We start from the raw sequence: 72,089 nt of genomic DNA, 5'->3' as shown, positions 1-72,089 counted from the left end.
ACTGCTTTGCAAGCGGGGAACCCCTGAGAACTGTCTGTCCGGGGTGGGGGTCGGGTCCCTTTAAGCACAGCCCTCGGCTAGCCTGAGACAGCATCTCCACGCTCTAAGTCCTAACCTGATGCCCTGCCGGCACTGCTTCCGGCCATCCTTAACCTCAGTTCAGGGTCCACTCAGTGTGCACATGCTAGTTCGAATTAGGAAAATGCTAATTCGAACTAGTTTTTAAGTCTAGATGTGCTAATTCGAATTAGCTTAGTTCGAATTAACTAATTCGAACTAAGTTAGTTCAAATTATGGCTGTAGTGTAGACATACCCAAGGTGCTGGAAGGTGCAGGAGTATTTCCAAGCTGTCTCCCCTCACCAACCTTTTCCCCATGGAAGGGAAATGATCTAGCAGTGGGGTGCTACCAGAGCCTTTCCCTCTTCCTTGAATTGTCCCCTGCTGTGAGGAAGGGCTTCAGCAGCAGGGAATCTGTCCAAGCATTTCTTTTGCTGCCTCTTCCCTTTCAGTCTTTCCCCACTCGGGTAATTGTTTCCTGTGCTGAGGAAAGACTCCATGTTCTGGGGGGATAGTGAATATAAAATAGCAATGTAGGCTGGGAGGCATGGCCTCGGTGATTAGAGAGTCTCTATTGTACGTACTCACGTGTATATTCATACCATTCTGGCGTGTCTTCACTCACCGAAGCCATGCCTCTCCAGCTGCACTGCTATTTATACCCATGCTAGGAGAGCTACGTGGGTATGTCTGAGCAAACCTCTGAGCAAAGCTCTTGGCCATGTCCTACGGGTCCTGCTCTCCTAGGCAGATACTATTTGCCTCAGAGTCTCACTGTGACCCTCCCCACAGCCTCTTGCTCTTTACTAGAGGCAAGGGTCACAGCTTTCTGAGCCACCCTCATCATAGGTGACTCCAGGGATTGGGCTGAAGCCCCTCCATAGTCCTGGGGTCATTCTCTCTGAAGCAAACTCTAAGAGTGGAACCTAGGCCCACACTCTACTCTGGGTTCCAGCTCAAGGACCCTAAGGAAGCAACAACTGGCAGCATTTCCTTCAATCCCAAGCTTCCAGCCTTCCCTGGTCCACTTCCCCAAACGCTCCCCCGAGTACCTGAAAATCTGTATGGGTCCATTAACTTCAATACAGCCACACTGATTTACATCAGCTGTGGATATGAACTACATGGTCCAATTCTATTGGGATTATATAGGTGTAAGTGAGAACAGAATTTTGCTTATTGTTTACAAAACGTGCAGTCACTGCTATTGATGAAAAGTCAAAACACAAGTTTAAAATAAGTTGGATAAGAAACCAGGACATCACCTATGATTATTATAAATTCTTAACCTAGGCCCTGATTCAACAAGTCATCTGAGTAATCACATGCTTAAAATTAAGCACACGCTTAAGTGAATTGTGAATCAGGGCACCAGTCCTAAGTACAAACACAAACCTTTGCCAAAAGTTCCTATTAAAATTTCTGGTAGTGTAGACATGCAAATAAGAATATAAGCATACATTTAACAGAATCTGAGCCCCTTTCTAGTTTTCTACACTGTACAGATTATTTTAAATTGACAAATAGAAGATGTCTTTTCTAGTCACATTTGTTCATTTAACTATTTTTCCTGTGAAGAGAACACAATAAATAATACACTGAAGGCCACAGCAGACTGCAGTTCACCTCATCAGATTGTACCAGTCCTCTTCCTTTTAGCAATCACAGCACCCAGATGCCAAGCTGTTGAAAATAGTTTTCTAGTTAGAGCATCTGGCTCCAGCCTGATCAGGCAGTTGTGTCTGAGTCAGTTAGGTGGTTAAATGGATAATGGACTGTTTTGTGCTGTCTGGCCTCCCTGAATGCCAATTTCCTTTGACTTGCATTTTACAGTAATTTATGCATCTTTACCCATTGTTGAGGGCCGTTTCGACACAGTCCCATCTTACTTCATCTCAGCCTGTTTGTGGCAATAAATAGGAGCTTCAAAACCATCCTGCATGTGAATGGAAAGTACGTACACCTCCATAGGTTTTTACAGTAACAGTAAAAATACACTAGTTTTTTACAGTATTTTCTTTGTAAATGGCAATAGTGCCAATTCTGTGCTCCACAGTCTTAACAATTCTCCTCTAATAATTATGACCGTAAGACGTTTGTTCACGATTTCAGCCCTCAGCCATTTAGTAACCTTTCTAATATGGAGATTTCAACCTTTGCAGTTCTGAGTAAAACACAGCATTGGAATCATTTCAAAAACACCAAATTGTATTCTATGTTGTTAGCAATAAAAAAATGGATTAAATATTAGATACCGAAATCTTAGATTAATACTTTCTGCCACCAGCATTGGTGAAAAATAAATATTACAACGAATTCTTGTGTGGGAGGTAATATAGTTCTGTTATTATCCCCCTCTGCATGAAACCAATCTTCTCAGAAAGACCATTTGAATTGACAAAATAGAGGACAAATGTAAATATGAATTGAGGTTAAAACTCCCGCTATAGGTATGAAGTCATAAATTAAATGACCGAAAAATTCATTATGCTCTTTGTGTTGCCAATTTGCTGAGCTGATGCACCAAAAATTCTAAAAGAGAAATGGGAACAAAATAAGAAATAATGGAAAATTGAGGAAAGTAAAGTTTATGAGAGCCAGATTTAAAAAGCTGTGTGATGATTCTGTCGTGAATTTACTCTCCATTGGCTTTTTATACAGCCTTATGGTTAACATAACATTTCTTAGATTAAAGAAAGATACAGAGATAGTGCATCATGGCTTCTGCTTCTGTGAAATGTAGAAATTTACACAAGGTCAAGGAGCACATTGGTTTAATAGCAACAAAGCTTTAGGGGCTCGTAAAATGCACATTCTTTTTATAAAGAGGTTAAACATTTTTTTTCTATTAAGCAGCAAGTCATGTTTAATGCACTGTAATAAGTGCATTATGTTTATACATTTTCTCTGCTTTTATTTTTATGATTTTAATTATTTTCTTATTAACCCTTTATGCATCCACAGCTTGAGCATAAAGCATTGCATGTTTCAGTCTGAATTAGTTATATTGATATATTTTTTTTTAATTTTGCATTGAGCCAGTAGTGCATTTGTTCCTCAGTACAGAGCAAGAACAAGTAGTACTCTTAACTGGAGACAGAAACACAATTACACTGATCTTAAAATCTCAGTTCTATACTGTGGTTGAGAACACTTTCAAAGTATATCAAGAGGCATACATGCACAAAATTGCTTTTGCAAAATAAAAAAAAAATGATAGAAAACTCATATGTATTGCCATTGAACCAGGATCTGTCTCTAAAGCTCAGATGACCCTGGGGTATGTCTGAGGTAGAAAAAAGAATGATTAATGTGGAGCATTTCCGACATCTCATGCAACTGAAGGATCAAGTAAAAGTAGAGAGATAAGGATATGTAAATCCAGAGGGAGATAAAGGTGTGAGGAGAGTGATAGGAGAAAAAAAGAGTTGGGAATAAAGTTCCAAGAAAATTGGTGAATTTTCTTTGAAACGTCTGGGTTGAACTGAGACAGTGAGAAGAGGGATAAGATGGTTTATTAAAACCCTAATCCTATAAACAATTATATGCTAGCTTTATATATGTGAGTTGTCCCATTGACTTAAACAGTGCTACACATGTGCATAAAGTTAAGCATGTCCGATTGTTTGCAGAGTAACTGAAAGCGCTCAGAGGATAGTGAATCTTTTGTAGCATGAGCACAGTTATTAGCATGTATGTTTTATACTGCAGCAATACTTACAGTCTCAATCCTCTTCTGTCCCCCTCAGTATCCTACTAAGTCCTTTCAACTTACAGAATCTTGCCTCTTATCGCATAGCTGTCTCCCTTCCATTCCACCAACAAAGACTCTTGACTGTGTTGTTCACCTTGCACAGAACTGTCTTCACTCTACCCATTATATTGACCCAGCCATGCAGGGTGCCCTTCCCCACGTCCTTCAAATTCCACCTCAAGACCTGCTTCTACTGTGATGTTAGCCAATTAATAATAGATAGATAAGCTTTTTTATCCAGGATCTTATCTGATCCAGGAAATTACTCAAGCGAGTGCCTAACTTAAAGCAAGTAAGTAGTTCCATCAAAGTAATTGGACTCTTCATATGCTTAAAATTAATCTTATGCTTTGCTGGGGTTGGGAGGGCTATCTCTCCCCTTTGCCTTCATGTGTTTCTTCTGGGAGTGGTAGCAATGCACCTTCCAATATGGGTAGCAGCACCTAACACATTATATGCCATGGTCATACAAATAATATGTAATAATAATTGTAATAGATATAATAATGATTGACATAGCTCCTTTTCCACCCTCATCAAATTTTGTATCCAGAGCTTTTCATTTTATTCTTGTTTACAATCTCACCAACATTTAATAAACCCTCTAAATAAATCCTTGAGAACTGAGAATAAAGCAGTCCTTAAACCAGCAAATTATACATGACTCAAATCGAGTGATAACGACTGTCATTGCATTTTAAGTGAATCCCATATCAATTCTCAAAGCCTAACACTTATTGTTAATGCCATCGATGTTTTGATAAAGCCTTGTATTGAACCTCTCTAATTATTCCATAGTTAAATTACAATTAATATGTAAATAGAGACATAAGACCAAGTTTATCACATGTTGCTATCTGTACTCACAATCAGGCTTTATAAATCCATCCCTTTTCAACATCCCTTGAGCTCCTCGCCTCACATTTTATTTTCCCTTTGACTTTAGCTACACAAACTGCCAGGAAAATTCCAGGCATGTCACTGTGACCTGTTTATGAATTCACACACGTTTTAAAGCTGATGAATCATGGTTCACTTGGCTAATCTAAAAACTGGCAAAAGAAAACACTGTTAGTTTACTTGTATTAATAGCACCAAATAACTTTCCCTTCCCCAATATAATGTAGTCAGATAGAGAGAGATTTGTTGTTGTTATCACTGTATGCAGAGATGAGCAAATAATTGATTTTTTTTTTTTAGTCTGGGGGCTGTGATGTACCCAAGGTACAATCCAGACTAATGAATAGCTGTGTCCCCCTGCCCTCTAACCTGGGTGCCCTTTACACTGCTTTATTGTGATAGCTTCAGTCCCGGACTGCTCACAGACCGCCTCCAGAATGTGAGTTACTCCTAGCTATGTCTGTGTGCGTGCTGCAGCCAGCTGCACTTTGCTACATGCACTCCTAGTCACAGAGTTTACCCCAAATATATATGTCCTTCCTTTCCTAGCCCACTCCTGGACAATATACATGTATAGAGGTCTGTTATTCCATCAGTGGAAATAATATGCAGAGATTTTGCTACCTCAAATGGTGTTTCCCCAAACACTTGAATTTAAACACCAGGGATCAGATAAAACAATAGAAAACAAGTTTATTAATTATAAAGAAATTGATATTAGGTAAGTACAAATAATAAGGCATAAAAATCAGAAATGGTTACAAGAAAAATAAAGATAAACCACAACTAATGCCTAAATTAACAAATTATATTACATTCAAAGTAGAATTTTTGTCACTGCATGCTCTCAATCTTATTGGCTGAACTCGTTTGACCATCAGTTTGTTGCACTAGTAGGAACAAAGGAAGCAGCCATTCCTGGTCTGAGAGAGAGTTAGGCGAAGTTCTTTTGTGTGTTTCTTACTCAGTGTCAGAAAACATTTCCAGCTAAGATTCAAGAGACAAAAGTTTACCTGGATGGTTATTTCCTGCTAGTTTTCCCACCTTTTGGAACTCATTTTATTTTTGGTAACTCTACTGCTTAAATTCAAATTAAGAAGAACACACATTGTTTTGTCTGAAAAACCTGTGTGCTAACTTGTGTTGGAGCAGGTGATTTGGAACCTGTGTTAATAACACCATACAGTGGAATCTTACAATTTTTGCCTATTATGTGACCATACATATTGTATCAATCCAATACTGATGAACAAATTATGAGCTTTCAAATTATGCCTCAAATGCACATTTGTACAAAAAGAATTACAGGATTGTGCAAGGTTGAGTAAGGGGTATAGCATATCATGGGGAATGAACTGAACAAATTTGTTCAATTTGAACTGAAATTGGGTTTTTTCCCCAAAATTTTAATTAAATAAAAAATAAAAGTATTTTAGATCAATACTATTATTAATTATTATTATTAGTTTTTTATTTTATTTCAGTTTCCTCATTTTGGGGTGTTTTCCACCATTTGTGATTTTTAAATGACAAAATTTCAAAACCAACTGCTGTTTCAAACAAAAGTCAAAATGAAATATTCTGAAATTTTCTAAATGAAATGTTTCAAACTGAAACACTTTGGCATTTTTTTCATGCATTCATTTTTTTAGCCAAAAATGTTTGCCAAATTTGACCAGAATTTGCACATAGTTTAGGTAAAAATAACATTAATCTTTTTTTCACTCATATATGTCAAATTGATTGTCACATCAAGCACTGGAAATATGAAATCCTAACTGAGGAAAACTTCCTCACTTAGCAAAATAAAATAACCCTATCAAAACAATGGTAGCATGCTATAGATATCATCCCGTACCCTGTATCTTTATCATGTTATCAGACAATGCTTGGGGCTGTTGTATTTTTTATGAAGGTTTCGTTTTAAATGTTATAAAAAAGTGGTAGGGTGACAGTAATGGCGAATGATGGCATGTCTACACAGAAAAGAAAAAACTCATAGCTGGCCCATGCCAGCATACTTAGATTCCCAGGGATTAGGCTTTGGGGCTATTTCACAGCTATGCAGACCTCTTGGCTTGGACTAGAGCCTCACCTCTGCAACCTTCTTGTCCCACAAGACCTAAAGCCAAAGACTTCCCCCATGACCACTTAAGGCAGCCTACACCTCTAGCCAAAGTGATCACCAGTGTATAACCTGCTGAGTGTACACTCAATGCATCAGATGGTCTCAGTCCTGCTGCCTTTGGATAAGTTTCTACATATAGCAAAAACCCAATAACAGCAATGATGTTGCCTTTGTTGGCAGCATAGACTGAATAGAGATGGAAATCTACTTACCCACTCACTCACTAAGGCTGTGTCCAGACTCAAGGGTTTTTTTGAAAAAAGTAGCCTTTTTTCAAAAAAACTTCTCCTGCGTCTAGACTACAGCCGCGTTCTTTCGAAATTAAATTGAAAAAACGCAGCTTTTTTTTCAACGGCAGAAAACCTCATTTCATGAGGAAGAACACCTTTTTTCGAAAGTGATCTTTCAAAAAAAGACGTTCTTGAATGCAAACATGGCTTTTTCGAAAGGGAGCATCCAGACTGCCTGGGTGCTTTCTTTGGAAAAAGCGGCTTGCTTTTTCGAAAGAACTGCTTGCAGTCTAGATGCTTTTTTTCAAAAGAGGCTTTTTCAAAAGTATCTTTCGAAAAAGCCTCTTTTGAAAGAGGCTTGCAGTCTAGACGTAGCCTAATGGTGCTCCTTCCAGAACAGGAGGTAATATGGAAGCCTCTGCTGAGGTATATTGTATCTCTTTATTGAAAAAAAAATGAAGTCCTTACATCCTGCTAATTGCAGGTGATGCTTCTCTACACCACTTAGGGGGTATGTCTACACTACCACCCTAGTTCGAACTAGGGTGGTAATGTAGGCAACCGGAGTTGCTAATGAAGCCCGGGAAATTCAAATCCTGGGCTTCATTTGCAACTCCGGTTGCCTACATTACCACCCTAGTTCGAACTAGGGTGGTAGTATAGACATACCCATGCACACTTTATACTAAGACCTTCTTTAATATCCCATATGCTTCCAGAGAGTTGTAATCAAGAATCAGGCCCTTTAGGGAGTGTCTACCCAGCAAAAAGCAAAACAAAGCATGGCTGACCCATGCCAACCAATGGGATCAAAAGCAGAGCTGTTTCATTGCTGTAGGGACTTCCATTCCTGGGCTGGAGCCTGGCGTTAGGACCTGTGGGACAAAAGGTCACAGAGGTGAGGCTCCAGCCTCATTAAAGAATCTGGAAAAAAATCTGAATAGAAAAGGGATAAACGCATTATTTGAGTTCTTAACAGTTTTTACACTATGCTACTCAAACATTATATTTCATTTTAAAGTCTAGTCCTTTCAGACAAATTTGTCATTTCATTCATGAATATGTCCTACTGATAAAGTATATTTTCTGTATGCACTAAGAAGGAAAAAACTCAAAACAATATCTCATGAACAATCGTATGACATTGTTGAGGTAATTCCTGTAGTATGTACTGGCAGTTCAATTTGCTAATACAACCAAGAGCAGCTAGTCAAAAGAGCTCTGGCTCGCATTTGAAAAATTTAGCATTCACATTTCAAAACTAATCAGATCCCAATCTTAAATCCTCAACAATCAAAACTGGGACCCAGATTCTCAAGAGCTCTATTCTTCATTGGGATAAAAGAAGAATCTTCCTTTTGAACTTGAATGGAAATTATGCTTCTCAGTCATTTGGTCTCTTCAGATAATCCTACTCCTAAATAAGAGTCAGACTTTTACTAGTGTTCAGTACTTGATATATAGAATAGAACCATCTTGAAATTTTTCCTTTAGAAAAAAAGATTTGCTACATAGAAAATATATTTTGGCAACATATTTTTTCACCAGAAAAGGGTTCTTCTTAAAAATGAATAACCTGGTAACTGATTTTTTTTTAATTTCCTGCTATTGAATTTTGTTTTTTAAAAGCAGTTATTAATAAAAAAGTTGGTTTTCGATTAATATTTTAAAGGATAAAAATGCAAAAAAAAATCCTTTTGTTCAAGAAATATTAGGGCAAAAGAAAACATTTCTTGGTCAGTTAGAATACTGTCTCCTTCTACATTTCTGGCCACTTACTTAGGTTCGTAAATGGGATCCAAGGGGAATCTGACCTACTCATGCATGCTGAACCCTTCCCATTGTTCCACTCATAGTACAAACTCTTCTCAGTATTACAAGTGTTAACAAAATAAAGCCACGTGTGTATTGAGCTAGTAGCTAGCTTTCCCTGAGAAAGGAGGAAAGAAGACAGATAAAGACATTTCTGTGGTCGTGTAGGATATACCCAGAATGCGGGTGTGTCCACATCTTTATCTCAAAGATAGGGTAGGACAGTAATTTTCAATGTCTTTTTCATTGGTGGACCCCCTAAACATTTTCAAATGGACTCTTTTGGCAATTTTAAATGCAGACTTTGGCTGCACTCCCAAATGAAAAACAAAACCTCCTTCCCTCACAAAAGACAAAACTTTTGCCACAGCTAGTGGCAGTATAAACAGCTTTTTCATGATATAAGCACTCTCCTGTCAACAGTGCAAACCACACTCCTACGAGGTGGAAGTATTCTTTCAGAAAAAGTGTTGACAAACAGCATTTATGCTGCCCAGCTTTTAGTGATGCAGCCTTGTTGACACAGCCATATGGCTAAAAGTTGTGCAGTAAAAACAGCAAACCAGGAGTCTGTAGACCACAGGATGAAAAGCACTGTGATCAGGGATAGCATGGTTAAGGCAGTCCATATTCTCAAAGATGTGTTGCTTGTCACAGGGAAAGAATGGTGAGAAGCTGACGGCCAGCACAGGAGGGGGAGGGGCGGAGAAGAGAACAGCACTGTCTATACACTTAATTAATATTTTTAGTAGCTGTCACTGCTGACACCCACAATTAGAATGCCTCCTGCAACTGCAGTGCATATATATCCCCGGCTGTGTGAGGCATTGCTGGCTCTTAGAGCTGCACAGGTCACTTTATCTTTTCTTTTTCTGAAGAATGCAATGAAGGTGGCATTAATTCAATGAAAAGCAGGAACGGAGGCGAGCATTAAAATATATCTATAAAAAACCCTCCTTGCCTCAAGAACTGAAAAAGGACTTCACAGAAAGAATTTTGAGGACAGCTAGATTGTGCTGTGGTTTTACACTCTCATTCCTTGCCTCCAAAAGGGATAGGGTCAAATGGGTTCAGAGGACTCTGTTTTGAGCTAGAACAAATGCTGAATCTGTTGTTGTCCAATTGTTAGTCCCTGCTCAGGGACAGCTTGGAAGTAGTAAGGATTTTGCAGCTCACAGAGGAAAGGTGTATTGGCAGAGCTATGTCTGGACTTATAGGTATGAATCTATATAACATTTAGCAATAATGTGCTAAATGTTATACCAATGCTTATTACCAATCACCTTTAAGAGTTGTGAAATGTCATTGGTTAGAAGGAAAATGTATTATTCTAGAAAAAAAATGACTCATTGCCATTCAGTTGGTTGTTTTTATTACGCCTCAAATAAAATATCAAAGCAACTAAATCCTCATTTCAAAGCTTCTGTACCCAAATTCTAAGATTTCCACTTTTGGGTGCCACTAAACATGCAGATTTTACTTGCTTTAAAATGTTTGGGTTACTCAGATACCATGACAGTGTCATTTTGATCATCAGTTGGTTTCATTCCTGATTTTATAGCTATAAGCAATGAAGGATGAAGTAAAGTATCAAAATTCATTGGATAAGCCACATCATCACAGGGACTGATCCCACACTTCCAATACAATGCCCCTATAAAAAAAATCCAAATAACCAGCAGACTGCACAATCTCATTTCCCTCTTAGGCATGATATTTCATCGTTATAGAGAGGGAACACTATAGAAAGGTATCTGCTGTGGTATGGCAAATGCAGACCATTTTTTGGAACTGTGATTCCTGTAAAATGGAAGCGCCTACAATGGGAGTTGAAAAAATATTCGATGTGCTTTAGTAAGCCCCAGCTAATTTCCCTCTTTGGTACTTGCAAACAGATGGCAGTAAAAGAGCTTCGTTGCCAGGGAGAGATGTTCACTTCATAGCAAGAGGTAGCAACCATAGGCCTTAAAGGTGACAAGAACATAAAAATCCTGCAAACCTTAATTCTATTGGTCGGGGGCCACCAGAATTGCCACACAAATTGGGGGCAGTGGATTTGTGTTCCTGGAAGAGATGGGGCCTCAGGTGGAACGAGTGAGGTGGAGGGGCTGGCCTCTCCCCCACCAGCCTTTCAGTGTCTCCTGGAACACACTGCCCAGGGCTCTGGCAGTAATTTAATGGGTCCAGGGTGCTGGCTGCCACTGCAGCTACAGTAATGGTGGTGGCTGAGAGTCCCAGGCTCCGGGGCAACTTCCCGCTTTGTTTCTCCTGTCGGCAGGCCTGCTATTGTTCCAAAACCCAGGAATTTGGTAGGGACCAAGCATGAAGAATAATCTCTCCCTCAGGGTACGTCTAGACTATGCGCCTTTTTTGATAGAGGCTTTTTCGAAAGTATTTTTCGAAAAAGCCTCTGTCGAGAAAGAGCATATAGATTGCATGACACAGATCGAAAAATCAATCTACATTTTTGAAGAAAAAAAAGGTACCCAGAAGTGCTTCTGGCAGGGCATGGGGGTAGCTTTTATTTCCAGGTGCTGTTGCCTGCCCTTTGCAGAGATACGTGCTTAAAGGGATCCCCCTGGACAGCTGTTGCTCTGCTCCTGCTTCTGGTTTGCCTACCTCCTGGAGGGAAAGCAAAGCTGCTACAGTGCTTGCTCTGGTTGCCCTGTTCCCTCAGACACCACAGCAGTTTACTTTCAGGATTTTATTCTGCTTTTCACTGTATTTTCATGGAGCCTGAGCTGCCCCTGGGAAGGTGATGGCCCCACGCTCTGATGCTGGAAGTTCTGCTGCATCTTCATGAGGCCATCATGATGTTTGTTGCAGAGCTGGGTTCAGAGCCCAGCTTTGAGCCCCTCACTCGGGCTGCAGCCCCACTGCCCTTGTCACCGAACTTTTTCCTGCAGAGGCGAGTTTGGAGGCTGGACACCAGTTCAGGCTGGTGGGACCGGCTTGTTATGGAACAGTGGGACAACGAGGCTTGGTTCCGAAACGTCTGTATGCAGAAGTCCACCTTCCAGGAGCTGTGTGCCTGGCTTGCCCCTGCCCTACAACTCCAGGACACCCACTTGTGGCCCGCCATCCTTCTGGAGAAGTGGGTTACTATTGACCTCTGGAAGCTGGCCACCCCCAACAGCTACCGCTCCGTGGGAAACCGTGGCATGGGGAGGTCTACTGTTGGGGCTGTCTTGATGGAGGTAAGTCACTTTCTAGGGACAGTCCATGGAGGTGGGGAGACAGATAAGGGGGGCAGTCAGGCGCGGGCAGAGGGGATGGGGGTGGCAGTGGTAGAAGTCCTCCTGGCCTCACCCTGCCATGGTGCGGGGAGGATGGGGGGGTTGCCTGAGGGAGGGGCTCTTGAGGTCTGAGAAGGGAGGGGTGGGGAAGCACATCTCATCAGCTCACGCAACTCCTCTAATGTCCTGTTATGTGTGTTTGTATTTGTCCTTTTCTGCAGGTGGTGACAGCTATCAATTCAGAGCTGCTTCACAGGACTGTCCACCTCGGAGACCTGGATACCATCACAGTTGGAGTTGCAAGGCTAGGATTTCCGAACTGTGGTGGAGCATTTGACAGGACTCACATCCTGATCCACGCACCACCCCATTGAGCAGCCCAGTATATTAACAGAAAGGGCTACTTTTCTATGATTCTGCAGGCTGTGGTCGACCACCGAGAACAATTCACAGACATTTGTGTCAGATAGTGGCCGGGCAGAGGATGCGTACATCTTCCGGAACTCATACCTGTACCGCAGGCTGCAGGCTGAGACATTCTTTCTGGAGCAAAACTATGCAGTCGGGGATGTGCAGATGTCTACATACATCGTGGCCGACTTGGCATACCCCCTTATGCCCTGGCTCATGAAGCCTTTCACTGGACACCTGGATGCGAGCAGGGAACTCTTTAACTCCCACCTGAATCGGGCTTGCTTGCAGGGAGAATGTGCTTTTGGCCATCTGAAGGGCAGGATTAGATGCCTGCTCACTCGGCTGGACATGGGGGAAAACAACATACTTGATGTGGATTATGCATGCTGAGTGCTGCACAACCTAGTGGAGAAGAAAGGGGAGGCCTTACTCCCAGTGTGGGGAACATGACTGCTATGGAGGAGACACATTTTGAGCAGCCCTGGACAGCTGCCATCCAGCAAGACCACCAGCCCTGAGGGAAAGATTCTCCCAAGGAGCCCAATGAGTTTCCCCCAGGCCTTCCAAATGTGGGATTGCCCCATGTCCCCAGTGTCTTCCCCCACCCCACCAAAGTCCTTCCCAGCCCCACATGCAAATTGTCAACATGTTTTCAACAATACTTGTCTCTGTTCTCAGTGTGAATGTGTACAGTTTGTTTCAAAAACTATAAACTCTGTTAACAATAAACAGTGAAATAATTTTTTTTTCTTCAGAAAAAAGTAGTTTAAGTGCTTCCCTTACTGACAAGTGGGATGTCAACCTGGAAGTGGGAGAGGAAGGCTCAGGGCTGAGTGTGCCACCTGGTTGATGAGTCCCTGCCACCTTGGTTGCGGAGGCCTGCTTGGAGACGGCTGCGCATGCAGGCTGGGACAGTAGGGGGCTGGGCAGGAGGTGGGGCTGTACCTGGGTCTGGGATGGCAGGAGGTGAAGGGGAGGACAGGGGGTGAAGGGAGCCGGGGGGCAGGGAGTGAAGGGGTTCAGGCTGAACAGAAGGAGCAGGAACAGGCACAGGACCAGGGAAGGCCATGGCCTCCTGGATAGCAGTGCAAATAGCAGTGCGCTGCTGGACAAACTCGTCCAGCAAGTGGCTGCGCCACTGTGCCTCTGCCTTCATCCTCTGGTTAAATGTCTCCTGCATCCCTTACAAGACTGAGATGTGTTGGCGCACCAGGTCCAAATATGTGCACCAGTGCTGACGGATTCCCTGCAGCCGTCTGGGTGGTGGGACAGGTGTGGCGCTCCCCCCCTGAACAGCTGGTCCGGCTCTGGAGGACAAGAGGAAAAAGTCATCAGTCAAGCGTGCTCACACTTTCCCTGCTAGGGCATGCCCTCCTTCTCAGCAGTCAGTGCCTGTCCTCTATGGTCAGGGGATGCTCATGTGGTCTCAGCAAGGCGTGGTGTGACCTGGCCAGCAGCCACGGCCTCCCTGCAGCCCAGATGGTGTACAGGCCCCATCCCGCCCCCCCCCCCCCATATCCCATGGCCAAGCAGCACAGACAAGTGTCAGGCCACAGTTGGGGTTCCCACAGATTGCTGAGAGGCCTGAAGCTGTGTGGCAATCCCAGGGTCCCCAACCCATGCCTGTACCTGGCATCAGTGCCTCGCAGCCATGAGGGTGCAGGGATAGGACGGCCCTCTCTGAGGTGGGCCATGTGTGTGCCCCCCTCAGGCTGTGATCAGCATGACATGTCACAGCACTGCACCATACACTTTGCTCCTGCTTCCCCTGCCCTGTGTGTGTTGGGCCCTCACAGAACTCACCTGAAGTTCCCAATCTCAGTGTCTGAAGTTGTTTGAGAGGCCTCCTGCGTCTAGGTGTCTGGCTCCAGGGTCAGGGTCACTGTGCTCCTGCTGGTGTCCTCCTCCTCCTTCTCCTCCTCTTGGAGCTGCTGGTCCTCTGGGGTCTCACCCTGGAGCTGCGGCCACTGCTGCGCAGACGTCTCCACCCCAGACTCCACAACTCTCTCGGGAGGCAGGGGCTCCCCTGCCCCCAGGATCTGGTCCAGGTCCTCATAATAGGCACAATACTGTGGTGCTTCCCCAGATCAGGAGCTGCACTCATGGGTTCTAACATGCCCCTGCCGCAGCTCCTTGACCTTTGCCCTGACCTGCTCCAGTGTGCAAGGGTAGTGACGTTTTTTGGCAAGGCCATCAGTCATTCTGGCATAAATGTCCACATTCCTCCTCTTGTACTGCAGTGCCTGAAGAAACTCCTCCTCAGACCAGAGCTCCAAGAGGGCTTTGATCTCAGGCGCAGACCAGGAGGGTGCCCAGCATTTGGTGCCCATGGTTTCTTGTGAAGATGTGTCTCTAAAGGGATCGGAGGATTCTCGGGGGGCTTGTCCCTGGGACATGGCTCTGAGTGGCCCTAGCAGGAAGAGTTCAGCGGTCAGGGTCCTGTTTGGAGCTGGCTTGCTGCCACAATGTTACTCCTGGGTGCCTGTGGCTTTAAAAGATGGCTACAAGCAGGAACAATAGAAATGAAAGGTCTGGCAGGAGTGTCCACCAGGGCTTCTTCCTGGAGGCCTTTATTTTCAACAAAAAATCTTCCCAACGTCCACACTTTCCTTTTTTTGACACATCTCTGTTGAAAATAGCATTATTCCTCGTAAAACGAGGTTTACCTCTGTTGGCAAAACCACCTCATTCTGTCGATTGACTGTCGACAGAATACAGTGGCAGTCTAGACGCAGGTAAAGATTTTTTAAAAAAGGCTACTTTTTTCGAAAAATCCCTGTAGTCTAGGCACACCCTCAGTCTGTATTATCTAAGTAGAATGGCTGCTCATCCCCCTCCAATTGGTTATAGGAGAATCCCACATGCCATATACTCACTTCATGCATTGGGTCAAATCAACAGCATCGGAGGGGTCTTCAGTGTGGTTTTCCCAGCTATGATTTTGCTCACAGTGAAAGGGAAATTCGGAAGGGGTCTTAGGTCCACTGGTAAAACACCAGAGTAGCTGTAGATCAATGTGGAGATGTTGGAAAATCAGCTGAGGCACAGAGTGTCCTAAGAGAGCACAACCAGGCATGCTGTACAGCCTCCCCCATTCTTTCCAGATTGATTAGCAGAATCAAACCAGTTCCACTGGGCTTAGTGCTTTCCATGGCTCAGTGCATTTGTGACAAAGGGGTATGATTCACCCTACTGATGTCAGGGGAATTTTTGCTGGAGTGATTATTTGAACTCTGAGAATTATTTTAATAATGATTAAACTAATTGCACTTGTTATATTACTGGGTTATTATGCTATAAGCCTCCTTCCACTCTTTAGCGCACACATTCAGAATATTTCAGCCTTTCTGATCCTGTGAACAGCCTATCAGCAATATTAAAATGTTATATCTGGAAGGAATCTATTAGCAATATGATAAAACATAATCCTTGCCAATGCTCCTTTGCATGTGTTCCAGACTCCCTCCATAACACTTGAAAGACTGATCCCTTTTGTAACAGAATGAAAAGCTAAACTGACTGTATAGGTGTCTTCAGTCGTGAGAGTGCAATAAATATTTTAAATCTAGCACAGACTGAATAGTCCAAAAATATCCAGTTTCACAGATAATTATGCATAGAAATTACATGCAAAGGCATCTATTCCTTTTCGGAGGATACATATAGATGTGGCGATCTCATTAGGGATAATCAAGCTTACACATTTGCATTAAGGAGAGGCGAGGAAAACAAACTCAAAACAAACGGACAAATCCTTTTGTAGATCCAGCTGTTAAAATATGAATGTTCCTTTTCTGAAATCATAATGCTTTCTATAACATATGCGAGCATGCAGAAAGCAGTTTGGAGGGAGATGGAAACCTAGAGGGGCTGGAAGAGAGCCCAAAATGATAAAGAACAATGAGTAGGCTTGCTGGTCTGTTGCTCTTGGATGCTCCCCAAGTACCAGATTTCCTATGAGCTGTTATAAGACAAGGACAAGAGAAAGAGAGCAAGTCAGGGCAGTAATCTGAACAGGAGGATAACTAGAAATATAGAAAAGGAGCAAGGTGTTTACTAGAGCAGGAGATCAGTGTTCAGCTTTGCAAATCCGAAGCAGGCATGGCACTTCTCACTGAGCAAATTGTACAATTTCAGAATTCAGTGTACTGGGTGATCTCATTTGCAATGTAAACGGTGCCCAGTGTAGGGCTCCCCATGCTTATAATAGAAGTAATATAAAGTACTCCATTTTTTCAATGCAGAACAGGGCTTCTTTATCTTTTGGGAACTAACAAGATGATATGTGAAGTACAGACTTAAGCCTGTCTCAGAGGACTCTTTGTTCCAAAACTAATCTGTGCCTGAATTACAGATTTAAAGATTTAGGTTTGGGTTTACCAAGGGTTTGTGAAGAACAAGTCATGCCAAACTAATCTGATAGCTTTCTTTGCTAGGATAACGAGCCTTGTGGATAAGGGAGAAGCGGTGGATGTCATATACCTAGACTTTAGTAAGGCATTTGATACGGTCTCACATGATATTCTTATTGATAAACTAGGCAAATATAACTTAGATAGGTCCACGATAAGGTGGGTGCATAATTGGCTGGATAACCGTAATCAGAGAGTTAATGTTAACGGCGCTAAATCCTGCTGGAAAGGGATAACAATTGGAGTTCTGCAAGGGTCTGTTTTGGGACCCATACTGTTCAATATCTTCATCAATGATGTAGATATTGGGATAGAGAGTACGCTTATTAAGTTTGCAGATGATACCACATTGGGAGGGTTGCAACTTTTTTGGAGGATAGGGACATAATTCAAAATGACCTTAGCATGTTGGAGAAATGGTCAGAGGTAAACAGGATGAAGTTTGATAAAGAGAAATGCAAAGTGCTTCACTTAGGAAGGAACAATCAGTTCCATACGTACAAGATGGGAAGCGACTGTCTAGGAAGGAGCATGGCGGAAAGGGATCTATGGGTCATAGTGGACCACAAGTTGAATATGAGTCAACAGTGTGATGCTGTTGCAAAAAAAGCAAATATGATTCTAGGTTGTATCAACAGGTGTGTTGTAAGCAAAACTCGTGAAGTCATTCTGACGCTCTACTCTGCACTAGTTAGGCCTCAGCTGGAGTACTGTGTCCAGTTCTGGGCGCCACATTTCAAGAAAGATGTGGAGAAATTGGAAAGGGTACAGAGAAGAGCGACAAGAATGATTAAAGGTCTAGAGAACATGACCTATGAAGCCAGGCTTCATGAATTGGGCTTGTTTAGTTTGGAAAAAAGAAGATTAAGGGGGGACATGATAGCGCTTTTCAAATATCTAAAAGGGTGTCATAAGGAGGAAGGAGAAAATTTGTTCCTCTTGGTTTCTGAGGACAGGACAAGGAGTAATGGGCTTAAAGTGCAGCAAGGGAGGTTTAGAGTGGACATTAGGAAAAAATTCCTAACTGTCAGGGTGGTCAAATATTGGAATAAATTGCCAAGGGAGGTGGTGGAATCTCCCTCTCTGGAGATATTTAAGAACAGGTTAGATAGACATCTGTCAGGAATGGTGTAGACGGAGCTTGGTCCTGCCTTGAGGGTGGGGGGCTGGACTCGATGACCTCTCAAGGTCCCTTCTAGTCCTATGATTCTATGATTTCTATGATTTCTATGAAGGGTCGGATTTTGCTCTCAGATGTATATGCGGGGCTCTCACTAAAACCAATGGCAGCCACATGTGTGTATTTCAGGACAGCAGATGACCCCCATTTATTTCATTTTGAAACAGGGGAGTTCCTTTTGATGCACAGGGCATGCCAATGTGGTCTTGTAGACAGAGGCCTTGTCTACAAATAGCATAGCTGAAGTTGACATACCATGGCTTTCTGTGTGTGGTAAGGCCAACAGCGGCTTCTCTCCCATTGATGCTGGTCACTCTTTTCATCTTGGTGGAGAACTGGCATCAACAGGAGTGTGCTCAGGGATCACTTTATCACCTCTAAGCAGATGCAATAAACAAATGGCTGGTGGATCGATTGCTACATCATCAATCCATGATATAGTGCAGACAAGGCCTGAGCATGAGTCAAGAAACCAGGGACACTGGAATGCTACTCCTGCTGATCACATCAACTCCCTTTATGGCCTTGAACTAGTTACATCACTTCTCCCTATAAGTTTCCCTGCTTATCAAATAGGGGAAATAATCTAGCTAATGTATTTATTTGTCTAGAGATTTCTATTGAATTATATTACATGCCTCATTATACTGTTAGTGTCTATATTAGGCTTAGATTAGGTAATGCAATATTTAGCAAATTACATTTTCAGACATTACATGCTAAAATATTGTCTAACAATTATTCTTATGTGTTATTAACATAAGGTCACTGGCATTTTGCAGGCATGAAAACACAAGACCCTTAAATGAAATAGTTTTCGCAGTCTCGTTGCTTTCTCTCTTGTTTGTTGAAGAGACAAAATACACATGCAATTTCACTCTGATTTGTCATGTTTTTTTCTATGCATCTTGTGTAAGGGATGTACTTTATTGGAACTTTATTGTTTTCATCGGTGCTTTTTTTGTGACATTACTGCCTGGTACATAGTACCGGCACCACCAGTCAGAGCTCAACAACTATTCCCCCAGAGTACTGTCACTTTTTTTTTTTTTTTACGAAAAAAGCACTTGTTTTCATCCTTCTTGTTCCATATACAGAACAATATGGAAGCAAGAATAATAGAATCATAGAAATACTAAAACTGGAATAGATTGCAAGAGGTCATCAAGTCCAGTCCCCCACACTCCCAGCAGGACCAAGAACTATCTAGATAATTCCTGACAGATGTTTATCTAACCTGCTCTTAAATAGCTCTAATGATGGACATTTCAGAACATCCCTAGGCAACTTATTCCAGTACTTAACCACCCTGACAGTTAGGTCAGATGTTGAGAAACACTTCCTAAGCCCTGCTACAATTTAAGCCCATTGCTTCTTGTTTTATCATTAGAGGTCAAGAAAACACAATTCTCCCTCCTCCTTGTGAAGTACTGAATTAGGCCCTTTTCGATACTGAAAGCAGTTATCATGTCCCCGCTCAGTCTTTTCCAAACTAAATACACATAGTTCTTCTAGTCTTCCCATGTAGACCATGTTTTCTAGACCTTTAATTGTTTTTGTTGTTCCTCTCTGGACTTTCTCCAGGTACTCCCCATCTTTCTTGAATTGTAGTGTCTATGATTGATTAGGCCTCAGCTGGAACATTGTGTCCAATCAGCACAGCATAAGGTGTCTCTTACCCATGTCTGTTAACAAAAATGTCTGGGGACAATTTCTGCCTTATATTTAAAATTGAATGAAACAGATGTAACAGAGAATATTATGCATGTATTTATTCTGTTCAGCACCTATTTAATGTTCATGTTGTGTAAAACCACCCACCTTTTCTGTGAGAAACAAAAAAGCAGTGAAAATGAAGACAGAGAACTTAGCAACTTCGAATGCCTACGTTAGCCTCCCTAGTTCGAACTAGGGGGCTAGTGTAAACATACCCAAGAAGATTAGAGTGATGAATCAGAGGTTTTTATAGGAATATTCTTCACTGTGAAAGGGGCCTCCTGCATAACTAAGATATTCATAGTATTCCCATTACAATCGTAACTGAGCAGTTCACAAATACGGCTAATTGCTTCCCTGTGAGATAGTGAAATACTCATGTCCCAATTTTACAGAACAGTACTGAAGCTCCTGGAGTACGTTACATGCCCACGCTCACTCAGGAAGTCTGTGGCACCAGAGGCACTCAAACACAGACCTAGTTGTAGGCCTCGTCCTAACCCCTGAGCCATCCTTACTCTTTGGTGACAGAGGCAGATTATTAGCCAAGGTTGACCACTGGTGTGATCCAGTTGGTCAGCTCTATCTTCCACGTGCATGAAAAAAATCAGGACTTCTTCAATACAATATTTTCTAAAAGCACTAGTATGAATGTATCCTTAAACTTATTTTTTATTTCAGTAAAATATGTTTTCTTAATACATCCCTTAAAACACACTTCAGAGTCTCCTGTCATAGAGGCTTAACTTTGCGGTAGGATTCCAACAAAACAATTAGCTTCTAATTAATTAATGGAAACATATCAATGGCCTGTGAGAATTATAACCCAATTTACTGATCTGCAGCAAGCATAATACATTTGTAACTTTCAGCCAGCTCAACTGCAGGTACTTCATCATGGAAAATGGCAGAAGTATCTTCCACTTCATGACTGCACTCAGAAGTGTATATTAATATAACATCACTAGGTTTTACAATGCAAATTTGTGTCAGCTCCACATAGTGTGTTCAGTGTAAATATCCTGAACTGCATAATGAAGCACGCTTAACAAAAAATATGCACAATTTGTTACACAGAGCATAGAAGAAGTGTTTGCTCAGACAGATTCTGAGCACCATCTGGGAGACAAGTGTTTAGTTTTGCAACAGATTGCATAATTTTCATGTAGAATCTGGAGAAAAGCTCTAAATGCTTTAATAGATAGTTGATTTAGCATGCTTTTAATCTTTGTTTTGTGTTGTCTTAAAGGCTATGCATATGTTTTGAATGACAGAAGTAGTCATTAACTTATTACAGTGCTCATTCCTTTGCACAATTTGCTTTTTCTTTTCTTCTCTCTGTGCGTGTCTGAATGCATGCAATATTTCACTGTATAGAGTTAGTTTTCACTGCACATGATAATTAATCTCAGTGAAAGCCAAGCATCTCCTGCATATGTATGCTATTTGATTGATTAGATTAGAAATTTAATGTTACACTTCATACATTAGCAATATTTCAATGTAATATGTGCCAAGGACTCTGCTATCAGTAATAAGAATGCTTCAAGAACAACACAAACGATCACCTGAAGCATAAAGAACGACCTTGGTAGAAATGAAATGCTTTATGTATAAAACACTGCTTATTAACATATTTAATTTGAGCTACTAGGTTAATGTTCTAAAAAAGCTGTAGAAAACAGTAGATTTGAGTATTTCAGAACAGAATATTTCTCACTCACAAAGTTATGGAAGCAGCACGCTTCACAAACTCAAAACGCTGTTCATGCTTTTAATGGCATGCAACAGAACATTTCTGAATCCTTCTTCTTAGCAACAAAATATTAGAACTCTTCCAGTATGCTCCGTATAGCAGTTAACAAATGTACTGCAGACTTACACTGTTAGGACCTTTAGAACAGACAAAAACATATAATCAAAATGTGACTTTTCATGTTACCAAAAAAAAAAAATCTACTCTGTATTAAGTGACATTTTCATGAGAAACCAAGTGATGCTACACCATCCTTCAAATTTAGAGATCTTGTAAATATCCTGGTAGTTTATTCACATATTTCCCAGAATATTCATACATTGTTTTTCTCATATTTATCCAAGAGCAAAGTGACATCAAAATACTCCCGCACTGATTGACTTATAATGTGGTATACTGCAGCATCCCTGAAACTTAAATAACGATAATGTTTTCAAACCTGCTGTAAACTGGGTCAGCCACACAAAGAAATTGTAAAAAATGATGCAGTAATTCAATTTAGCACTGTGTGAAAACGGCACAATAGTGGATTAAAGGGACTGAAAATGAAGACAAGTGGTTCATTATTAACCCCTCAAGTCTTTTGCCTTCCGCAGTTTCTGGGACCATGCCATTTATTTCTACCACAGCATCATCATTTCCAGCAACATGACTACAGTGAATAAAATCTATACACGCTAATAGTATTGTCTTCCTATGCATATGCAGTGAGGATTCCACAAAGGATTAATGATGTGTATGGGATAAACTAGGGTTCATTATTAATACACAAAATATTTAATTTATGGTGCTTCACATGTAATAAAAAACAAGTTAAGAAAAGCATAATACAGCCATATATATAAAAGGTGTGATGCAAGAAAAAAATAGCCATGTTAGATAAGAATGACAGAAGCTCTTTAAAGAGTCAACTAAAATAAGACATAATTGGCTTTAATGATACATGAGACCTCTGACTGGTGCTTGTGCCTAGTGGGGTTGGGCAGAGGGCAGATCTCACCATTTGTACAATGTGACCATTTAAACAGCAGGTCCCTTTTGTAATGTGGCAGTTTTATAGTCATCCCAGCTCTATGTGCCTGAAGGATTATTTCTCTGTCTGGGCTTTTTGTGTGTTGTGTGCTGATTGTATGTGTGACAAATGTTTTGGATCAGCGTGTATTCTCTATCTTGCTCATCTCACAATGACACTCCATGCCAATGCTCACCTGGTCCCAACTCTGCTTTTTTTAGGCAAAGTCAAACCAAGTAACAATCAAGAGAAACCATTCTAGAATAATTTAAAGAGTTAGATACAGCTGGAGAGAGGGAAAAAAACCACCCTTGTTCCTGGCAAGCAATTGTTCTTTTGTGTATCTGTCTGAAGATACCCGTGCTCTCAAAGAAGTCAGAGGAACTTTTTTTCAATTAAATTCAACAAGGACATCTAAAATGAATAGCAATGTCAATTGATGAAAGTGTAGTTTTACTTCTGCTCCAGACCTGGAGACCAGTCCCTTTCTTACCCAGGCCTGCTTCAGTTTCTTAAAAATTGTTTCGTCTCATTATTAATGGAACAATACACAACTTAATTGTAGAAAGGGCTGTTGTGTACAAAATAAAGCAACAAGGTGCTTAGATCTAATATAAATTAAAAGAAAATGATACAGTAGACACATCAATATTAACAAGGTAAAATAAAATGAAAATATTTGTAAATAATGATCAGTCACTGAAATGATTAATAACCCAGGAAGCCTTTAGACTAAAAAGACTGGGCTGGTTGTAAGTAACCCTCAAGAGAATATGCAAAAGAGATAGAAAGACAGAGGCTTTGGGAAGTGGTAGGAGATTATGAGGCAGTGAAAGCAGGATCAGATTCAAGGTGAGATCCTGCCCCGGCTACCAAGGCAGGAGCAAACATCAAATGAAGACTGATGGGTGAAAAAAGGAATAGTAACATGATGGTACAGATGCTTTTATAATGTGGTAAAGCCTTAGGCTACATCTACACTGCAGGCATCTTGTGCAAGAACCTTTTTGCGGAAGAGATCTTCCGCAAAAAATTTCTTGCGCAAGAGAGTGTCCAGATTGCCTGGATGCTCTCTTGCAAGAAAGCTCTGATTGCCATTAACAGAATGGCCACCAGGGCACCTGTGCTTATTTTGATAGGATGTTTTTGTGCAAAAAAGCCCTGCTGCCCATCCACACACACCTTTTTTTGCAAAAGCTCTTGCACAAAAGGAGTTGTTCCTCGTAGAAAGAGGAGTATCTATACCACAAACCCCCTCTGTTCTATCAATTCACTGTACATTTTCTTGCCCAAAAACTAGCTTTAGGTGTGGTCGCTCCACAAGATTTTGTGCAAAAACGGCTGGTTTTGAGCAAAAACCCTGAAGTATAGACATAACCTTATCGACCAGGTTTAGGACGTGTTTCTCCAAGAAGCTAAGATTTTCCATTATGATGGCCGATGTTAAAGTTAATTTTTGATGTAGAAATGGGAAACAAAATTGTTAGTTACTAAATAACTTCCTGACTAACACTATCTTTGAATTTTAAAAATCACCTTTAATAATAAGTCTTTTTGTGACTGTTTAGGCTTATTGTTTCCCTTGTACAGGTCTCTAATCTTGACAGATGACAATTAATATAGTCAGTTTCATATTTGTTTATAGTCAGTATCACTTTCAAGTTCCTTGAGCTTCAAAGTTTCAAATGCAGACCATGCAAATTAACTGTCATTTTTTAAAAAAAGATGTTTTTATTTATGTTATTACACAGTTGCATTTATGAGAGGTTTTACAAAATGATTTCTATACAAAAGTAAAATTTTGGAAAAAATCTTAATTTGACAGTGTCTTATTAATAGTCTAAAGCACCACTGACAATCAAAAGCTCAAGTATATTAAAATGCAACATAACCAGAGCAAAACTAAATGGATTAGTATGTAGTAAAACCACTATTCATGACCAACTCCAAGAAAGTGAGATTAGTTAAATCTTGAGTCGTGATTTCAACTGGGGAACACAATTTTCATCATGACCACCCAGAGAGAAAGTGTTCCAGATTTCAGCCTCACAGCGCAAAAAGGATTTATGAGTAAAGTTCAGTTGCTAGAACTCCCTTCAAAGAGCAGCTCTGTATTAGTGACTGGAACGTGTGAGCAGAGACATACCTGTGGATTAATTTGAAATGAAAATCTATGGCCTGATTAGCCAAAGGTTTAAATATTTGGAATAAAATTTAACTAGTTGTCAGCAGAGTGACGATGGAGTTATAGCAATATATTTCTTCTTAACAGCTTTAGTTAACAATTAAGCTTTGAAGAAGTTCATTTACTCTGACATAATCAGTGGGCCTGTCAAAATAGCCTAGTAGAATCAAAGCTTGGCATCACTGTTATGTATAAGCTTTTTCAATAGAAATGGTATTTTAGGGTCCTGATCTGAACTCAATGGAAAGTTCTCAGTCATTTCAATGGGCTTTGAATCAGGCCCTAGGTGAGGATAAAAATTAACCATTGCTCTAATATTATATTGACATGTAACATGTTTCATTTACAGTGACAGTGTTTGGGCCTGATTCAGTGATGCCTCAAACCATCTATGCAAATTGAGTGGCAATGTACGAATGTGTATGAATGAGAGACATTAAAAGCAATAGAGAAGCACAATCTCAATGTTCTTAAGCCTTGCTTAGCCTATCATTAACTTCTGTTTTATACGCAAGAAAATATTCTTCATCTAGCTTTTCACAGCCGTGCAAGGTCTATTGAATTGAAATTTTGGGGTTATATTGAAGCATAGATGTCTAGGTATGGATAGTATCAGCATAACTAGTGAAACCAGCCATTGCTTTCATGAATCATCTGGCCGGGTGGATGGAAAGATCCAATAATTAGGTTTGTTATTTTGGAGCTTAACTGGGACAGAAGGCAATTGAAATCCAGGTGAGAAAACACAGCATGAGTGCCCAGATATGGAGGATTAAAACAAATGGCTTCAAGTGAAAGAGAAGAGAAGTAGACACTTCCTAAATTGATTCAGTAAGATTATCTGAGCAATTATAGCAAAGTACTCAAAACCAATCAAAGAAAAATGGGAGACAGACCAGTTTGCTATGTTAGGGTGCATATTTAGGACCACAGCAGGTGTTGCTTTGATAATTAGGATATGCAGAGAAACCTGATTGGAGTTTTGGAACAGTGAGAGCATTGTGAAGTGCTTTTGATAGTATGTGGACCCCAAATGGTCCAGAATCTTTGCTAGAAAACATCTGAATTTCATTTTCAGGGCTCCTGGTCAGCACCCACTGTGTTCTCAAGCCTCTAATATACTGTGATGGACCACCCAACATGCTTTATTAAATGGATTTATGGACACAACTATGAATAACTCAAAGATTCTTGGGACCAATGTTCTTATGTAATCTATCAGTGTTAATGTCATAATCCACCGGGTCTGTGTTTCTTATTTAGGTGTATGTTTCATTCTTGTGTGTAAAGTTAGATATATGAAGTATGGAAAACTTTATGGTTTTTTAAAAGTGCAAAGGCAAACCATCAAGCATGTATCTTTCAAGGTTTGGTCATGTGTAAACAACTCTTTTGTCCTCTAAGTCTTAGCAATGGTTGGTTCTAGGAAGTCATGTGACTTCCCCCCAACTGGTAGGGTCTAACCAGCTGTGATTTTTCCATGTAAGAGTGGAACGCAGAAGCAGAATTCCTGCCCAAAGATGAAATCTATAAAACAATGGGAAGCTAGCAGCTTCTGTGCTTTTGGCTAGCTTGGCACACTCAAGAGAGGGAAATTCCCTTGTTTGGAGGCTTAGCTGGAATAAGAACAATTTTAGGGCTAGAAATGTAGCCGTGTTAGTCCTGTTTTCTGTTTCAGCTACACCAGACTATGTAGCACTTTAAAGACTAACAAGATAGTTTTCTTCCACTATTTGATCTGAGGAAGTAGGTCTGACCCACGAAAGCTCATCACCTAATAAACCGTCACAACCATATATACCAACACATATGAAAAGGACAAATCAAATTTCAGAACAGAAGTGAGATGGGGGGGAGGTAAATGTCTGTGAGCTAATGATATTAGAGGTGATAATTGGGGAAGCTATCTTTGTAATGGGTAAGATAATTAATGTCTTTGTTTAAGCTTCGGTGTAAAGTGTCGAATTTAAGCATGAATGACAGTTCAGAGGATTCTCTTTCAAGTGTAGTCTTAAAAGGTCTTTGAAGCAATTTTAGGGTGAGTTTGTAATAAGCTTGAGTATTATGTTAGAATTAGTTAAGCATTTTTTGTTATTTTAAATTTGTAATCTACTTTGTATTAAGTATAAGCAGTAGGATTTAAGAGGTTATAAGCAAAAACAGGCAGAACAATCACTTTTATTTACTATTAAGCCCAGTGTAAATAATTGTTACCTGGGGGAGTAATCAGTGTACACATCCTCCTTTCATTCTTTAAGGGGGCTTACCTAAATAATTCATTTGGGGTTCTGATCCCATTTGTGGAGTGGTATCCCAGAGAGCTGAGCCCTAAACAGCATTTTCTATGGACCTGAAGAGTTTTAGTGTCTTTACTGCTCCTCATAGGTGGGGAGGAGAGGTGGGGAGTGCAGTGGTCTCAGATCTATGCCTTGGCTGGGGAAGACCAGCTGAGCTGGCCCAGAAAGACAAGGTAGTGAGACACCCCAGAGAGCAAAGAGACAAGTATCAGTGGCATTCTCAGCACTCCGGGAAGCACACTCAAGGAGTCTTCTGTGACCATACCTCATCACAGATACCTTGGAAATATATTTTGCTTGTTTGTTTGCTTTCAAAGTGTAGTTTGAACCAAATGTCAATCACTCCCTCCCAAGCATCAATCTCTTTTAAAAGAGAGTCTAAGGATCTGTGCATGACCTTTCCTTCTCCCCTTCTATCTTCCTTCACTTTCTTTACTATAATTGCTAGTCAGATATCAAGCTCACCTCAAACAGATACCAAAAAATACACATTTTGAGCTCTGAAAGATCTGTTTGCTGTACCGTGTCTCTCCTGTGGAATTTAAACTTGCTGCAAACAAAAATCAATTTGTAGTAGATCAGTACTCCCTCAGGCTGTGAACTCATCAGCTCTCATGAGTCGAACAAGGTTGGGGCTGGTCAGTACTTGGATTGGAGACCTCCAAGGAAATCCCAGGGGCTGCTGGATATTATATTGTTGATTCAATAGTTTGAAGAAATCTCTCTAGTTCAGCACAGAGTCAGTCTCCCAACAGCATGTTTTGTTCGCTGTGTAGCCAGAGGTGCTGTCTTATAAATGAGATGCAAAGTGAAGGTCCTTGATCATGTGGCACTTTTCAACTTGAGAAAGGGATATTAATTGAATGTTGTGGCCTAATTCTGGTATGTGTAATTATATTCCTCCTTCAGTTTCCATTGGATGAAATATTCTTCTTCACATGTTTGCTGTTAAGCAGCTGCTATATGCCATTCCAAAAATGGCTGTATTTCGGTGTTGATTAAATTGAGCCATTAGTACACATTTTTAAATTGCTTTAGGATGAAAAGAGTAAAGATAGGTCCTAGAAGTGCATACAAGGTGCTCTTATCTCCAGCAAACTTCTCTAGGGAGCTAAATATTTGGGTTAACTTGTGTCCAATCCCATGCACAGATATAAAAGGATGAATTGAGATGATGCACATGGATTATGCAAGTCAAACACCACATCTAGTGCTACATTTTGCAGAGGCAGCAGTCCAGAGAAGAGAAGGATTTTGGCCCAGAAAGAGATATGGGGAATTTCTGCACAGTAGTTGTGTGTCAGTTGTACCCCTTCATACTTTAGGAGGCATTTAAACAGTCTGAATCTGCCACTGGTGTGTCAACTCTGACTAATACCATATTAAATTAGTGTCACCATGAAGCCTGTATGCCATTAAAGATTGTTGTATGTGTTTTAATGATCTGAGTGTTGCCCAGGAGTATGCCAAGGTCTTACTGATATTGATAGCCAGAGAACCAACATCTAACATCAGGGTAGCATAGCCTCATTACAGTAAAAGTACCATTAGGCTTTGCTCAGTGGATCACCTCTTCATTTATGACCTCAATAAATATTCTGCTCTCCACACCATTTTTACATATTAAAGTCCAGATTTCTAAATGGGGATGTGCATCAGTGCACTCGAACTTTTATTCACTCCCAATTTGAAAAAAAAAGAGGCCCAAGTAAAGAAGTGCAGGCACAGAAGTGAGTTTGGTCACTAGAGCTAAATTGCATGAATGTGAAATATATTTTGGGGAAGCTATGTGACATTTAAATTATTTTGCTGTTTCTCCTCCAGATACTCTTCCTCCTCCAGACTTCCGATAGGATATTTTTGGAAGAAAAATTAAAATGCCTTAGAAAACATTTAAACATAACACTTTCAAATAGCACCTTAATGTGCTCAGTCCTTAAAGGAAGTGTTAGACCCACTAGCGTGCATGATTTCACCATCAATGTGACATACAAAGCTGGCAGTCGATTTTCCAAGAACTGATTTGTTTCTTTTGAAGTCTGGAGGGTGCCAATTCTGTCGCACCTACACAATGGGATTAGCAACATAAAGAGGAGAGCAGATGGGGAAAAAAGGATGAGCAGCCAGCTTCAGCATTGCCATAGAAGGAAGAGAGCAATGAATCAAAGAAAAATAGAAAACTAACAGGGAAAACAAGCAAATCATAAAAGGTACTTCAGCTTCAATCTCAGCCCCTGGCAAGCATAAGACACACAGAAGAATGGTAGCGAAGGGGGAAATGGCTTCACATAGGTGAAGAGTAATTCTTCATGCTGTATAAAAGGTTTTACCCTCATGGACTTAAGACCCCAGTTTACAAAAGGTGCTTAAACATGAGGTAAACTGAGTTGATGATTAAAATTAATCCCATTGTTGCACACCCGTTCAGAACAAAGATGCTCTCCTGAACTAGGGCCCTAACCCTCCCCCCCCCCCCCCCAAAAAAAAATCATTCAAGTTTAGCTTTTTCCTGATATACACAATTGGTAGATATCTGGCAGAATGTAATGGAAATGGTACATAAGTGCTTTATGACTATCTCAAAGGAGAAAGGAAGTGGGAAATAAAAGATTATGAGAAAGCAAGGAATCAGTAGAATTCTTTCATCTTCATCTTGTAACAGCAATCATGGTAAGTAATATAATGGAAACTTCATTATACTATATACAATATACAGTTCATATAATGGGTCTTTGTATGTCATATATTACGGTTATAATAGTGTGTGTGAACACTACACACACATACAACATTTATAAGTATATCTAGGAGCATGTGATAGAAAAGTCTGTCTCAATAAATAGCTTTCATTCTGGTGTTTTATGATATATCAATCATAATGCTTTCCTCTGATAGCTATTTCAAGGAAGCACATTATATTCAAATACAAAGGCGTACCAGGAAAATGAAAAATGTGTATTGCAAGGGCAGGTTGTGCACTTAAAGTAGCATCATTGTTGAGTTAGAAGTAGTCAGTGACATAGTCTGGGCTAGCATTTATTTAATCTCACTTTTGGTCTGGATTGTATTCCTTTTTGCTTGCTAGCTATTGTATGTACTCCTGGTGGCCAAGTCTACACTAAAGGGAAAAGCTGACTTAAGTTACAGAATTAACATATCTGGAGTTGTGTATCTTGAGTCAATGTATCTTAAATTGTATTTTAATGCCATCCACACACTGGGAGGTTGATGGGAGCTCCCATCAGCTTTCCTTACTCCCCGTGAGGAGCAGGACTATTGGCACCTAACCTGTGTGCCCTCTCAGTTCCAATTAGCGGGTCTTCACTAGTACTACTAAATCGAACTCAGGAAGGTTGACTGCAGCGGAGTCAATCTTCTATGTAGTGTAGACATGGCCAATCTGTGAGAGATAGTGGAACTGATACAGGAGATGCTGGGTTATATTCTATAGCTTGTGGTATACCAGAGTCAGATTAGATGATCTGAGTAGGCACTTCTGGCCAAGGATATGTCTACATTTGCACCCTCTTTCGAGAGAGGGATACAAATGAAGACATTCAAAATTGCAAATGAAGATGGGATTTAAATATCCCGTGCTTCATTTGCATATTCACGTTAAGACGCTATTTCAAAATAGTGCTATTTCAAAATAACAGATGCTGTTAAGACACAGTTATTTCAAAAGAAAACCCTTCTCTCGAAATAACTGGTAAACCTCATTGTATGAGGAATAAGGGTTATTTTGAGAAAAGGGTTTTCTCTCAAAATAACTGCATCTTAACAGACATACCCAAACTGAAGTATAGAGAGATTAAAACAGTGGTTCTCAACCTGGAGTACATAGAGGTTTTCCAGAGGGGCCACATAGATTTATCTAAATATTTGCCTAGTTTTACAACAGGCTACATAAAAAGTATTAGCAAAGTCAGTACAAACTAAAATTTCATACAGACAATGACTAGTTTATACTTCCCCAAGTACACTATATACTGCAAGCTAAGAACAATATTTATATTCCAACTGATTTATTTTATAAGCAAGTCACCCCTTTTTCAGTAATAGTGTTCTGTGACAGTTTGTTGGTATTTTTATGTCTAATTTATCTTTCAGACCCCAAAGTTGCACCTCATTTAAAAACTGCTTGCTTACCAAATCAGACTCCTGAAAGTGATACTTTTGTCTGGAAAGGTTAAGAACCATTGGCTTAATTGATTTCTTCAAAGGCAAAAAAAAATCAAGATTAATGTTTAAGAATTACTGCTTCAGTTGTCTGCTCCCATCACTAATCCATGGCCATGTCTAGGCCTGATCCAAAAGCCCACTGAAGAAATTAGAAAGGCTCTCATAAATGTCGATGGATCAGGCAACCTGAGAGCAGGATAATTATCAGTTTTTTTCCGTGCTATAATGATGAGGATACAATATATTTAAAATAATAATGTCTTAGCAACAAATAATTATTTGCTTCTATTTTTCATTTAGTGCAGTCACCTTGAGATGATTTGAAACAGATTGAACCCTAATTTTAAAAATACTCTGAAGAGTAAAATTACCCACCAATAGAGGTTACATATCTGGAAGTGAAGTTCCTCAAAATAGACCTCTCATATTCACACTCACATTGCTGTTAGCCCATGCAGTTCAGATTGTGAGACTGACCATAGCAGCGTCCTTTACAGCACTCATGTACTTCTCCAAATCTTCCTCTGTATTCCCATATGTTCTGAGGGCATAGTTATAAAATGGGGTATGGCATCCTCTACTACTCAAATCCTTCCACCAGTTTCTCAGACTCAAAATGTTATGACTCTGAGGATGAGGAGAAAAAAAAATCTATATATGAAGTAAAGAGTCTGGTACTTTTGAAATTCTCTGCCCCTAGTAAAAAAGTAATCTAAAGTTCTCTTGGCATCTAAACTGTGTAGTTTTGACTCCCCTATGTGACTGTGAAGAAAGGGAAGGGAAAATGGTAGATTAATCTTTTAAGTAATGTGGCAGCCTCACCTCAGGAAAGAATTTAGAGTTAGGACGAAACACAACCATATGAAAGATGATAAATAGTAGCTCTACCTTGAGGGCACATACCTTGATTTCTGGTCTGGATGATATTATGGCTATTATAAAAGCTCTTTTAACATACATGTGGAATGTAGAAGAAGTTGCCATGTCATTAAATGGAGGCTTCATGGAATTCCTGAGGACTAATTGAAGGTACCAAGTTGGAACTGTCTCTTTTATTGCTGAATACATATTGACAAGTTCTTTCCTACATTTCTTCACTGTACTGTGAGCAAAGCAGACTTGTTATCTCTGAGTATGTGATGTGCCAGGATAGCTGTTAAGTGTACTTTCAAAGAAGAAATGGAAAGACTTGGAAGCTTCAAGTGAAGTATCTTGAATTGGTGCCAGTGGTAGATCAATGTTTCTCACAAATCCACCTTATTAACCTACTACACTTGAGATCATAACACCTTCTAGTTGATTGCTTCCCTGAGTTAATCAATATATGCTGCACTTCTGAAAGATGAGGCTTTTCAAGGTCATGAAACTCTTATATCCCATGCCATCAGGTACAGTGACGGGGGTCTAGGTGATAAATTTTGCCAACCGATTGCTATAAAGGATCATAGAATCTCAGAGTTATAGACTGCACGGGTCATCTAGTCTAACCCCCTGCCATGATATAGGAGTTGCTGTGTCTAAATCATCCAGTCCTCCTCTTTAAAAAAATCTAGAAAATATGGTTTCATGACCTTGGTAGGCAGTCTGTTTCATTGTCCTACTGTTCCTACACTTAGGAAGTTTTTCTTCCTGAGATTTAATCTAAATCTGCTGTTCTGTAGTTTGATCCTATTGTCTCTCCTTCTTTCTGTGAGAATAGAGAACAAGCCTTCCTATTTTTTTATTATGGTGGCATTTCAAATCTTTGAAGATCCATTACCCTCAGAGGCCTATTCCTGCAGCTCCCACTTGTTCCTCCTGTTTCTTCATATGGTACTAAAGCAATAGTTCCTCACTGTAGCTCCCAGATGTTTGCTGCTGCCTCTCCTGGCAGCCACTCCATGGGACCAAGTAGCTACTTGCCCAGTAGTAGCCACAGAGAGGGGGCCCAGCCACCCCATGGGTCCTCACATGGTCAAGAAACCCGAGTTGAAATCTAGGAGAGGCATGTGACCCCACATGCCCATCCCTCACGTTGCTTCTGTCAACTAGATACCTCCTCTCCACTAAATTCATTAGCATGGAACAGAAGGAAATCAAATCGGCATTATTCGATCTTAGTAAATCTATGATGGCTTTTTGTGATCACCTCTTCACCTTCTAGGTATTTTCTACACATTGCTATAGTAACTTCCCGGCATCAAGGTCAGGCTGACTGGTCTGTCACTTCCCTGCTCCTCCTTCACCCTGCTCCACCATTTAAAGGCAAGTCCTTCACTCATTCTCCAGACTAATTCATTCAAATTAGAAAAAGAGATTTCTGACATGTTCTTTACTTATGATCTTGAATCACTTCTTTTATTGTCTAGCCTGTGAAGATCGGAAGAAATACATTCCTTTGGAGATATAAAGAAGCTCTATGCCACACTGGGACTACTTAAGAACATACATATGAATGTAAGAATGACCATACTGAGTGAGACCAAAGGTCCATTTAGCTCAGTATTCTGTCTTCCGACAGTGGCCGATGCTAGGTGCCCCAGAGGGAGTGAGCAGAACAGGGAATCATCAAGTGATCCCATTCCAGTCCCTCATTCCTCCCACCCTCTGACAAATAGAAGCTAAGTACACAATACCTACCCATCCTAGCTAATAGCCATTGATGGACCTATTCTCCAGGGCTACGTCTACAGTGGCATGATTTTCCGAAAATGCTTTTAACAGAAAAGTTTTCCGTTAAAAGCATTTTCGGAAAAGCACGTCTAGATTGGCAGGATGCTTTTACGCAAAAGCACTTTTTGCGGAAAAGCATCCGTGGTCAATCTAGACGCAGTTTTCCGCAAAAAAGCCCCGATCGCCGTTTTCGCAATCAGGGCTTTTTTGCGGAAAACACTACTGTGCTGTTTACACTGGCCCTTTTGGGCAAAAGTCTTTCGGAAAAAGACTTTTTCCCAAACGGGAGCAGCATAGTATTTCTGGAAAAGCACTGAGGATCTTACATGAGATTGTCAGTGCTTTTGCGGAAATTCAAGCAGCCAGTGTAGACAGCTGGCAAGTTTTTCTGCAAAATCACATGATTTTGCAGAAAAACTTGCCAGTCTAGACACAGCCCAGGAGTTTATCTAGCTCTTTTTTAAACTTTGTTAAATTCCTGGTTTTTATAACATCCACTGGCAAGGAGTTTCATGTGGTTGCAGGTTGACTGTGTGTTGCATGAAGACATACTTCCTTTTGTTTGTTTTAAAACTGCAACTTAGAATTACTCTTGCTCTCTCCTGTGTTATCATATTTTCAATGAGAGGAGGTGGTGTGTGTCTGTTTGTGGGAAGAACATATGTAGTCTCCTCTCTTGAGAGCTCCAATGATCTTGACCTTTTAATTCCATTGAGATCCACTCCTCAACTGTAGTGATAGAGCTGCAGGATTGAACAAAAGCACTTATTCAGAACATTTGTCTGCTGTGTCCACAAGGCCAAGGATAGCAGAATTTCTTTCAGGATGGTCAGTCTTGTGAACAGGCTGTCTGTATTTGGTCTAAAATTCAATGCCAGCCAATGCCAGTAGAGTAGTTATCCTGAGCTTTCAGCAATCCACACCTCACTTTAATAATTTATCCACTTTGAACAAGGCTGCCATTCTTAGATTCTACAACAGCAATATACTGAGCCTTGAGAGACATATTGGTGACCTACACCCCCACTATCAACCTAAGAAATGGAGATGGGGGAAATATTTACTATCATGCACTTTTTTTCCTTTCTCTTACATCTGAAAAACACCCATTTCTTTGCTTCTTCCTTATTCAATTCAGCATCTCTTTTACAATGATGGGTTAAGGAGCTCACAGCAATGAAGTCAAGGACAGTCCTGAAATTTTGGAGCTAGTTCTGAGGTCCAAAGCAATTCCTCAAAAGCTGCATGATTTTAGGCGTGCTGCACTACTTTTGCTTGCAGATCTAATACCTTCATAGCACCCACTTTAGCCTTTATCAATGCAACTGGACTTCCTCCCAAGAGAAGGATTTATAGCTTAAAATCTTAATGTAGGTTCCATAGCACATGAGACTTTGAGTCTTATTTATATTAACTTCACCAAATTATGAACCACCTGTCCCATGCAGATGTTTTATGTGTGTTCATATATATGACTGAAGCAAATTTCAAATGCCTAGAGTCTCTCTCCTGAGGTGAGAGGTGTAATTTCTAGTCTAGTATCACCACAGGACATTTTATGTTTCCAATTAAAAATAAAAGTAAGCAGATGGAATTTCTCTCATCCATGGGACTAGTAAATTTAACAAAAATCAGTGTAAATAACTATGGTTTTAACATTGTACTCAGCTTTGCATTATGACCTTTGCTCTCTTTTATATGCTCTATTGTCATTTGTGTAGCATTTACAAATAAATTAATGTAAAACATTGCTAATTTGTAGGACCATAATACATGTGCATTCACATGAACATACAGAGTCAGTCCTTCACTACTTTTCCTTGTCTTTTTACTGAGGTGTCAAAGATTTCATTACTGGTTCAGCATATGCTATAAAACAGATATATTAGTACTCTTGAAGTCTTAATTTTTATTATTAAAAGTTGCACGTGTCACCTGGGACAGATTCAAATTCCACTAAAACAAATGAAAAGTTGCCTTTTATTATCTTTAGTGGACTTTGGATGAAGTTGTTAATGAATAAAAGGAGATTTTCAAATAATACTAAAAATTAAAAGGTGCTGGGCACTTTTATTAGTGCCTTTGAAAATCTCCCCAGCATATGTAATGGTCTCCCTGGCAGCAGGGAGACCATTACGTTATGAGATTTGAATTCACACACTTACTATTTTTTAGAAAAATACAGATTTTAGAGTCCCATAAATAACCAATATTGATTTAGTCCCTGTACTACATACTATGCAAAATCATTCATGTTTAATCACACATTATGTATAACTGTTATATAAATAGTTTATTACAGTTGTTTTGAAAGACTCAGTGTAACATGCAGTTGAAGTGATATAAAAATTCAAAATGATAATTCTATCAAAATATATCATCTAAGTACATTAGATGGAAAATATAGGAACATAGGTACAGCTGCACTGGATCAAACCATAGGTTCAGCTAGACCAGTATCTTCTCTTCTGGCAGTGGCCAATGCCTGGTGCCCCAGAGAGCATGAACAGAACAGGTCGTTATCAAGTGATTGTCCATTACCAGCTTCTGACATTTTCACCTATTTTTGTGAGATTTCCTTTTTCACTTTTCACAGTCTTTTGTTTGATTTGGATTTAAGATAGTTAAGTTAAGGTAAGAGTAAGAGTTATAATGGAAAATGACATACTCTGAGCCCTAGGTAACTTGGATTTCTGATGGGGTAAATGTCTAGGTCCTGAGGTGAAAGTAAAAGTAATTTCTTCCCAGTATGAGGGAGGCACACCAGCTAATGGGGACCATGTGACCTCTTCACATGACCCTCCACATGATTCCACTCCACTCCCTAGTCTAGGAACCCCACACTCTTCCTCTCCCCTCCTCCATGTTTCCTGGGAATGGGGAGGGCTCAGGGTGGTAAAACAGCCAGAGGAGCTGTTGGCAGTTGTGCTGCTTTCCTTGCTCAGCTCTTGACAGTGGGGAAAGAGCAGAACCCCAGCTCTATCCCCCTGCCCTTCCAGAGAACTGTGTCCCTTCTCCATACTGCAGCAGCCCAGCCAGAGGACAGGGGCTGGGGAGTGGGGCTGAGGATTCCGTTCCTTTTCCCATTGGGAGAAGCAATAGTGTGCAGGGAACTGAGCAGACCACCAGCTGTTCCTACAGCTGCTGTACCAGCTCCACCCACCAGCCCTGTTCTCGCAGAGGCAGCTCCGTGGAGGGGCTGGGAACGTTTTTTTCCGATATGCTGTACTGGCTATAAATTGCTGGTATGGTCTACTGGACCTTGCTGGCCACTCTCCTGCTGATATAGTGTGCTGGGCTATACCAACTAACTTTCATCTGTGTCTAGAACATTCACTTAAATCTAGCCAAAGTTAATTTCTACATGAAGTTGTTGTCTGGGGATCATTTAACTAATTCTGTTTAATAAAGTGTTGGTCTCATATCAGTTGGAGACAAATATTGACCCTAGTAGCAACAAAACAAAGAAAATTATCCAGACTGGATTTGTAAAGAAGCAGAATACTTAGTGAGCAATGAAAGAATGTTCTTCCTTCACCCTACATGGTTTGTTGAGGTTGAGGTTCACTGGCAGGCTAACACAAGGAAGCTTCAATTGCTGCTGTCCTTTTGGGATGTATTCTGTAGACAGAGGACTACCATATCCAGTCTGATACATTGGACACCTTACTAGGAGCACTAAATATACTTTATTACAAGAACGTAAGAGTAAGTGAGTTTCAAAGTATTGGCTTATCCCCCAATACACACATAAAATCCATGACTCCAAAAATGGCAAATGGAGTGAAAATGAGTTCTTTCCCTTCGCTTATGTGATCCATTCAAGGAAAATCAAATGTTTTACGATGTCAACTTAACAATAAGTACACCTTTTATGTTTAGTAAGATGTGCACCAGGGCCTTATAAATTTTTATCTCCCTCTTCAAACTAGAATGAATGAATACATTCTTAGTGAGCAATAGCACAAAGCAGCACAGACTCACTCAGGCTGAGAGGCCTGTGCTTGTTTAGAGGTTGCTAATATTGCTCTAATTGATATTTTTGCCCTGTGACACTAACAAATTCTGTATTTTGATATGGATGCTGTGAGAGTATCTCAAATACATTTTGATGTTGCTTTTTTAGACACATATGGCTATTAAGGAAACAAAATAAAATTCCCTATCCTATATAGAATGTTTTACAGAGACACTGAAGAAGGAAGAAATTAACTGTGTCCATAATAAGGCATCTTGTTCACAGGTACCTGCAGCTATAACTCCATGGGCAAAGTCTGGCCAGGAGACTCTGTGGGGATATGAGGGTTCATTTGAATGGATGCTGTGGTAGAACTGTGACTTAAAATAGGAACTTCTATGTTGCATCAGGTCAACAAGTCCATCAAGTCTGTATCTGTAATTTTCATTGGCTGATACATGACATTCAGAGGAATGTGCATCTTCTTCCCCCAATACAATGTTTGTAACTTCATAAAGGTATTTCTAGTTGTCTACAAAACCACTTCACCATTTGCAAAGGTCAAAAAAGTGACATCAGTGTAAATTAATCAGGATGCGGAATTGCCTTATTTTTAATGGAGCTTTTTTGCCTTAATTGTTTTCATCCCTTTGTGGGTTTATACAGAAGGTGCTGAAATACAGCTACACAGCTAAGGGTCAGAGTCTCATCACTCAGTTTGTTCACTAATAATTCTCACAGACTGTTCATAACACCTAGATCCATCACTTTTAATAAGGTGGAGTAGCACTGCTCAAGTCAGTGAGATCACTTGAGCAAGATACTATTTCATGGCAGGAGAGGTGCTGGAATGAGTCCCACAATGACTTTACCTACTCTATTTGTATGTATGTACATAAATCATGCTTTCTTTGCTTTAAAATGCTGATTTACAGAATATATAAAATAAAAAGAAAAGCATTACTTTACCCGTGTCCTGAACAATCTATTTATAAACCTTATTAAAAAAATCCCTTCCTTAACAGTTTTTTTAAAAATTCTCAGTCTGGTATTTAAGCTTTCCTAAAATTAAAAGATGTGGCTTGTGTTATTAGTTCTAGTCTAAAACAGGACCAAGATTTTGTTCCCTTTGTTTCTGTCTACTCCAGACAGGTATTTTACTGTTTTTAGGGCAAGCACCAATTCAGAGAAAAGCCAGTATTGTCTCCAACAATGCATCTTGAACTGCACCTGGAAAATCTAGTTTTATAGCTGAGTGAGGGGCAATTAAGTTAACATGAAACAAAATCTCCCTATTAGAGCAAAACATCTACCATACACATAAACACAAACTTCCACATTCAGTATATTCTTTTAAATGTGACAAACTTCCTCAAATTAATTTGAATGAACAGAAAAAAGGGCATTTAATATTTGATGGGTTTTTTTAATTAATAAAGTTTCTTTAGTTAAGAGTTTATACAGAACTCTGTTGCAAGCATCAAAGGCAGCATAACCAGTCAGGGTATGTCTAGACTACATGCCTCTGTCGGCAGAGGCATGTAAAATAGGCTACCCGACATAGTCAATGAAGCGGGGATTTGAATATCCCCAGCTTCATTACAATAAAAATGGCCGCCATGCTGTGCTGGCTCAGCTGATTGTTGGCACAGCGTGGCAGTCTAGACGGGGATCCGCCGACCTCAGAACCCTTCATCAGCAGATCCTTTATGCTACATCGACGGAGCCATGTAGTTTAGACGCACCCTATGGGAATTTCTGCTCCTGGAAGTGGCTGGCATGTCCCTGAAGCCCCTGAGAATGGCAGAGCAGGGGTATCCACATGCTGTCCTTGCCTGCAAACACTGCTCCTGCAGCTCCCATTGATCAATAACAGGGAACTGTGGCTCAGTGCCTGTAGATGAGGGGCAGCACATGACGCCATGGAGCCATTGCTGTACATGGCACCTGCTTTCAGGAGTGGTGCAGGGCCAGGGCAGGAATTAGCCTGCCTTAACCGCACTGCTCCACTGCCTGGAAGCCATCTCAGTTAAATGCTGCCCAGCCAGTGCCTGCATCCTGAACCCTATCCCAGTCCTGAACCCCCTCCTACATCCAACCTCCTGCCCCAGACATGAGTCTCCCTGCACCCAAACTCCTGCCCAGAACTTGCACTCTGAAACCCTGCCTGGACCCCAATCCCCCACCCTGGGCTAAGCCGGGAGCCCCTCCCACATTCCAAACCCCTTGGCCTAAGACCAGAGCCTGCACCCCAATCTCTTACCCCACCCTGGTGAAAGTGAGGGAGGAGGGGGGAAGAAGAGGAATGGAGTGAGCAGGGTGAGGCCTCAGAGAAGGGACGAGAAGGAAGTGGGACAAGCCTATTTGGGTTTGAGGTAGATCTTACATTGAACTTAAATTTAAAAAGTGATATTGTGGTTGGAGACCACTAGACTAAGACAACTGATCTGTGGTCCCTGAGAAAGGCAATGAGCCAGTCCCTGGTGTCGATAAGGTTGATAAACATTGGTATAGAGGACAAATAAAATTTACAAGTCCTATCAGTAAGCTGCTCCTAGGCATATGACCTGAAGCTCTTCATGTGCACAAAGTCTCTGTGTAACCCACATATATTCAATGTGGTGATGGTCCCTCTCTAGCAAAGACTTCTGGTTTAAATTCCAGAGACCCCAGGTTCAAACCTTGCTTCTCATAACCAAACTAGGGATGCAGTGCTGTATATGTGCCACTTAAATCCATTCCATCCCTTCATTACATCAAAATAGACTTAAGTGAAGTCCCTAGGCTTTTTGGAAGCCTTCTACATAAGGGGGAATTTCATGGATTGCACTGTCAAGGAACGTTTCAAAGTATTTTACTAATGCAGTTCCAGGTTCATGTTAATGACTGTACTCAAAACAGTCAACACAACAAAGGACACGTGTAGTATAAAAGGTTCTGATTGTGTCTTCCTCCTGAGCTGCCCTTGCTAAGCAGCAATAGATAGGAGGACAATTTCAGACACAAAATGCTTTGATCTTTCTCAAGGAATCAAGTCAATCTACCACAGAGTGAACTTGCTCACACAGGCTTTTTCTACAAACCATGTTTGCGAATTGGTTCGCTGCTTTGGTGTCCATAGAGGTACAAGGTGAAAAGTGATGAGCAAAATGAGGACCATGGGGGAACTAGATCCTTTATTAATGACCAGGGCTACCAAGTCACTCCTGCTCAAGAATGAGAGCAAGAGAATTATGGAGTTAAATATTTTATTAGATGAGGAGCTTACCTAACGCCATGCCATCTTACATATTCCAAATATCATAGACTACTAGAACTGGAAGGGACCTAGAGAGGTCATCTAGTCCAGTCTCCTGTACTTATAGTGGGATTAAGTATTATGTCAACCATTCCTGACAGGTGTCTGTCTAAACTGTTCTGAAAAACCTCCAACAATGGAGATTCCAGAACCTCACTAGGCAATTTATTTCAGTGCTAAAACATCTTGACAGGTAGGAAATTTCTTCAGCTGTCCAACCTAAGCCTCCCATGCTGCAATTTAAGCCCATTGATTGTTCTTCTTAACCTCTGAAGGTAGGATAACATTTTTTTTCTCCCTCATCCCAGTAACAACCTTTTATGCACTTGAAAAGGTGATTCTCACGTGCCCTCTCAGTTCTTCTCTTTTCCAGCCAAAATAAACTCAATTTTTTCCAATCTTGCCTCATAGGTCATGTTTTCTATACCTTTAAACATTTTTGTTGATCTTCTCTGGACTTTCTGCAATTCATCCACAACTTTCCTGAAATACAATGCCTGGAACTGGACACAATAATCTGGTTGAGGTCTAATTATCCCAAAATAGAGCCAAAGACACTTTTTCTAACACATCTCAGAATGATGTTTGCTTTTTTCAAACACTTTTACACTGTTGACTAATATTTAGCTTGTGGTTCGCTATGACCCCTAGATCCTTTTCTGCAGTAATCCTCCTTAGGTAGTCATTTCCCATTTTTTATGTGTGCAACTGATTGTTCCTTTCTCAGTGGAGTACTTTGCATTTGTCCTTATTGAATTTCATCCTATTTACTTCAGACCATTTATCCACTTTGTTCAGATCACTTGCAACCCCTCCCAGCTTGGTATCATCCGCAAATGTTAGTGTACTCTATCCAGATTACTTTTTATCTAGCACTTTTGAAATGATCAGAGTAGATGCACAAGAGGGTTTGTGACTCTCAGTGTGGAAGATGAGGTGTAGGTTATGGAATATATATTTTATTAGTATCCACATTTCCAGAAATGCTGCATTCCCAGTCTCTCACAACGTTTCACTGACGCTATTGACCCCATTATTCCCCATATTCCACCTCCTTAAAAATTGCAATTGGGTAAAACTCTAGCTAATATGAATGGGTTTCAGAGGGAGTACCTTTTGATTGCTGAGTGAAATTCAGAATGACGCAAAACATCCAATTCAACTTTCTTTAGGGTGTTTAAGACACTGCATTCATTTTTCTGGATGAAAAGCAGACAGTGTCACTGCTAGCAGCAACTGTGTCAGCTCAGCAGGAGGGACACACAAGGTGGCTACAGCTAGAAACACAACATAGAAAGTTAACGGTGTCACCTCAAAATGCTGCATCAGTGTAAATGATCAAAAGGCATCAATTGTATTGTGGAATGCATATGATAATTAACATTAATCTATAATCGGAAGCCAAGTTCTCAAACTTTCAGCCTTTGAGCATCTAAATATCAGCTACAGATGCCCTAATAAAGTACCTCTTAGTTGGGTAAAAACCCGTTTTAAACTCCTTTATGCTAATATGAGCATTTAAGTGAGTATATGGACTGCTCATTTAAGTGCCAAGGTTTGAAAATTACAGTAGGCAAAATACCTCACACATATGTCAAAAAAGCTGATGTTGGTGAGAGGGAAAAATAACTGTTTTATGTCAGTGATTAGGAATGATACTTCCACATGAGCCTTTTATGATTGAAGTCACTTTATACCTGACTTCAACATGCACTTCCAATAAGATGTATTTATTCTGTATATTTTTGCTAGAAACAATAAGAACCCTCAGCACATCCTGTGATGTTAATATGCAATGAAGTCCTGTCATTAGGTCTATCCAGCAACCTTTCAGGTTGTATTTATGACTCTGTGACTTGTTTTGTTCCCCCACCACCCCGCCCCACTCTATGACTCTCACTCCACTTCTTCTGGTAAGTTTTCCTCAGTGGCTTAGATCCCAGGGCCAGCTCACTGTATTCATCTAGTCTGATCTTCTGCATAAAACGGCTATAAAATGTTCCCAAAATAATTCCAGAATTATATCTTTGGGGGGGGGGGGGATCTACTCTTTAAATTGGCTGTGATGGAGAATCTATCTTGATTCTTGGCAAATTGTTCCAATGGTTAATTGCACTCACTGTTACACCTTATGCCTGATTTCCAATCTGAGGCTATGTCTACACTACAGGGGTTATGTGCAAAACCAGCCATTTTTGCACAAAAACCCACGGAGCGTCCACACCTCAAGGGCATTTTTGTGCAAGAACATTTATAGTAAAATGGCAGAACTGAGGGCTTTTGCGGTATAGGTATACCTCTTTCTACAAGGAATAACTCCTTTTGCGCAAGAGTTCTTGCTCAAAAAGGTGTGTGTGGACACTCAACATGGGTGTGAATGGCTATCAGAGCTTTCTTGCACAAGAGCATCCATACCAGTGTGGATGCTCTCTAGCACAAAAGCACATCACTTTTGAGATGCATTTTTGAGATGTGGACACACTTTTGCGCAAAAAGGTTTTGCAGAAGTTCTCTTCCACAAAAAGCTTCTTGTGCAAAAACACTGCAGTGTAGACAAAGCCTGAATGTGACTAGCTTAAACTTCTAGCCATTGAGTAATGTTTTATACTGAAAACAAAATTACAAAATATTTGTTCCCAATATTTGTTCCCAAAATATGTGTTACTCTCTTGATCTCACTCAAGGTATTGTTGCCTGGTATATTGTACTGTAGGATCTGTTCTTGAGCTCTTCCTCTTGCTACTTAGTTACTCTTTTTTCTTTGAGAGACTGCCTCAATAGGTCAACAACCTCTTCTTTTCCAGCTTTCCCTCCCCTTTCAGAAACTCCCTTACTCTTGTCTTTTATTTATTCACTATACATGAAATTCATTCTTGTGCACAAGATCTGAAGCCTTAAGTGGGACTTAATGGTGCATAGGCCACAGACAGCATGCAATTTTACTCCTCAGTTCATATGTAGAGGAAAGCTACTTAATACATTGATGCCTTTTATGGCAAGTACACACACATAGCTAAAATAAAAGCTAATCTCAATAATACTGGAAGGTAGAAAATGATATTTAAATAGACGATAAAATATTTAGAAGGTGAGTCTCAAAGACTTTGAGATCAATGTTAAATAAGAACAGGTAATATTTCTCAAAATAACCTAGATGATGTTGGAAACACACTCATGGTATTAGGAATGTGATGGATATTAATATGTTTAGCATGTACTCACCACTTACTTGTTGAAGTGGTTCAGTGAACAAAGCAACTTGCGTTAACATGGGACCAATTAATACAGAGATGCATGCCATAATTTGCAGATCATCACATCACTGATTAGGAGTGTTACAGGGGATTTGTTTTCCTTTATAAACAGATAAAAAAAATTTCCCTTTCATAGTACACAAACAAAATATATCGCTTAAAATCTATTTACTGTTTATATGGTGGAGTGTAGATTTTGGAAGGATTTGTGGGGAGTTCATTTTTTCATAAACACTGGCAAATACTGTAACACTCACTATTTTTGCTTGAATTTAAGGTCAGGTAAATAATGTACCATAGTACCGTCTGTCATTTTGCTTTGTGCTGAACACAATGATTAAACTAGGTTGGCACATAGTTCAAACAGAGGCACAAAAGGTTGCATATATAAACCCAAAGCATATGGGATTTATTCCTATGGAATTTGCATATCTTTTTCTGATCTCACTTTCGAAAGCAGAGCTTTTGAAAGTGAAAGCAATCTGGATATAGGTTTTTTGGGTAAAAAAACCCTTTTTCGAAAAAAATGCGTAAACTTAATTTTTTAAGGAAGAGTGGGGTTTTTTTTTCAAAAAAGGGTTTTTTCCAAAAATACCGCATCCAGACTACTTTCACTTTCGAAAGATTCACTTTTGAAAGTGAGATTGGAAGAAGATATATCCTCTTTCAAAAATAGAGCATAGTCTAGACATAGCCTCAGAGAGACAGAGACTATAGATCAGGTTAACTTGCCAATGGTGACTTCCAGCTGAGACTATCCTAGTGTAGCTTCTCATGGCTTGGGGAGAGAGAAGCCCCATTTAGCTCACCTGGTAGAGCAATTGCTTTCGGACCACCAATGTCCCAGGATGAGCCTCAGCTGCAGTAACATTCAGGATGTACACATAGCTATTCTAGGCACTGCATGGAAGACTCTGCTAATTGGGTAAACCCACTCTAGTGTACGGCCACCAGCTGGCAGATACAACACTCACAACGAGAGAGATCCATTATTTCCACATGTAACTAACAATTTGTGACAATAAAACAACAACATAAGCCAAGATGTTGGCACTTCTTCCTGTCACTTGTTTCAAGCACACTAACTACAATTTGCATTTGTTTCTTTTCCAAGGCAATAACATTTTATAAACCAGACATTTAAAAGCATGCAATTTCTTTGACCTCTCTTTATTTTTAAACACCATCTTTAAATATCTTACAACTTTCCCTCATAGGAAAATGTGGTGCTGATACCTAGCCCAAAAGGCAAATAATTAACACGATAGCTGATAGTAGATATGGAGAGATTACCATCTAAAAAGGCTTTGAAGAGATTGGGACTGGTTTAAGAGGAAATAAGTAAGAGAGGACAGGATTGAAGCACAAAAAACAATACATGGTATTAAAAAGGTAAATCAGGTGCTCCAATTTACCTTTCCTCTCAACAGAGGAACAGAGGAACATTCAAAGAATCTGAAAGGTAGCAAAATTAAAATTTCAAAAAAGGAAATATTTTAACACATGACATAAATAAACAGCAGAACACATTGCTGTAACACATCAACACACTGTTGCAGGGTTCGTTATGTGATCTTTCTCAGTGCACCTCCCCACGTGTCAGTCATCATGACACCTATCTTGGGTGTCATTTTGCAATTGTCCAAATCCTAGACCAGACCTGAACTATAATATCCTGAATATTCAATGTTCACCCTGGATATCTGACCACATTCAGGCACCCATAGGTCTTTCCCTGGGAGTCTGTGACAAAACAGCCTTCTTTAAACAAAACATTGCTTATTCAGTTGTAGGAACACATTTAAAGAGTAAGGGGAGAAACAGATTTTAAAACAATATTCTATATGTATGTCTCCCTAACATAAAGTTTTACCATCTCCTGATCTACTCAGGTCTAACTTTCTCAGATACCACTAGCAGGTACATGTTTTACCCTGAAATACTACCAGCTTTCTCTTCAAAGAGCATCACTTTTAATCCTGCCATCTTAATTTTGTTCTTCTGAGTTTGGCAGGATCTTATGTCATGCCTAATGAAAACCAAGTAGATTGTCTATAGACAGAGGCAGAGTCATCAAAGCCAGGAGTGCTGGCATTGTCTCTGAATGTCTTTAAAATATCAGGAGATGATTGCCTGACTAGCATCTCCTTCCTGCCAGAATTCCAGACTAACTGCTTGAGAGTTAAATAAAAAATAGTTGTACAGAAAATACCAGGGCCATATCCAGTAATTATGATTTATTACAGGGCAAATCTAAATCTGCCAGAGTCAGGAACACCAACCATTAGTAGGCATAGAATTAGACATGTAAATATGGATTCTCCCATTATCCACATGAAAAAGAGAGAGAGAGAGGGAGGGACAGAGAGAGACTCTGAACTTAAAACAACTGTTCACTGACTGGATTTACAACAAAGTTTCCTTTTAGGACAGGGTTTTCCAAAATAAAGTGGCTTCTTTAACTTTCCTGTGAGGCATCTGGCAGTAGCCAATGCCTAGGGCAGGAAACTCAACTATATAACCCCTCATAATAAAATTCAAATTCTCCTAATGTCAATTAAAATGTATGATATTGAAGACAAGGTGGGGGAAGGATTAATTTATAAACAAAGAAAAGGCTTAATTTTAAAAAATGCAGCTTGAATGCTCTGGGAATAACTCTTATCTGATATTTTAGTAGTGGAAGCTGCTTTGTTTCATTCAGCTGGTAGAGAAAAATAATTATGCCTTTTCCAACTTGAGGTGCATTTGTATTCCTTCCAAATAGTCCTATTACAACAAATGAAGTGCTTACTACACATCTTTTTTCCTGCTGCTTTTCAACTTAAATTTAATTTTCACATAGATTTATTTAAAACAATTCTTGATGCGACTCTCACAAATGATGAATTTATGGAGGGCTTAGTAAATGTGTAATGTAGCTGAAGTTAAAAATGGCTATTTTGTACTACTGTGCCTAAAATGAAATTATCCATTGTAGCCAGCTATTGTGCATCCATTTAAAGCCTATTTCTCATGGCACATATTCAATCTTTAACTGAAAGAAAATGTAAAGCAAATATGTTGCTAAGAGAAAAATGTATTTATGGCATTAATATTTAAACCATTTTAAATGCTTTTCTAAACTCTATGTATGCTCTGAATGTGTGTGCATATATGTGAGTATGTAGAGAATACACTATATATATTTATGATCATTTTGTACTGCACATAAAAATACTGTCTCTGTTCAAATGTAAATTGAGTTTCAGTTTAAGAAGAAAAGAAAAATCAAATGAAGATTGAGGAGCATAAGACTATTGGTAATGAAATCTCACTGGCAAAAAGAATTGTCGATAATAGAAGAAACTAAATAAAAAGTTTGCTTCAGGCAGTGGTACTTTTGCTTTCTCGTTGGCTGTTGGGCATGGGCGTGAGGATTCTGACATAGGATGATATTGTATATAACCGTCTCATTCCAGTTTTGATAACAGAACATCTGATATAATAGGGGTTGTGATCAGCCATTCCTAAACAAAAACTAGTGTTTTCTAAAAGGAACTGGCGATTTGGGATGAGTCAGATTTTTGGAGACCAACCTGAGACATTTCATTGGACCTATAAGAAGACAAGTGTTGAGCATTTTCTGAGAACTCAAGCCCCTTTATGGCATCTTGTACTGGGCACCCAAAAATGAAGGCACTCCCAAATCACCTGTTATTGGGATTCCCAAGAAAGATATCTGCCATGGTTTGAGGTGAGTAAATCCCATTCATAAAATACAACCTGATCTCAAGGTTCATAGTGGAATGTGTCTTCCCTACCCAAAGAGACAAGAAATGATGTATTAAATCTCTTGGCTAATACTAAGGTTCCGAGCATGATAAAATTTGTGATAAAAAAAACTCCTGTCCAATAGACAGAAATTAGATTACCCGTATCTGTGGGTTTTTTTAAAAAAAATAATATCTAAAGGGAATAAGCCATACACATGGGAAAGATGGAAGGCAAATTTATTTGAATTGATTTAATTTGAGGGGAGGCTGTTAGTTTGAGTCTAATTTTCTTTTATAATTGCCTTTTAATTGATAGATTGGGAGGTTCCAGTGAGTAGCTTTTGCATGAAAATCTGTCCATCAGAAGATTTATAGTAGTTCAACTGGCGTTTTCCTAACTATATCATGGGGTGAATCTACCGTCTTTTAATTCAGCTATTGACTGTGTCAGATTTATGGCATTTCACTGGGCTTTCCTACTTTGGAGAGCTTTCTATGTGTGATATCCAGTCCCCAAAGGGCACTAAAACCTGTATTTCTTTGAAAATATCCAGAACTACTGGATTGTTCATTGAAATACTCGAAAACTTTGGAGATGAAAGACCCTTGTGTTTTCTCTTCTGTGCTCAGTGTAAATATCATGCAGATATGTCATTTTGCTGTCATTCTGCAAGAAGCCTATCAAAGGATTTTTCTATAAAAAAAAGCTTATAAATAAATGAATGTATTTGACAACTGAGTTAATGATCACATGGACTGAGCCCAAATTTTTGATCAATGAATCTTGTAGGCAGCTTTGTTTAAGCTTTGGCAAATCAATATACCATTTTGTTAAACAAGTAAAATGGATTGAGGGGCAACAGAATTAATGTTTTAATGTAATACATCAGCAGGGAAGAAAGAGGAGTAAGGAATAAGATAACTTTGCTGAGTTGAACTAGACTTTCCTCAGACTGGGGTCAAAGTTGTATTTGTTGTCTGATCACCAGATTATGAATACTATTTTAACTCTTTTCCTTGCTATGGAGTTGACAGTGCTAAAATCCTTATTTTATCCAGAATAGTTCAGATAATAATAATGCAAATAGTGGCAAATATAACCAGTCATATAACATCAATACTGAGTAGCCACACTAAAAGCGAGTTATCTATCCAAGTGGTCTTAAACTGTGAAGTTATCTAGGTCTGCACTCTCCAGTACACAGTAACTACAGTAAAAACAATAACAAAAAAGTCTCGGCACAGATGAAAAGTGATTCTTTTATTGCATTATGTTGCAAAGAAGTGATATAGGATTCTACCATCACTTTGGGTTGGAGAAGCAAATTGATCTATGGAGTCCATGCTTTTTCAACATTAAAAGGTGAAAAAGTCTATGTTTAGAAAGGGTGTTAGAGTCCAAAAAATTCATATAAGCACCTAGGTGTCTTTACAAAAGAACTGAAACGTGTTCTTGTTGAAACTCCCAATAGGCACCCATTGGCATTTGCCAGTGTCTAAATCTCTTTATAAATCTGATCAGAAATCTTGAATTAGATAAGGTATGTTAGAACAGCTTCTCACTGTTTTATTAGCATAAAGCTATCCTGCTAATCAAAAGCTTCCCTGAAAGTCTTTTAACCCAACTACATAAGTAATTCTTTTGCAGAAAGGGGTCAATAAGTGGCACATAATGAGCATAATGGAATAATTGGAAGAACTGTATTCCATTCATCATGCAAACAAGTAGGCAAGGAGGAATTTCTAACTTTTTGGTTGTTAATGTCTTTGTGAAATGAGAGCCCTGTGTGCAACAGTCAGGGCAATACAACTCCAGCACAAATAGTCATTTAGGACAAAAATATTCATTCCAGATTATTTCAAGCTGGACACCTTGTGGCCTCTTTTCAAGATCTGCATATTCAGAGCTTCCATTGCAATCCATCGTGTTAAGAACATAAGAACAGCCATATTGGATCAGACCAAAGGCCCAGCTAGCCCTGTATCCTTTCTTCTGACAGTGGTCAATGCCAGGGGCTCTAGAGGGAATGAACAAGTTGTATATGCTCAGCACTGTCACGCTGCTACGCTTTAGGGCTTCAATTTGGAGTGTGATGCCTAACTTTAGGCACCAAGATTTGAAGGGTTAGGTCTTTGTTCTGTAACATAAGCCCTCTTTTCCATTACTCTTATTATTGTCAGAGATAGATAATACCTTCTGGAGAGCTCCTGTTGCAGACGGCTTGCACAATGGTCTCCCAGCAGGTTTGAAGGGGAGCCAGTATCAAGATAAACAAAGTGTACTACATACTTGCTCTGTTGGATATGGGTTTTCTGGCAGGCACATATGAGAAATCAATGTCCTATCAGAATGTGATCCTGTGTTTTTAACTCTAATAAGAAAGTCGAGTGAGAAATCTCTGTCTGAACTCTGAATTAAGCATTCCACACAGTCCTTATATTGAGACAACAAAAGAAAAGAAACCAACTGCTCTGCCAAAGATAAATTATTATCCCCTAAGATGGTTTATGTTCCCTTGGTTATTTGTAGCTAGTGATTGAAAGTCAGGTAGAGGACACAAGCTATTGAACGGATCACTGGGGACTCTTCCAGGTTTGGGCTGTTAATAATCTTGAGAAGCAAAAGCTGAACATTCAAATCAAGGATTATACCCTGAAAGAATTTGTAAATGTGAAAACTGTCCGAGTATTTTTACCAGCTAGAATCTGTGGTGGTTGTTTGTTTGTTTGTTTGTTTTGTTTGTGATTTTGTTTTAAATCTTCAGATGGCTGGGATGCTAACAATTATTCATTCATAAAGGAGAACACAACACATGAAAATGTCAGCACTAAGCATATTTACAGAAAAAGATAAGATGCATTTTTCTATGTACAAAAACTTAGACCACCCAGACACAGCAGCTCACATTCATTTCATTAAAATCAGGCCTTAAACTTTTTGAGGAATCTCTCATTTTCTCAGTGATTGCTATGGATCTTTCCTATTAGCTAGCAGAGCACAAAATGTTAGGTCAATAATGACACAATGAGCAATTACTTTTTTTTTATTTACCAATATGGTGGCCATGGTGTTACCCTAGAAAAGGGGGTTGTATTATAGTTTAGTTCAGTGGGCTCCATTTTGAAAGAGACAGTTCCTTTTCTCTACATGATGGAGGTTTTTCCTGCTCAAACTGTTGATTTGCACACGGTACTACCTTGTGCACCCCTCTCAAGCAGGCTGTGCACCCGTTACTATCTGGTGCACTCAGCACCAAAAGAGGTGCACTCAGCACCAAAAACACTGCACACAGCCCCTAGGAAGCTGCACTCAACCCCTAAGTTCATTAGCATATTTTTCCCGCCTCTGGGCCAATAAGAGCCCTGAGGTATCAAGGGCTTGGGTCCTTGGATATTCCCCAGCCTTGGATTGTTTTTTTGTTGCTCCTTGTACTGTTTGCCTGAAGCTTAGATACCATCTATGTAATCAGAGGCCTGGACTTTTGAACTGTGCTACCCTTGTGTGGTAAATACCCACAAGGTTTTCCTGTCTGCACTGGTCACTGGAACTGGGACTCTCTTTTCCTGTCATCTTTATTGGATTACTCACCTACTGGAGCAGACGGTGTTGTCGAAGGACAGATCAGACTGTGTCCAGAGGGAATTCCTTTCCAGATCGAGGATCCATATCGGGGTCGTCTCTTCACAGAGGACTCACTACCGTGGGATCTCCCTGCTTGTCCTCCCCAGAGGCTTACAAATAGCCCGAGGGTTGAAGGTCGCAGGCATCGATTGCCTCAGGCTTTGTATATACCTTATGTATCTAGGGAACTGTCCTATCTCCTTTCTTCGGGTTAGGGAGGATTGGTTTGTTGAAACTTACTGTTAACTGTATATCTGTTCCATTATTTACTCAAAAATACATGGTTTGGCCCTAAATTGTGTATGCCTGATTTGTGGCTAAAGGTTCACCGGTGATTAGATACGGCTCTCAGGACGGATCTTTCTTCGGTGTAGGGACTCCTTCTCCCCATTTTATATCCACTCCGTCGGCCATTTTAATTTAATTGTTTGTCCACGTCCCTAGGGCAACAATGGGCTACTATGGAAATCAAAGGTCACTGGGAGCAAGAGAATTTCATGCCACAGTTAAAATTATTACATTTCCATCAGTGATGGGCATGATTCAAATAATATTCTAAGTTGAATTTTATTGCAGGATCAGTATTAGAGCAATTTCTCTGCACATGTCACAATGGAGTCCAGTGCAATGAGTCTGGATGGTAGTTGGGAGCTATTGTTCCAAGCTTGGTTACACATGCACACACTGAAATACAGCGTGAACGTGGTGGTACTGGTGATGGCTCAGGCCTGATCCCGAGAGGCTGTTCATGCCAGAACAGCTCTACTGCTGGGAACTTTCATGGTATACAAGAGGATTTCTCCAAGGTGGCAGAGAGTCCTGCACTCTGGGAGGATGTAATAAGGGATCCTCTGATGCAGCTGAAGCTCCGTGTACAACACAATGGAAGCTGGCTTCCTCTATCCCCAAGACACAGATTTGACTCATCATTGTTACAGAATGAAAAATTTAAGAAAGCCCCAAGAGAAGAATTTTCTTATTTTATTCAAATGAAGCTTCCATCTGAAGGCACATATGCCACCATATGGGATCCATTTCAAGCATTCATTAGCAGAAGAATAATTAGTCTAGCATCATACAAGGAAGAAAGGAACAAGCCCAAAGGATAATTACTTTAGAAACAGAAATAAAAGACCTTGAAACTAAATTTGCTAGGGACAAGTCTATGAAAAAAGGAAGAAAAAAATCCTACTTGTGGGGAAGTTTGATTTCAACTATCCTCTGACAGTGGAGAAGATGAACAGTTCTTCCTATGGTAGGATTACTTTTAACCTGGACAGAATCTGGTAAACTATTTTTCTAACAACTACAGAAAATATGCAGTCTCCTATTTCAGCCATTCACCATAAACAGGAGCTCTTTTCTCTAGTATGGGAGAGATTAATTATTTCCACATTGCACTAGAAAGATCTGCAGTCTATAATTCCTTCCTCATAGTAAATACATAAGCAGGATTTAATTCCTTTCTCCACTTCTATGGAATGACTGCTGCAACAGGCAGGTCATAGCATTTACCCATGAGTTTGTGGGTCTGTGGAGTTTGTGGCACTGGTTAAAAGAGTGTCCTACGCAAGCTGCCTGTATATGTGTCAGTTTTTAACAGATGATTCACCCGTAGTCCATCCTACCTGGAAATTGCCAGGGAGACAGTCACACAACACTGAGCAGTTCTGCATGGCGAGTTTTGCACTACAGCATTCATTGACAGAGCCAGCCCTATTCCCAGACTCCCAGACCCACAATAGTTATGCTGCATTGGGGTTCTGAATGCTAGTAGAGCTCAGAAGGGCAGGATTTGCCCCAAGCAAATGCAGCAGGGACTGAATTCCTTCTAATCATACTAGGAAAGGCCTAATATTCTAAGCCACTTGAATCAAGTCAGAAAGCAAGATTCCTCTAGGCAGAAACCTTTGATTGAGATGGTGGTCAAAGGGACAACTCTTTGATGTCTAGAGCTCTTGGCAACAAAGGATAAAATGAGATCCACATCGCTGCATGTAAAGCAGATAGTGCAGGTTATGACAGTAGTTCATTCATACTGGGAACACTTGTTACAAAGCATGAGCATTTAAAGACACAAAGAGCTCTATCTAGCATTGGGTGACTCACCTACAGTATAAACAAGATAATTACCTGGTTCACCTGCTGGAGCAGGAGATCGATTACAGAAACTAATTAAAGACCTGTTTTAAGCAGATATGAGCTCATAGGTTTTCATGATGGGTGCTTCTTCTCTTAACTCACCACAGAGAAAACCATAGAACAACAGAGATTAGCCTTATTTCATTTTTATTGCTTCTCCGATTCAGAGGAAAACCACAGAAAGTCAAAAGTGTAGCTAATTTACTTTACCAAGCCAGCATATGCAAGCTAATTTCTTTACTTTACAAGACAGAAGTCTCTGCAAAAGAATTAATGTCAAAATAAAACAAAGAAAAGTATGCACCCATGTGGAATATAAGTGCAATGTTTGGTAATGGGCAAACTCTTCCCAAGGACATACAGTGATGACTACTGGGGAGGAGCAATTTCAGTTCTGAGTTATTTGCATTTGTCATCAGAGCACCATGTAAGAACGTGTGAATCAGGATACATTTACCTTTTAGTCTTGAAGAATAATAGGAGAAATGTCAGAACTATGAGCCGCCCCTATGAGCAACCATGGGCTCAATGGAAAACGAGGGCTGGGATGCTGACCCAACTTTGCCCAGGCCTCCATTTTTTTTAATGATGTCCCTGGCCTGCTCTCCCCCAGAGATCTCTGAATCCCTTCCAAAGAAAGCTTTGCATTGATCCCTGCTGTTCTATGCATACAGCTCGTCAGAGCACAGGTGCTTGGAGGTTGCAACGCATAACTTATTTAGCAGCATGAGTTTCATGTTCAAAAGTGATACCTAAATAACTTTACAAAAATTCAAAAATTGAATCTGCAATGGAGCAAACAGCTGCAAGCGGGTAATTATACCACAACGCTAGTTCTTCTTGAATGGAAAAGAATAATAATGATGAAAGAAAAGAAATAAGTCAACAGAAATAATACAGTCTTATAAATAGTAATAGAGATATAGCCATGTTAGTCTGGTCTTGCTGAAACAAAAGACAGGACTATGCAGCACTTTAGGATATGTCTACTCTGCCACCCTAGTTCGAACTAGGGTGGCTAATGTAGGCATTCGAACTTGCAAATGAAGCCCGGGATTTAAATATCCCGGGCTTCATTTGCATGTTCCCAGGCGGGCGCCATTTTTAAATGTCCATAGTCCGAACTACCTGCCCACGACTACACACGGCATGGACTAGGTAGTTCGAATTAAAGCTCCTAATTCGAACTACCATTAAACCTCCTTGCAAGAGGAATAACGGTAGTTCTAATTAGGAGCTTTAATTCGAACTACCTAGTCCGTGCCGCATGTAGCCGTGGGCAGGTAGTTCGAACTACGGACATTTAAAAATGACATCTGCCCGGATACATGCAAATGAAGCCCGGGATATTTAAATCCCGGGCTTCATTTGCAAGTTCGAATGCCTACATTAGCCACCCTAGTTTGAACTAGGTGATGAGCTTTCTCAGATCAAATTGTGGAAGAAAATTGCCATGACCATATATACCAATTTGATCTGAGGAAGTGGGCCTGGCCCACGAAAGCTCATCACCTAATAAACCATCTTGCTAGTCTTTAAAGTGCTGCATAGTCCTGTCTTTTGTGACACTCTTATCAGAGAACCATGACAATGAGGACAAGTTGTGCTTACGTTTTATGGTGTTTCACCTGTGTTTGAAAAGAACAAACAGCTGTGACACTGTATTTTTACTCCTGGCCTCTGGGATCCAGAAGCAATGACCAGATGTACCTGATAAATACTGTGATTTGCCATGTCAGGATAGTACCCCAAAGTATTGTTTAAGGAAAGAAATTTGGAAATTGTTGGATATATATATTAGAAAGCAGGCTGGTATCAGTGTGAAGAATTTACGTAGTTATTCTTGATCATTCAGTTAAAGGATAGCGTTTTGCCTTAGCTTCTTAAACACACTAACCAATAATTAATTTAACTGATATAGGACAGCTACATCGGCTCTCAATAAAATGATTTGTATAGATCTAAAAGCAAGTCTTTGGAGGAAAGACAGGGGTGATCATTATTTCAAAGCTCTTTTTATTCCATCCCCCTCCAGTCTTAAGTCTTGTGAAATTATTTATTTGACAATCTTAAAATACAACCTGAGCTGTAATAGTATGAGGACTGCTCAATGAAAGGGGGGAAAAGAAAAAAGATTAATAAATTACATGCTAGAAATAGGAAACAAGATTAGAGGTGACACTTTGGCAATGACTTCTTCACGGTGATGGAAAATATAAAACAAGATTAGTCAGAGGGGAAAGGGAGAGAGTTAATCGGTAGGAAAGATGAAATTGGGGTGAATGTGAGAAAAGACTGTGAAAAATTGAGGAGTTAATTAGGATAAAAGGTACGATAAAAGCGAATATACAGCAAAGAGGGGCATTGGTACCAGAGGTTAAAAAAAAATACAAACAACACTGCATGAATCAGAAAGTTGGAAGGCAGGCTGGAGAATAATGTGAGAGATCAATGAGAATGTACAATGGGGAGGACGAGAAGAGAATGATGAGAAAAGTACATGTTATTATTGCAATAGATGTAAGATTAAAACCTTATTTCCCCTATATCATTGCTAAGATGCCATCTCTATAATTATAACCTTATAGGCTGTGTTTCCAAGCAAACTCTAATATTAATGAGTGTACAGGAAAGGGCATCTCCCTTCTAATTCACAAATTTGGCTACGATGATTCACCATTTGAGCCAGTTTGTTTGTTTGTTTTCCTGGTAAAACATGACTAGATTGCATCCTTCAGCAAATGTCAAATATACTGTGTTCACTCTTATTCTAGGATTTTGCTACAACAAAATCACTTGACAAACTCACACAAATTTGTCTCTGTCTGTTGCATTGAGGAGCCACAAGTGACATCATCAGGGCTTCTTTTTCTCTTCCATTAACTTCTAGAAAGAAACAGGGGTGGATTTCCTCCTCTACTGCAGTCTCTGCAAGCCCAGAGAGGACTTCAACACAGCCCCCCTCTAGGAGGACTTAATTTGCACGTACCAATAGCTGTCATGAACAAAACCCACATTGACTAACAAATACCACAGAATGGAATCTGAGAGGCAAGAGATTTTTTTCCCTGCACTTGCCTGTGGTAATTCACTTGTGTTCATTGTCAAATGATTGCTGTTAAATCAAAGTTACTGTAATGATATTTTATCCCTGTGCTGGTTTGCACCAATTTCCCAGTAAAAGAAAATGTGGTTAATGTGTACAAAGAAAATCTTTCAATCTTCTAAAAACAATATAAATGTTTTACAGATAAATTACTATTTGATATAGCTTCATACCCATCATATATCGTGAAATTCAGTCCAAACTGAGCTCAATGAGAGCTTTGTCATTGATGTTAATGGAACAGAATTTCTACCAGTGTTTAACTTAGTATTTATTTTATAATATGTGCCATAATCCTATTCTAATATATTGGTTATGCATTATACATTTAATATAAATTGTATTATAAATATAATACAATGATTTATTTTATAAACTTCTCTTTTAAAACCTTAAACCTGTATAGATTACTTACCTATTACTGTACTTGTTTTTAATCCACATGTTTGGAAATACATTTTTTTCCCTTTTCCCAAGGCAGTTGATAAATCAGATAGAATTTAATTGTCTGTGTCTCCCAATGACAATTTAAAAGATGAATAAATTTCACATTTCAGAAATTTTAAACTTCTGGACATATTTTAAATGATAAAATATAATAAAAACAGTCTCTTTCATAGAAACATCTGGTGTGTTTCCCAGTTTTATTTTGATTCCTTTATCTAAAGAAAAGGATTAATTAAATAAATTGTTCTCAAGTGGCAAATGTGGGCAATATGCACATGCATTCTTATATCTTGTAAAATCCCACTAGGTTTTCTACAAATGCCACCTCCCTTCTTGACATGCATATTTTGAAGTGGTAGAAAGTGTACAAAAGAATAACCATGGAAGGTATATTTTAAACTACCCTCACCAAAAGCTAATTATTTGTGTACACTTATAAATGTTTGTGTTCTCCTTAATAGAAAAATCTTAAGTGCCAGAAAGCTGAGCTGCTAGCAAAGGGGGAAGAAAAATCCTGATAGCTATTAACATGCAGTAAAATTATCTGACAGTGATTATTTTGAATAGAAATTTAACTATAGTTTTATCCCACATTGGTCAACAACCTTAAGGCAAGATTGTACAGCTGAATCCTGTAAAATACTATTTATTCAAAACAATTTTCCATCTATTGGATCAACAGTTGAAAGAGCAAATAAAAAAACCAACAAAGTTATCCAGACATAAAGGATTAAGATATACTGATTTTATCATATTGTGGTTGAATGTTTGACCTTGTAGGTTGAGATATGCTGTGTGTGTTTTAATGTATTAATTTGATACTGCCTGTGACATTAGTTTAGATGTGCTTTCAACAGATGTGGCTAAATTTTGCAGCTGGTTTTACATAAATATGTACACACACATATACACATACACTGATGTTTAGGCATCTTACAATTTTATCTGATATTGAAATACTTAGTGTCTGATATATTGTACCTTTGAGACTGTGAATCAAAAATGTGGAGTGCTACATTTTGAGGACAATAGACTATTTAGAAAGGCTTATGAAGAATGGAAATGAGAATGTCATGGAATGTACACGAAAAATCTTTTTTAAAAGTAAATAAAATAATCCCTCTAAAGAATTCTCTGTGTTATGGGGAACCAGTTAGGATTCACAATGAAAGAAAATGTAAGCGAAAGTTGGCAGAAACATTTGCTGATTTGAAGAAGTAACTTGATCAGATGATAACAAAAACCAAAACTAAGGATATGAAAGTACAATTAACAATATGAGTTTTCAACATATTGGATATGGAGTCCTAAGAGGAAGGAATCAGGTGAGTTTGGCACTGAATTAGATAAAGTTTTACACAGTATATAGGATAGAATGGGAAATATAAAGGCATCAATTGAATTCAACATCAGACCAAGAGAGGATGGAGTAGCTAGTTTAACAGGAGTCCCTCTAGTTTATTTATGTATATAGGACTTAAAAGGGAAAAAATAGGGGTATTTGACATATGCTTTAAAAACATGGAAGTATATGGAAAAATGGGTGAAATTAACTGAAAAAAAGGAAGGAAATACAAAATAAAATTGAAAATTGTTCACAGATTTTAATATATGTCTGTACTGGTTTCAGGCCGTGGGCAACCACAATGCCTACCTATAGCCACCGTCTCATTCACCAGTCCACAAACCAGTCTCAAAGCCCCATCGCACAGTTAGAGTGGGGCAGCAAGAACACCGGCAAGCAGTTTATCTCACTTTCTAAGTCGCTGCCCATGCCCAGGTAGGGCTGAGAAAGGGACAAAAAGTAAGTTATAAGGCCAGGCCCTGGGATCAGGGTGGGTGAACAAACCAACAGTAACCATTTTCTAAACCCAGGCCCTGGGATCAGGGTGGAGACACAGTCGGGCCTCCTTGCAAGCGGAGGGCCGACGAGCTCAGGTGGTTTGCCCCTTTGGGGGGGAGGGAGGGGGAGAAGAGCACCGGCCAACCCATTCCACTGTGTCCCACTCCAGGGCTCTAATAGTGGCAGCGCTGGATGCCACTGGGTCAGTGGGAATCCTGACGGCAACACGCTGATCTGGTCAGTGGATTAGCGGGGATCAGGGCCACAACACACTGCCCAGCTGACCGCCATGTCCTCAGCCAGCACTGGTCTGGCTCCCCCTGGGCTACTTCCTGGTGTTCCTACCTGCCTCCATCGTGGGCCAGTGGCTCTGTGGGGGTCGAAGGAGCTATCGGGGGGTATGTCTACACTACAGAGTTAGTTCGAACTAACGGACATTAGTTCGAACTAACTTTAATAGGCGCTACATTAGCGCTCTGCTAGTTCGAATTTGAATCGAACTAGCAGAGCGCTTAGTTTGAACTAGGTAAACCTCATTTTACGAGGATTAAGCCTAGTTCGAACTAGCTAGTTCGAATTAAGGCCTGTGTAGACCCTTAATTCGAACTAGTGGGAGGCTAAGGCTTCCCAGGTTTCCCTGGTGGCCACTCTGGCCAACACCAGGGAAAATCTATGCCCCCCTCCCGGCCCCGGACCCCTTAAAGGGGCACGGGCTGGCTACGGTGCCCATGCCAGGTGCAAGCCTGCCAGCACCCGGACAGCAGACCCTGCACCTGGCACGGATCGAGCCAGCCACCCGATGCCTCCCAGCCTTTCCCCTCTTCCCGGGACCAGGCTGGCGGCTCCCGGGAGCTTGCCCGGGACCGCAAGAGGCGGGCACCCGCCTGGGCTAGTGCGGACATCGTGGACCTCGTCCATGATCTCCGCACTAGGCACAGGAAAGTGACCGGCTTGGGCAGGAGAGCTGCCAGCCTGGCCACCCAGGAGCAGGTGTGCATGAAAATCAAGGTGGTCCACTGAGACCCCCGACCCTGAGCCCTGAGCTTTCAATGGCCATACTGGGTCAGACCAAAGGTCCATCTAGCCCAGTAGCCTGTCTGCCGACAGCGGCCAACCCTAGGGACCCTGGAGGGGATGGACCGGAGACACTGACCAAGCCATTTGTCTCGTGCCATCCCTCTCCAGCCTTCCACAAACTTTGGGCAGGGACACCACTCCTACCCCCTGGATAATACCACTCCATGGACCCAACCTCCATGACTTGATCTCACTTCCCTTTAAACTCTGTTCTAGTTCTAGCCTTCACAGCCTCCTGCAGCAAGGAGTTCCACAGGTTGACTCTTTGCTTTGTGAAGAATAACTTTCTGTTACTAGTTTGAAGCCTGCTACCCATTCCTTTCCTTTGGTGTCTTTATGGGAACTAATGAAGAACTTTTCTGAATCACCCTCTCCACCCAACTCCTGCTTTTAGAGACCTCTATCCTGTCCCCCCTCCGTCTCCTCTTTTCTAAGCTGAGAAGTCCCAGTCTCTTTAGCCTCTCTTCATATGGGACCTGTTCCCAACTCCTGATCATTGTAGTTGCCCTCCCCTCTCTCAGCCTCTCTCTTCCCCTCTCCCTCCTCCTTTTCCCAGTCTCCCCCAGTTTTGTTCAATAAAGACAGATTCCATTTTTGAACACAATTGTCCTTTATTTTGTACATCAAGAAAAGGGGCTAGGGAAGGGTAAGTGGAAGGAGGTGAGGGAGGAATGGGGCACGAGCCCCCGATGGGGAGGACTGGGCTGGCTCTGCGGGCTTCTGGGGGTGGAAGCTCTCCTGCAGCCCCCCAATTACCCCCTCTCTCCAGATGGCAGCCTGCGGCAAGTGCAGCCGGGCTGATGGCCGAGTGGTGTGATGTGCCCAGTGTGGGCACTCCGGGCACTCTAAGCCAGGACTGGTTTTCAAGCGGGGCACCCCTGAGAACTGTCTGTCCGGGGTGGGGGTCGGGACCCTTTAAGCACAGCCCTCGGCTAGCCTGAGACAGCATCTCCACGCTCTAAGTCCTCCTCTGATGCCCTGCCGGCACTGCTTCCGGCCATCCTTAAGCCCTGTTCAGGGTCCACTTAATGTGGACATACTAGTTCGAATTAGCAAAACGCTAAATCGAACTAGTTTTTAGTTCTAGACGCGTTAGTTCGAATTAGCTTAGTTCGAATTAACTAATTCGAACTAAGTTAGTTCGAATTAGAGCTGTAGTGTAGACATATCCAGGGAGGCCATAGGTTCTGGAGGTCACTCAGGCAGAGGTCCAGGGGGTCCCGCCCATTCTTCTGGGCCCAGCCTGGGTCCTAGAGGTCCGGGATAGGCTTCAGGCCTTAGCAGGTGTCTCTGTAGCCTACTTTAGTCACTGGGCTCCAGCAGTGGTTGCAGCAGCCTGGAACAGTCCTCAGAGCATGGCAGTGACCCCAGCGGCCAAACCCAATTGTCCCACTGAGGGCAGCAGGGCAAGGCTTCTGGAGCTTTGGCCGAATCTCCTCTCTGCTTGGCTGCCAGGCTCCAAATGACCTTGGATCTCCCTCTTTTATACTTCTGGTCCTGCCCTTCTGCTTTGTGGGGGACAGAGCTGGGGGAGGGATTTTCAGGGGATCTTTCTCTTCTGGGTCAGCTACACTGCCTCCCTACAATGCCCAAAGATTTATATATAAACATAACATCGAGCCATAAATACATCAATAAAACAAAAAGTCAAGATTAAGCAACTGGCCCTTCTGAAACACAAAACAACTGGCACATAAGGAGTGTAATGAAGTTGAGAGAGTGTAACAAGTTAAAAAGTAAGGGTGATGGATGAAAGAAAAAGTGCATCTGAAGTTACTTTGTCAAGTACATAAAGGGAAAAAATAAAATCCATAAAATCCATAACAGAGATCATTTATTGACAAAGTGGTAATCACTGATACAAAATTAAAGATATTCTTCAGCTAATTTTGGAAAACGACCATGGGCGGCACCAAAAGAAAACAAAACTATCAGAGTATGCCAGACATCTATCAAAGGGAATTGTTTTCACATCAGAGGAGATCAAGGGATAACTGCACCTGAAGATTGACAGAGCTTTAAAGTGAGCTGGGGGTCCATCCTAGAATTTAAAACAAAATGACAGTGGGTCAGGTAAGCCTGCAGAAGATACGCACGAGATAGAATGCCTTTAGAGAGGACTATATTCAAATAGAGACTCGGGGTGAAATTCAAGGAGTCCTGCAAATCATTGTACTGTAAGCCCTGTTATAATGACAAAAGTTTAAAAGTGAGAAAGCAAAATAAGCAGGTGATTTGTAATTAAGTTACCCATGATGAAGGAAGACTGAGGAATTTCAGGGGAATTTAGAAAAGTTAGGTGAAAGGACATCACAAAGACAGATAAAAATCAGTCTTAAAAATACAAGTTAATGAATATTTGTGAAGAATAATTAGGACTACTCCTATAATTAACTGTATGCAACCAGGAACAGTCATGCATGTAATCTGAACCTGCTCAATGAAAACGTGTGCTTAATGTATATTGATGGGGGAGTGGCATGAGAGAAAGAAGAACACTAGATACATAAAGATAGATACACAAAAGTACTCAGGCCAATCCTACACTACAAATTTACATCAATATAACTATGTCACGCAAGGGTGTGAAAAATCCACTCCCCATGGCCACCTATCCCTCAGTGTAGACAATACTGTGTCAAGAAGAAGGCTTCTCCCATTGACATAGCTATCGCCTGTCATAGAGGTGAATTAACTATGCTGATGAAAGACACTCTATTGTAGGGCTTTAATGAAGACACTATTATGCTGACAAGAGAGTAGCTGCAACATTGCAACTGCACCACTGCAGCATTTATAATGTGGACCTGCCCTTAGGTATCCAACTGCCACTTCTGGGTTCCTGAATCCAGGAGTCAGCCCCTCTCAGGATTCACAGATCCCTGCCAAGCTACCCATGACCATTGTAGATCCATAAATGTATTCAATGCCTACATAGCTGCAGTAAAAGATACCTAGTATCTGCTTCTGGACATGCACACTGAAGGCCTAGACCTGAGCTGGCCCAAGTTTTGGGTGAGGCGGGCTACCGCCTGGGACGTCCCATCATAGGGGACGCCGCATGGGGCTGCCGAACCGGGTGGGGATGGCACCGCACATGCTTCATGCACCCCGGGTGGGGCTATGCATGCTCTGGGCGCCCGGGAGCGGGGTCACGCATGCGCCGCATGCCGGGGGTGGGGCCGTGCATGCATCTCACTCCCGGGGGCAGCGCTGCACTCCCAGGGGTGGCGCCACGCTCCCAGGGCCCGGCGCACACAAATGGCTCGGGCCTGCACTGGCCCAGACCAGGCGTATTTCCCAGTGTGATGCATGAACCAAAGGAAAACAAACATTTTTCAGCATAATTTGATGTGTGGGGCCAATCTAGTAAGTGTGTTGAGAGCTTGCTTCCTAGGTCAGCCCTCTAGAAGTAAACTTATGAAAATGGCATAGGGTGGGAGAAGCTGGGGGGAAGGAGGAAACAAACTCAGAACTTTTATCCCAGTGGTTAGGGCATTCAGCTGTGATGAGGGAGATCCCACATTAAAGTCCCTTTTGCGCAAAGCTTTTGCGCAAAAGGGCCAGTGTAGACAGCTGAGATTTGTTTTCCGCAAAAAGGCCCAATCGCAGAAATGGCGATCGGGGCTTTTTTGCGGAATAGCGTGTCTAGAATGGCACGGGCGCTTTTCCGCAAAAAGTGCTTTTGCGGAAAAGCGTCCGTGCCAATCTAGACGCTCTGTTCCGCAAATGCTTTTAACGGAAAACTTTTCCTTTAAAAGCATTTCCGGAAAATCATGCCAATCTAGACACAGCCATGGTATACCACACATCTTGAATATTGCTTACAGATGTGATCGCCTCATCTCAAAAAAGATATATTGGCATTAGAAAAGGTTCAGAAAAGGGCATTAGTAGGCATGAACATTAAAAGTCAGCAAGTAAGACACAGGGACAAACTATGTTCAGCAGTGTAATTTAGTCCAAAATTTACTGTCCAAATTCAGCCCCAATATAAACAGCTGCTACTTCTCAGGTGCATAACGTAGTTAGACTCCATGAAGAAAGAGGAAGGGCAGAATTTTTAAGGGGCACATCTGCAGAAGATGAATGATGTATAGCTTTTTTTAGCTAATGTCTAAAATAGTAGACAGAAGCACCAATTTAAGAGCCCTGGTTATGAAAGGAATTAGATTTGTAACATGGAAGAGTTCATGTTAAAAAAAAGAACACTGCTGGCTTATTACTGTACATCTTCATTGTGTTATCCATGCTGTATGAGCACTTGTCTACATGTTCGAAGATATCAGACTCAATGTGCCAGTGGCAGAACATTTAGCTGTGCATCACGCCAGAAGTGTGAATCTCTTGCAGCCGATATTTAATCTACTGCTACATGAAACCCTTTCTTAAAAACAAAATGCAGGCTTTTCTTTTCCAAATAGCTTTCCCTATGCTGCCATAGACATGGTCTTTGTAATATCTTATGGTTTGTCATATAACACTCTGGGATATTGAGTGTCCTACAGAGGACACGATAGAAATTTATTGGGAAATGAAATGCCTATTCACTGTGCCGGTGCCACTTTACAGTGCATGGAACTCAAAGCTCTTGGCACATGTTAATATTTTATTTTTGAGTTTTTCAACTTTTCTAATAAAAACAAAGAAAAAAAGCAAACAAGGCTTGCATTGATTTAAGGCTTCAGGGAGTAGAATAAAGCCATTTCCTTTATTTTATAAATGAGAATATGCTTATCACATTGATCTAGACAGGGTAGAGCAATAATTCCCAAATTTCCCTATTCTCCACAGACTGCATGCAAATTATAAATCATGGCTACAAAAGTATAATCAGTATGAACTATCATCAAGTCCAATATTCTACACATGCTGTAAATCAAAAAAGAAGTCAGATACCTTGGAACTTAGATTTTTGATGTTTTAATGAGTGCGTTATTTTTTTCAAGTGCACCACATCCAATTAAATTTAGCATTCAATTCCTTTGCTATAGCTTCCAAATGATTTTAATTCTCTCTTTTTTTGTCATCATGAGAAATATAGTTAGGAACCTATTTATCCTATCACCAAGGTCAGCCAAAAAAAAGCAGACAGCTCAATATTTGTAATATTCAATACAGTCAAAATTGTGTGTCCATCTCTCGGTGTGACCCTTTCAAATATTACAACCCAAGATCATGCACATAATGTTTAATTTTCAGGCATTGCCTCTTTCATAACTGTGTGAGAGTTTGTTCCCTAAGCTTTTATGGCCTCTTGACAGTCTATCCATAGAGTCATCAAATATAATGAATTTATGTTCTTAATAAAATATTATTTAAGCTTTAATAGTTTATTTAATCATATATTGTGTATTTCTCTATCTGGGTCATTTGTTTATCTGCTTTGAACATTCTGTAAATCTAATGCACACCACATCTGCATTACTATCCTAAGTGAAGTGCAGGGTCACATTCTGATCTAATATACCTTACTGCAAACCAAAAGTAACTTTGAACCATTAACTTATACATTTATATCCATGTAAATGAGAACACAATTTCCCCCCTTCACTCGGTGTACGTGATTTTACTTCCACATCCAGACATAGAATCACAGAATCATAGAATCGTAGGACTGGAAGGGACCTCGAGAGGTCATCGAGTCCAGCCCCCCGCCCTCAAGGCAGGACCAAGCTCCGGCTACACCATCCCTGACAGATGTCTATCTAACCTGTTCTTAAATATCTCCAGAGAGGGAGATTCCACCACCTCCCTTGGCAATTTATTCCAATATTTGACCACCCTGACAGTTAGGAATTTTTTCCTAATGTCCAATCTAAACCTCCCCTGCTGCACTTTAAGCCCATTACTCCTTGTCCTGTCCTCAGAAAACAAGAGGAACAAATTTTCTCCTTCCTCCTTGTGACACCCTTTTAGATATTTGAAAACCGCTATCATTTCCCCCCCTTAATCTTCTTTTTTCCAAACTAAACAAGCCCAGTTCATGAAGCCTGGCTTCATAGGTCATGTTCTCTAGACCTTTAATCATTCTTGTCGCTCTTCTCTGTACCCTTTCCAATTTCTCCACATCTTTCTTGAAATGTGGCACCCAGAACTGGACGCAGTACTCCAGCTGAGGCCTAACTAGTGCAGAGTAGAGCAGCAGAATGACTTCACGAGTTTTGCTTACAACACACCTGTTGATACAACCTAGAATCATATTTGCTTTTTTTGCAACAGCATCACACTGTTGACTCATATTCAACTTGTGGTCCACTATGACCCCTAGATCCCTTTCCGCCATGCTCCTTCCTAGACAGTCGCTTCCCATCTTGTATGTATGGAACTGATTGGTCCTTCCTAAGTGGAGCACTTTGCATTTCTCTTTATTAAACTTCATCCTGTTTACCTCTGACCATTTCTCTAACTTGCTAAGGTCATTTTGAATTATGTCCCTATCCTCCAAAGAAGTTGCAATCCTACCCAGTTTGGTATCATCTGCAAACTTAATAAGCGTACTCTCTATCCCAATATCTACATCATTGATGAAGATATTGAACAGTACGGGTCCCAAAACAGACCCTTGCGGAACTCCACTTGTTATCCCTTTCCAGCAGGATTTAGCGCTGTTAACAACAACTCTCTGACTATGGTTATCCAGCCAATTATGCACCCACCTTATCGTGGCCCTATCTAAGTTATATTTGCCTAGTTTATCAATAAGAATATCATGCGAGACCGTATCAAATGCCTTACTAAAGTCTAGGTATATGACATCTACCGCTTCTCCCTTATCCACAAGGCTCGTTATCCTATCAAAGAAAGCTATCAGATTAGTTTGGCATGACTTGTTCTTCACAAACCCATGCTGGCTATTCCCTATCACTTTATTACCTTCCAAGTGTTTGCATATGATTTCCTTAATTACCTGCTCCATTATCTTCCCTGGGACAGACGTTAAACTGACCGGTCTGTAGTTTCCTGGGTTGTTCTTATTCCCCTTTTTATAGATGGGCACAATATTTGCCCTTTTCCAGTCTTCTGGAATCTTCCCTGTCTTCCATGATTTTTCAAAGATCATAGCTAAAGGCTCAGATACCTCCTCTATCAGCTCCTTGAGTATTCTGGGATGCATTTCATCAGGACCTGGTGACTTGCTGACATCTAACTTTCCTAAGTGATTTTTAACTTGTTCTTTGTGTATCCTATCTTCTAAACTTACCCTCTCTCTGCTTGTATTCACTACGTTAGGCACACCTCCAGACTTCTCGGTGAAGACCGAAACAAAGAAGTCATTGAGCATTTCCGCCATTTCCAAGTTTCCTGTTACATCTTACATGGGTGTAACTCCTTTGCCTTCTGTAGAATTTTACTGGATTTACATTAGCATCAGTCAGGTATCAGGCCCTAAAAGCATCAACCAATCAATTCTAAACACACTGACATGTTTCTACTCCTTTCTTTTCTTCATTGCGATTCCCAGTGGGAAATTATGAAATAAAACTATTTGCTTTGTTTAATTGACAGAGTGAGGAGATGTCAAAGTAACAATTTGGCTCACTGAGGGAGGAGAGGGTGTAAGGACTTAGGACTGCATCCTTTTTATTCCCCTGCCTTCAAATTGCATGATATCTCACAGTGACACCTTACATTTTTACCATGGCTTTTGAATAGTGGAAGATTCCTAGAACAAAAAAGATGCACCCAAAGTGCCAAATTACAGCTTTTTTTTCCGATAGAAAAAAGCAAATAACAAAAATTGTATCAGTTACCCTGCCACATTCACTAGGATGTTACATGCCAAGTCTCACTTGGAGTCAGAATCCAAAACAGTGACTCCAACCCTGCAAGGTTCTCTGGGCAGATGGATCTGTGCAGAGACTTTAGTGTATTCCATGTGGCTGTAAGAGTCCACCCACAACTTCCAGGCCTACTTTCTTGTGATGATAAGAAGACACACTTCCCAATGGGAAGTATGGCTAAGATCTCTTTTTAGCCTAAGTACTTACAGGGTGCCCATAGTACAATAGCTGAGCACCTCATGATCTTTAATGCATTTATCATCACAAAACCCATGTGAGGTACAGCACTACTGTTATACTAATTATATGGATGGGGAATTGAAGATATGTGACTTGGTCTAGGTCACCCAAGAAGTAAATGGAAGAGCAGGGTATCTGCTCAGGACTCCCAAGTCCTTGATTCATGCAGGATGCATTGGATTCTCCTTTGTAAATGATTAGGGAATTTTGGTACAGAATTCCCATTATTTTCAATGGGAATGGAGCATCTTCTAAATCCTTTAAGAAAAATCTTTGCCTGTGTTCCTCAAAGACTATTACAGTACAGGTGCCACAGACCTCTGTCACCCATCACTCAGATTCTAGATACATAGGAGAGGAAAGCATTCCATGTTAGCATTTTTCTTTTTTCATAAGTGAGTAGTAACCCGAGTCTGGGTCCAGGGCATATATTTAAGGATTCGTGAGTGGGTTTCTTCATTATCTACCGCAGACCATTGGCATGCACACGGGGTGTACCGGGTGTGCCCAGGCACACCCTAATGTCTCGGGCCAGCTAGCCCTAGCCATTTTTGTGCCCTGGGCCCCACCCGGCCCGGCAGCACCGCATGGCCCAGCAGCATGATGTGGTGCCCTTGAGGTGCCTGGGAGCACCCCCGCCCAGCCCGGAAGCACGGCACCCCGGGGGTCCCCCCGCCCAGACCTGCAGCACCATATGGTGCCCCGGGGTTGCCCCTCCCTGGCCCTGCAGTTTTGGCTGGCTCTGACTCCAGCCCTGTAAGGCAGAAGCTGAAGGTAAGGGGGAGGGAGGATAAGAGGAAAGGGTGGGAGAGGAAGGGGCTTTTGCAGTGAGGGAGGGTGGAGGAGGAAGAAAGGGGAACGGGTGGAAGGGACTTGTACAGAGGAGGAGGGGAGAGGGGGAAGAAAGGGGAAGGCACCACAGGGTAGAGGAGACACAAATGCTAGGGGGGAAGTGGAGACAATGAGGAAAAGGGCAGGAGGGGAGGTGTCAGTGGGAGGGAGGACAGGGTGATGCTGGAAGAGGAGAGCATAAGGTCATTGGGGATTGGTGGGGGAGGTGCTGGGAGAAGGCTTGACAGAAGGGGTAGGCATGAGGAATGTGGGGTTGGAGCAAGTCCTGTGTGAGGGCACAGGGACATGAGGGGAATGGGGGCAGAGGGTGGTGAGGGGATGGGCATCAGAGAAAAAGGGCAAAGGGGGCAGTGAGAGAAGGGGGAGGAACCAGGAAGGTGCAGGGGTATGGGAAGGTGTAGGTGCCAGGGGATTCTGGGGGTAAAGCAGAAGGGCAGACATCTGCAGGGGAGGGACCATCACCAGAGGAGAGTGGCGAGGGAGGTGTTAGACGAAGGGATGAGGAGGGGTAGCTCACATGATCAGAGTGGGGCTACTGGAGGAGTGAGCACAGGGGGGAGAGAAGGGCTGGTGGAGGAGAGGCAGGTCTCAGAAAGGCTGAGGGCAGTGAAAAGGGTAGGAGTCAGGACAGCAGAGGAGGGTGAGGGGTTGGGGGGCAGCAGGCACCAGGGGAGTTGATGGAGCAAGGGGAGGAGACATGGCAGCAGAGGGGAAAGGTAGATATTTATTAATAACTTGGGTGCCACAATGGCACATCCAAACAAGCCACATGAATTCGGTACTGGTGCACAACACAAAATTCATTCTGCTCATGGGAAGAAACTTTTAGAGGGAACACTTCCCCCCCCCCCCAGCCTCTCCACCCCCGCATTAATGTCACACACATTGGATTAATGCAATTGCAGGATAGTTGCATGGGGAGGACTTGGGGGGGGGGGGGGCAAACTAATCCCTATTGGTAAGAGGATGGTGGAAAAAGTCCTTGGGTCAGGGGTCACATAACACTTTTTACTTTTGGTCATGTGCCCATCTTGCCCAGAGAGGGTTACCTCCAGGGGCATGGCTTATGGAGGCCAAGGGCGTGGTTAACAGGGGTCAGGAGTGTGGCTAATGGGGGCGTCAAAGTTCATTTAAAAAAATTCTTTGGGTGCACACCCTAATGAAATGTGCTGCGCACGCCTATGCTGCAGACATTATGCTAGAGGTCCTTTTTCCTTGGGGGCTGGAAAACTATTTTGTCTCTCACTGTCGACTGGCCAAGACAAAGTGAGTGGAACATTATACTTATTTTTCTGCACTACTAACAACCAGGAGACCCCCTAGTCTTCTTCCCAACATCACTTCCCCACCCACATATGTCATTCTCATTATCATAATATCTGAGGGGCTCATAATTTGAATGTATTTAACTTCACAAGAATCCACTGAAGTAAGGCTGTGCTATCATCCTAATTATACAAAGGTGCCAACACAAAGGGTATGTCTACACTACAGCGTTTTTTCGGAAAAATAGCCATTTTTCCGAAAAAACTTTGATTATGTCCACACTGCAATCACATTCTTCTGAAAGAAAATCAAAAGAACAAAGGGCTTTTTCCAACATTGGTAATCCTCATTCTACAAGGATTATGCCTTTTTCTGAAAGGGCTCTTTTGCAAAAAGGTGTGTGTGGATGGGGAACAGGAAGTTCTTTCAAAAGATGAGGAAAGAAGAAAAAGCACAGGTGCCCTGGTGGCCACTCTCTCCATAGTAATCATAGTTTAAATGTAAGATAGCGTCCATTTGGTGTGGATGCTATCTTTTGAAAAAGCAGATTGCTTTTTCGAAGTGCTTTGGCAGTGTGGACGCTCTCTTTCAGAAGAAGTTTTTTCAGAAGATCTCTTCCGGAAAAGCTTCTTCCAAAAGAAGCCTGCAGTCTAGACATAGCCAAAGAGACAGAGGCAGGTTATACTAGACCAGGCAGGCTTGTTTAACATACACCATCCAGATATGCAACTTGCATAGCTGGAGTCAGCTTACCTTAAGTTGGGTAGCCACAGTGTCCACACTGCAAGATGCCAGTGGGGGCTTCTCTTACTCCTTGCAAAATGAGGAGTATCAGATGCCAATGAGGGCTGCCCCTCAGTGTATGATTTGTGGGTCTACATTAGACCCACATAATCAAATGCTAGAAGATCAACCTCTAGAGTACTGATATTCATGTAAGTATAGATGTGCCCTAAGTGATTTGCCCAATTTCATACTGAAAGTCTGTGGCAGAGCAGAGACTTGATCCCAGTCTCTCAAATCTCAGGCTTGTGTTCTAACTAGGAACTGTTCTCCTGTCTTCCATTCATCTTTTTATTACCTCTCTCCAGCCCCCCGTCTACTTTCATAGACTGTATTGTGTATCCCATCTGGTCCCTTCCTGGGCTTTCGGCCAATTTCATCATCCAAGATCACCTGCATGTTCTGAAGCTTCACAAAAAGTTAAATCCCCAAAGACACTCTCTGCACTAGATCTGTTCCTGTCATATTTGCCTATGAGAGGAACAGCTGTCCAGCTAAAGGTCATAGGGCAAGATGACTATGGAGAGAGAAATTAAAGTCCAAAGAAGAGTTTTAATCATTTTGAGGGGAGGGGGTCTTCTTTTGTCCTTTACTTTTATTTCCCCATAGAGTTTAAATCTATGCTGTATTCCACCAAACAAGACAGATATTTCTAATAGCGATTGCTGGAATTTAAAGACATTAAATCTGATTAACCTCTTACACTACTGTAATTCCTTCAATTTCAAGTAAATTAT

This window comes from Pelodiscus sinensis, chromosome 12 (genome assembly GCF_049634645.1).
Source record: "Pelodiscus sinensis isolate JC-2024 chromosome 12, ASM4963464v1, whole genome shotgun sequence".
NCBI classification, from domain to species: domain Eukaryota; kingdom Metazoa; phylum Chordata; order Testudines; family Trionychidae; genus Pelodiscus; species Pelodiscus sinensis.
This window is presented reverse-complemented; position numbering follows the sequence as displayed.